The sequence below is a fragment of the Salvelinus fontinalis genome, chromosome 31 (genome assembly GCF_029448725.1).
Source record: "Salvelinus fontinalis isolate EN_2023a chromosome 31, ASM2944872v1, whole genome shotgun sequence".
NCBI classification, from domain to species: Eukaryota; Metazoa; Chordata; class Actinopteri; order Salmoniformes; family Salmonidae; genus Salvelinus; species Salvelinus fontinalis.
The window spans coordinates 13178456-13239403 of record NC_074695.1 but is presented as its reverse complement, the minus strand read 5'-3'; the positions used below and the strand labels follow the sequence as shown (position 1 = coordinate 13239403).

The 60948-nt window shown below is 40.2% G+C and overlaps 2 protein-coding genes, 3 long non-coding RNA genes and 1 pseudogene across 12 annotated transcripts; 3 read left to right on the top strand and 3 right to left on the bottom strand.

The window, feature by feature from the left end:
• Positions 1–2936: 2936 nt before the first annotated feature.
• LOC129829576 (uncharacterized) lies at positions 2937–6381 on the bottom strand. 2 transcript variants are annotated; one of them, XR_008755405.1, is made up of 4 exons: positions 6009–6381; positions 5430–5539; positions 5195–5312; positions 2937–4989 (listed from the first exon to the last, which is right to left on the bottom strand). It is a non-coding gene; the product is annotated as an uncharacterized LOC129829576 (long non-coding RNA). The 2 variants fall into 2 exon arrangements; XR_008755404.1 differs by having other exon boundaries at positions 5430–5574; positions 6009–6380.
• Positions 6382–10279: 3898 nt separating this feature from the next.
• LOC129829568 (tumor necrosis factor receptor superfamily member 14-like) lies at positions 10280–44438 on the top strand. Of its 6 annotated transcripts, XM_055891347.1 has the most exons (7): positions 39065–40569; positions 40993–41123; positions 43085–43145; positions 43343–43448; positions 43541–43825; positions 43984–44071; positions 44171–44438. In XM_055891347.1, the coding sequence occupies exons 4-7, from the start codon at positions 43343–43345 to the stop codon at positions 44421–44423; spliced, it is 732 nt and encodes a 243-aa protein (XP_055747322.1). In that variant the 5' UTR covers positions 39065–40569; positions 40993–41123; positions 43085–43145; the 3' UTR covers positions 44424–44438. The 6 variants fall into 6 exon arrangements, with proteins under 6 accessions (XP_055747319.1, XP_055747320.1, XP_055747322.1 ...); XM_055891344.1 differs by lacking the exons at positions 39065–40569; positions 43085–43145 and adding an exon at positions 10280–11325; XM_055891345.1 differs by lacking the exons at positions 39065–40569; positions 43085–43145 and adding an exon at positions 38193–39054.
• On the top strand, positions 14444–18640 carry LOC129829565 (tumor necrosis factor receptor superfamily member 14-like). The gene is made up of 9 exons (XM_055891336.1): positions 14444–14557; positions 14818–14916; positions 15020–15148; positions 15271–15426; positions 15588–15675; positions 15799–15995; positions 16168–16187; positions 16426–16474; positions 18344–18640. Exons 1-9 carry the CDS (start codon positions 14551–14553, stop codon positions 18403–18405), a joined length of 807 nt encoding a protein of 268 aa, XP_055747311.1. The 5' UTR covers positions 14444–14550; the 3' UTR covers positions 18406–18640.
• LOC129829583 (uncharacterized) lies at positions 26119–29613 on the bottom strand. Of its 2 annotated transcripts, XR_008755414.1 has the most exons (4): positions 29265–29613; positions 28847–28991; positions 28622–28690; positions 26120–28401 (listed from the first exon to the last, which is right to left on the bottom strand). It is a non-coding gene; the product is annotated as an uncharacterized LOC129829583 (long non-coding RNA). The 2 variants fall into 2 exon arrangements; XR_008755413.1 differs by having other exon boundaries at positions 26119–28401; positions 28622–28991.
• On the bottom strand, positions 30975–34545 carry LOC129829580 (uncharacterized). The gene is made up of 3 exons (XR_008755407.1): positions 33938–34545; positions 31248–31363; positions 30975–31123 (listed from the first exon to the last, which is right to left on the bottom strand). It is a non-coding gene; the product is annotated as an uncharacterized LOC129829580 (long non-coding RNA).
• A 5237-nt stretch (positions 44439–49675) lies between the features above and the next one.
• On the top strand, positions 49676–53529 carry LOC129829564 (tumor necrosis factor receptor superfamily member 14-like; annotated as a pseudogene).
• The last annotated feature ends 7419 nt before the right edge of the window (positions 53530–60948 follow it).

The following is a 60948-nucleotide window of genomic DNA, read 5'->3' as shown; positions in this document are numbered from 1 at the left end:
TCCTGACACCACACTCCGAGGGCCCTCACCTCCTTCCTATAGGCCGTGTCATCGTTGTTGGTAATCAAGCCTACCACTGTAGCTTTGTGTATGGCCACGCAGTCTTGGGTGAACAGGGAGTACAGGAGAGGGCTGAGAACGCACCCTTGCAGGGCCCCAGTGTTGAGGATCCGCAGGTTGGCGATGTTTTTTCCTACCTTCACCCCCCGGGTGGCGGCCCGTCAGAAAGTCCAGGATCCAGTTGCACAGAGTGGGGTCGAAACCCAGGGACTCAAGCTTAATGACGAGTTTGGAGGGTACTATGGTGTTAAATGCTGAGCTGTAGTCAATGAACAGTATTCTTACATAGGTATTCCTCTTGTCCAGATGGGATAGGGCAGTGTGCAGTGTGATGGCGATTGCATCGTCTGTGGACCTATTGGGGCGGTAAGCAAATTGGAGTGGGTCTAGGGTATCAGGTAGGGTGGAGGTGATATGATCCTTGACTAGTCTCTCAAAGCACTTCATGATGACAGAAGTGAGTGCAATGGGGCAAAAGTCATTTAGTTCAGTTACCTTAGCTTTCTTGGGAACAGGAACAATGGTGGCCATCTTGAAGCATGTGGGGACAGCGGACTGGGACAGGGATTGATTGATTTTGTCCGTAAACACACCAGCCAGCTGGTCTGCGCATGCTTTGAGGACGCGGCTAGGGATGCCGTCTGAACCCTCGCAAAGCTGCTGGCCAACACGTTTAAATGTTTTACTCACGTTGGCCACGGAGAAGGAGAGCCCACAGGCTTTGGTAGCGGGCCGTGTCAGTGGCACTGTATTGTCCTCAAAGGGAGCAAGACGTCGATGTCCGCGACGGGGCTGGTTTTCTTTTTGTAATCCGTGATTGTCTGTAGACCCTGCTACATACGTCTCGTGTTTGAGCCGTTGAATTGCGACTACTTTGTCTCTGAACTGACGCTTTGCTTGTTTGATTGCCTTGCAGAGGTAATAACTACACTGTTTGTATTCGGTCATGTTTCGTCGCCTTTCCATGATTAAAAGCGGTGTTTCGCGCTTTCAGTGTTGCGTGAATGCTGCCATCAATCCATGGTTTCTGGTTAGGGAAGGTTTTAATAGTCCCAGTGGGTCTATTAAACAACGTCTCCGATGCACTTACAAATAAACTCGCTCACCGAGTCAGCGTATACATCAATGTTATTGTCTGAGGCTGCCCGGAACATATCCCAGTCCACGTGATCGACGCAATCTTGAAGCGTGGAATCCGATTGGTCAGACCAGCATTGGATAATCCTGAGCATGAGCGCTTCCTGTTTTAGTTCCTTCCTATAGGATGGGAGCAACAAAATGGAGTCATGGTCAGATTTGCCGAAGGGAGGGCGGGGGAGGGCTTTGTATGCATCGCAGAAGTTAGAGTAGCAATTGTCCAGAATGCTACCAGCTTGTGTAGCGCATTCGATATGCTGATAAAATTTAGAAAGCCTTGATCTCAGATTAGCTTTGTTAAAATCCCCAGCTACAATAAATTCAGCCTCAGGATATATGGTTTCCAGTTTACATAGAGTCCAGTGAAGTTCTTTCAGGGGCGTCGAGGTATCTGCTTGGGGGTGATATACACGGCTGTGACTATAATCGAAAAGAATTCTCTTGGGAGATAATGCTGTCGCATTTGATTGTAAGGAATTCTAGGTCAGGTGAACAAAAGGACTTGAGTTCCTGTATGTTGTTATGCGTCGTTAATCATAAGGCATACACCCCCACCCTTCTTCTTACCAGAGAGATGTTTCATGCGATGCATGAAGAAACCTGGTGGCTGTATCGACTCTGACAACATATCCCAGGTGAGCCATGTTTCCGTGAAACAGAGAATGTTACAATCTCTGATGTCTCTCTGGAAGGCACCTCGTACCCTAATTTCGTCCATCTTGTTGTCTAGAGATTGGACATTGGCGAGTGATATGCTCAGAAGTGGTGGATGGTGTGCTCGCCTGCTAAGTCTGACCAGTAGGCCTCTCTGTCTGCCTCTCCTGCGGCAACGGCATTGTTTTGGGTCGGCCTCTGGGATTAGATCCTATGACCAGGGTGGAGGTCCGAGCCAAGGATACACTTCGGGAAAGTCGTATTCCTGGTCGTAATGTTGGTAAATTGACATCATAGAGATGACACACGTTCTATCTCCATGGCTGCTAATGTCATAGAGTGGTTGTTACATAGAAATATAATTAATTGCCAGGGTTAGAGGTTCCAAGCCCATTATATTCATTATATTTATATGGTTGTTAGCCTACCACAGAGATCCTACAGAACCACAGAGATTAGGTTCCTCCCCCCCACAAAACCTTTTCTCTCTGTTAAAATGGAACTCTTATGGAGAGATATTTGGAGTGCTGTGACATGTCAGTACTACAACTTGCTGCATAGTTTGGAGGAAGAAGGCAACCTTGACCTGTAGAATTCTATCCGCCTCTTCTGTGTGGGACATGTGTTCCTACCTCGTCTGCGGGCAGATCTGCAGCATTTCAGAGATTTGGAATAATCACCCTTTAAGTACTGAGGTGAACCTGACACCTCATCAGCTGTTGCATATTGGAATGCTCCAAACACCTGTGTCTGAGCCAGACTATGCAGAGGGATGAGTCTGTGATGTGAATGGCTTGACAGATCTTCCTATAAATTTATCGTCACTAATACAGATTTATTTTGAGCATTCCAGATTCAGCAGGTGGAGGACCTGCTTTATCAGGAGGATAATCTGGAAACACTGATAATGGGGTCATTGTTCCAGACATCCCATGTCCCCTGTCTACTGTCTACTGAGAATCTTGCTGTGCTGCAACTACAAGTGACCCCTACCACTGACTCCTCATCTTTTGGTCAGGACATATACATGAATGCTCTCCAATTATTTATGAGTCCCCAGCCTTTTTAGGTGCAGTCCTCCCACACCATGTAGGATATTGTTTTAGCCCCAGTGCCACTCTTGACAATGGCAAAAATGTGTATATCTTTTGCTGGAAAAGAAAACAGCACCTCTTAATTGGTATGATGTAAACAAACTCGTTTCATTCATTGAAAAGAGCTTTTATGAAATGTAATTAAACTTATTGTAAACCAATGGTATTTATTTTTCACAAAGCATCTTTGTTAATTGACACTTCTCTCTAAAAACAAACCCAACATTTGAACATATAAAACTGATAAATACCATGTATCAACATTATGTAGTATAACAGTGTCAAAATAATCACGTGAATAATTGTAACATGTTCCCGGCTCTACCATTGGACATACAGCAAACGGGTTCCAAGTTCCGAGGTGAATCTATAGTACGTTCTAATAATGCAGTGATCTATAAAACACTATCCAGTTACAGAAGAGTGCAAGAATCCATAAGTGTCATAAAGGCTCCTGAGGTGACTTTCTCTCCCCATATCATTTATCGAGCTGTCACCTTTACAGTTAGTGTACATGACATCCAGTGTCTTAACATGAAAATCAAAAGCAGGTTGTGACATAACAATGTTACAGTGACACAGAGCTCAGTGAACGGTGGTTAGTACAATTATGTAAACACCAATACAGTAGATCCACAAATACACAACTTTGTCATGTCAAAATATAAAAATGAGCAACTGAAAAATCCCTTAAATGTACATTTTAATAAAACCTTCCATCCCTTGCTGCATACAAATGAACCTTGGGTAATCAAAAGGACTTGTAAAGTATTATTGTACTTCAGCACCAAATTCCTGTCTAACAGAGTGGCACTGTCTCAGTGTTATCTTCATCATTTCTGAGCTCCAGAGGTGTAGACTCTGGTGGTTACAGGATACAGTACTACAAATTAATAACATAAAGACAGACCTAGCACCTTTACTTGTGTATAATGCTAGCTTAAAGAATCTCTCAATAAGATAGACGTCAAGCCCGGAGATAAATTGATCTATTACATTGCATTTGGATAAAGTTTATATACTTGTATTCTATACCACCTGGTGTACACTATACTAAAATGGAGTCTTTGGCCACCATAGGTCTACTGTATATAGAACAGCTTCAGGCACTTGTTAAACAAAATAAAGAATAAAAACAGAAAGAATCACATATTAAAGGGAAGAGAACCGATGATACACTAAAGTAGTTGCAGTACATCTGGAACACTGTATGTTGACAAGGACCAGAAAATGAGTGAATTGTATGTCATTTCATTTACATAATTCCCATGGACTAGGATGATACAAAAAACACATTTTGTTGATACAGTGTAACACTCTTCACTAGCAATGGAGCCACCTAAGGTTTTGGTGTTTGAAGGTATAGCCTAAGACCCGTGTATAAAACATAATGCAAAAACTTTACAAAAGCCCAAATACTATATCAGTCTCTCTGACTATTTCCAATAGTCCATTCATCCCTCCAGTGTTTAGATCTCTGAGCTATCGCTGCAGTCTACCATCTTCCTATGAATGCTCTGAGTAGAAAGAGGTTAATAAAATAAAAAAAAGATCTAAATCACAGTTGTCAAGGATGTACATTTAAGCATTAATCCAAAAATAAAGCTAGAAAGATTTGACTTCTTTACACAGGAACATAATGTACTGTATGTGGATTATTAGTCAGTTAAATTGAGTAGTCTTTCAGCTACACTCTATCAAACCTTGCAACGTATTTGATTGTTGTTTCAGTGTTTGATTTAAATGCATCGTAATCTCTCAGAGGGCTGTGGGAAATGTTATCGTTTTGGTGTATGTACTAACAACAGGGTAACAAAGTGTGGTTAGGCATGCGTTGTAGACATGAGTAGTCAAAAATGACCACTATCTTGAACTTTTCTCTCTCTGAGACAAGCAGGTGTGTGTGGCTGCCCTGTCAGCCACTGCATTACACTGGGAACAGAAAGTGGTTCTCCATTGTCTTCTTTCTCTCCACTGTCTTCTTTCTCTCCACTGTCTTCCTTCTCTCCATTGCCTTCAGCCACAGAGAGGCTCACTTTTCCATCTGGTTTAGCATATTGATATGTGGGGGGGGACAAATGTATAAGCGGTCAGTGCAATATAAACTGAAAATAAAATAACAGTTTGAAGTGTTACATTGACATCATTACTATGGAGCAGCTCATTTGAGTTTAAAGAGAAAAACATTAGATACTACAGTAACAAAATCAGGGAGTAAGCACGAGTACAAACATGCAAACAATACATACCATCAAGTTCTTGGAGGAAATCTTGAAAGAAATCCAAGATTTCTGTCTCCTTTTGTTTTGGAGAACCACATTCACTCATCTCTGGGGCCAGGTTTGAGATTATGTAGTGTGCATCAACCTAGACAATGAATTCCAAGACATACATTACTTTCACTATATTTCAGATACACTGGTCACCTGACCAAAACCCCATAAATAACAATCAGAATATTAAAAAGCACAGTTTGTTAATTACCATGTCATCATCGCCAATCACAAAGAGATTGAGACATTCCTTCGGTTTCTTCTGCATGACCTCAATTAAGATGTAGACTTCAAGGCCTTCATGCAGCTGCTGAAGCATCGCTGTACGTTTTGTGGTTAAATGCAGCAAAATGTCTCTTTAAAAAATTTACATTTAAGTCATTTAGCAGACGCTCTTATCCAGAGCAACTTACAAATTGGTGCATTCACCTTATGATATCCAGTGGAACAACCACTTTACAATAGTGCATCTAACTCTTTAGAAAATTTAAAAATAAAACGGATAGAGACATCGACATTCATTGAGATTTGCATATCTTACTGCAGAAACCTTGGTGCTCTTGTATGAATGGTCAGGATAATGTACTCTAAAAACCAATTTGTTTGAAAAATGCTAAATTAAATCAGTTGACACAAATTGTGGGTTGTTGCAATGTAAAAGAATAATGGAATTCAGTGTAGGGTGACAGGTCAAAGGCATCTTTGATCTGAAAGCACATTTTATTTTTCAAACACAACTAATTGCTAAAAGAGTAATGAGAAGAAAATGTTTTCAATTTCATCAACACACCGTTTCGATGAATGGGGACAACTCTGTGTCATGTACACTACCCTTTGTTAGGTCCTTCAGGGTCCCGGTCACCAGATAGTGGTAACACCACTCCTGCATAAATCGTGGAGACGTTCCACTTTGTTCAAGGCTCGCTGTAAATATTTCACCTGCCACTCTGGATATAAGAGAAGGTGAAATAAGAAAATGTTCCTTCATAGTATTTTTTTTTTTTAATTTAGAAACATATGTGTTTTACAGAATTGTACATGTGCCTAACACTTTTGTACAGTACTGTATGCATGTACAGTGGGGCAAAAAAATATTTAGTCAGCCACCAATTGTGCAAGTTCTCCCACTTAAAAAGATGAGGCCTGTAATTTTCATCATAGGTACACTTCAACTATGACAGACAAAATGAGAAAAAAAAATCCAGAAAAATCCATTGTAGGATTTTTTATGAATTTATTTGCAAATTATGGTGGAAAATAAGTATTTGGTCACCTACAAACAAGCAAGATTTCTGGCTCTCACAGACCTGTAACTTCTTCTTTAAGAGGCTCCTCTGTCCTCCACTCGTTACCTGTATTAATGGCACCTGTTTGAACTTGTTATCAGTATAAAAGACACCTGTCCACAACCTCAAACAGTCACACTCCAAACTCCACTATGGCCAAGACCAAAGAGCTGTCAAAGGACACCAGAAACAAAATTGTAGACCTGCACCAGGCTGGGAAGACTAAATCTGCAATAGGTAAGCAGCTTGGTTTGAAGAAATCAACTGTGGGAGCAATTATTAGGAAATGGAAGACATACAAGACCACTGATAATCTCCCTCGATCTGGGGCTCCGCGCAAGATCTCACCCCGTGGGGTCAAAATGATCACAAGAATGGTGAGCAAAAATCCCAGAACCACACGGGGGGACCTAGTGAATGACCTGCAGAGAGCTGGGACCAAAGTAACAAAGCCTACCATCAGTAACACACTACGCCGCCAGGGACTCAAATCCTGCAGTGCCAGACCTGTCCCCCTGCTTAAGCCAGTACATGTCCAGGCCCATCTGAAGTTTGCTAGAGAGCATTTGGATGATCCAGAAGAAGATTGGGAGAATGTCATATGGTCAGATGAAACCAAAATATAACTTTTTTGGTAAAAACTCAACTCGTCGTGTTTGGAGGACAAAGAATGCCGAGTTGCATCCAAAGAACACCATACCTACTGTGAAGCATGGGGGTGGAAACATCATGCTTTGGGGCTGTTTTTCTGCAAAGGGACCAGAACGACTGATCCGTGTAAAAGAAAGAATGAATGGGGCCATGTATCGTGAGATTTTGAGTGAAAACCTCCTTCAATCAGCAAGGGCATTGAAGATGAAACGTGGCTGGGTCTTTCAGCATGACAATGATCCCAAACACACCGCCCGGGCAACGAAGGAGTGGCTTCATAAGAAGCATTTCAAGGTCCTGGAGTGGCCTAGCCAGTCTCCAGATCTCAACCCCATAGAAAATCTTTGGAGGGAGTTGAAAGTCCGTGTTGCCCAGCAACAGCCCCAAAACATCACTGCTCTAGAGGAGATCTGCATGGAGGAATGGGCCAAAATACCAGCAACAGTGTGTGAAAACCTTGTGAAGACTTACAGAAAATGTTTGACCTCTGTCATTGCCAACAAAGGGTATATAACAAAGTATTGAGATAAACTTTTGTTATTAACCAAATACTTATTTTCCACCATAATTTGCAAATAAATTCATTAAAAATCCTACAATGTGATTTTCTGGATTTTCTTTTCTCATTTTGTCTGTCATAGTTGAAGTGTACCTATGATGAAAATTACAGGCCTCTCTCATCTTTTTAAGTGGGAGAACTTGCACAATTGGTGGCTGACTAAATACTTTTTTTGCCCCACTGTACATACAGGTGACTGTATGTACAGTCAAATAGGACATGGCCTGCTTATGAGTTGCCATGAAAGAAAGTTAGATTAATTCAACTGAAAACGGCGAGAACAGGCGATCGTAGCTAAATGCTTTTGGTTAGCTTGAGAATAATAATTGCATGATTTATCATTCTATGGTATGTATGTAATACAGGTATGTATGTAATATAGTATAATGTTATTAACCGACACTGAATCGTAGGAGCTAACTACCAGGGATGCAAACTGCCGAGGGCCCAAAATGTGAACGCTTTTTTTTGTTGCACTGAAACATGCAGGGGGAAATGAAGGTTTTAACTAACTAAACAACAAAGAATATGATCTATATGATCAATGTGTGTAAAATAAAAAGTGGTTAATGTGAATCTAACTCACAGTTAAAAAATGTAAAGAAAGGAATCCAATGTTATTTGTTGCCTAGACTTTACTGCAAATGACACTCAAGTCGTGAGAAAAAAACAATATACTAATATTGCACTTGGGAAAAAAACATTTTAAAGTAGAAATATAATGAAACAAACAGGCATTCTACACTGCTCAAAAAAATAAAGGGAACACTTAAACAACACAATGTAACTCCAAGTCAATCACACTTCTGTGAAATCAAACTGTCCACTTAGGAAGCAACACTGATTGACAATAAATTTCACATGCTGTTGTGCAAATGGAATAGACAAAAGGTGGAAATTATAGGCAATTAGCAAGACACCCCCCAAAACAGGAGTGATTCTGCAGGTGGTGACCACAGACCACTTCTCAGTTCCTATGCTTCCTGGCTGATGTTTTGGTCACTTCTGAATGCTGGCGGTGCACATTTGTGGCCTGCTGGAGGTCATTTTGCAGGGCGCTGGCAGTGCACCTCCTTGCACAAAGGCGGAGGTAGCGGTCCTGCTGCTGGGTTGTTGCCCTCCTACGGCCTCCTCCACGTCTCCTGATGTACTGGCCTGTCTCCTGGTAGCGCCTGCATGCTCTGGACACTACGCTGACAGACACAGCAAACCTTTTTGCCACAGTTCGCATTGATGTGCCATCCTGGATGAACTGCACTACCTGAGCCACTTGTGTGGGTTGTAGACTCCGTCTCATGCTACCACTAGTGAGAGCACCGCCAGCATTCAAAAGTGACCAAAACATCAGCCAGGAAGCATAGGAACTGAGAAGTGGTCTGTGGTCACCACCTGCAGAATCACTCCTGTTTTGGGGGGTGTCTTGCTAATTGCCTATAATTTCCACCTTTTGTCTATTCCATTTGCACAACAGCATGCAAAATTTATTGTCAATCAGTGTTGCTTCCTAAGTGGACAGTTTGATTTCACAGAAGTGTGATTGACTTGGAGTTACATTGTGTTTTTTAAGTGTTCCCTTTATTTTTTTGAGCAGTGTATTTTTGCTCTATTATAGTGTGTGGGGTTTTTATAAGTTTTTTTGACATGCTGAACTAACTATAAGCTAGTAGGGCTTCTTATGCATTAAAGTTTGAATTGCTGACTCTTGTGAACCTGCATTTTCCATTGTTCTCACTTTTACCAGTGCTCAGGGCCTAACCATGAATATCAGTCTGAAATGTGGGTGTGTTAAAAAGGGCGCTGTGAAGCTGTACTGTGTGACCGAGACTGTGCTAATCTTAGAGAGACACAGGAGGGGGTGAATCATGAGACTGCTGACTGAGGTGTACATTGGACAATAACAGATAAGCTATACACACGAAGAACATATGTGAGGTTCTGAGTCATGCACTATAACCCAATACTATAACAAACGTGATTAGCAACTGTATTATATGTGATTGAATACTATAACAAACGTGATTTGATATTGACAACCTGTTGGCCTGGGCGCCTGGATGTCTGTGTGTGTGTGCTGGAAGTAACAGTTAGCTCAGATAAGAAGCTGGGAGGCTGTAGTTAGCCTTGAGCGAGAACAGTGGACAATGTATACAGGTGCAGATATCTCAGACAATGTTAATAAACTGTCTGACCCCAGTCTCTGGGGTGAGGGAGCGTAATCTACACAGCAACAATGAAAGGACACCAGAAAGCGCAAAGAAGCTGGGACCAGCTTATGTGCCAACACCAACGATAGGCTGGGTGAGTCTAAACCACGCACAGTCTCTACTCTGACAGGCCGGCTCGGAAGTGGGAACTAATCTCTGTCACGAGTATAATATACTATCTTTGTCAGGAACAAGTGTCTTCTCTGTTCCACCCTGCGGGGTGGTGCAGTGAACCCGTATATACGAAAAATGTATTTGCCATTTATTAACTTTTGAATTAAACAATTATTTTAACCAAGTTCAGGTGTGCTACTGTTCCTATCTCAGTTGAACTTTCGCAACCCTAACAAGTGGCAACTATAGACATCGATCAAGTGCACAAGGCTACATGTGTGCAAAAACAACATTTACTGAGTAAAAAATATATATATTCCCCCATTGCTCAACATTTCTCTGGCTAGCTAACGGAGAATTTGACCCAGCTAGCAAGATACTTAAAACAATGCTAACACTTGTTACACCACACTTTCTCCATCAACTCAAACTTTCCAAATGCCAGTAGTTTTTCGGTTACAGCTCATGAAATAAGCTTCATCACCTTCTCACCCCCCTCTCCGTGACCAAGGTAAAGACAGATAATGACACTTATTAATATACAACTTGAAACTGTCGGTGTCTCCGTGGTTAGGCTTCTCTCCTAACGTTTCCTCTTCGTTATAGTTCAGGGGACGCGCTGCTGTAACTAGTAAATTGGTTCTCTTCTGTTGTCATGTGAACGACTGTCTGACCCTTGGATACAGCAGCTAGTATTACTCCAAACGCGCATCACTTGTTCGCCTACAGCCAGTAGTGATCCAACCCCCCCCATCACTGAACTACTACCTATGTAGAAGTTGGACGGAAGAACGCCCAGTGCTGGTTACCTGAGACGCCATCATCACACAGTCCTTCTTTGTACTGTAAGTGTCTATGACTTCCGTGTCGGAAAGAAAGGCTGAACACTATTGGTTGTAGCCAAACTGACACTCAAAAAATGACTGACCAATGGAGAAGCATCCTCCACACCTCCCACTAAAGCCCGCCCACAAGCTGTGGGGTCAAAAGTGCAAACGAAGAGCCAATGTTTCAATCAACAACAAAAACAGGCGTGGACTCGACTTTAACACCAATAACTCGTCACTTAACTTGAATTTTAGCCTTTTGACTCGACCTGACTTGATACCGTCCCCAAGCCCAGATACTAAAAATGACGCTATTAAAAAAGTGTTAAGAAAGAAAAAAATCCGATATAAAAACCACTGTATCAACAAATAACGGATTTCAACTTGCAAAACATGCGGGAAGAAAATTAGACGGAGGCGCAACAACTTCCAACTTTGTTCGACATTTGAAGCTGCACAAAGAACGGTAAGTTGTGGCTAATCTTTGCTAGTATAGCATGTAGGCTAACGTAACGTTAAATCAATGAGCCTCCACACAGTCAGTCAGTGCGGGTACGTGATCATTGCACCCAAGATTGAGCTACAACTGGCTAGGCAGTTGGTAGCCTAAATCCTGCCGGATGTTACTGCTGTTCCTAAAACAATTGACATATGTTAGCCTACTGCAGTCATTCTCAAATAGTGGGGCGCGCCCCCCTGAGGGGGGGGGCTCGGAGCGATGCCGGGGGGGGGGGGGGGGGGCGTGGGGGGCGTGTGACCCCGGGGAATATGCTTTTTTTTGTGCCGCAGGGAGTAGTTTTTTTTTGCACCGAACAAGCGCACACAGCTTAGAGCAGGAGATATGAAGTGCAGACAACAAACCCTTAAGAGACACCATAGAAAAATATTTAACAGGTATGAAAAGAAAGGCGGAGAGAGACGGAGATGATGAGACAAGCATAAGTCTCCCGAAAGCTAAGACGAGGAAATATGACGAAGCGTATGTAGCGCTTGGCTTCACTGTGACTACGGTGGGAGACGAGGATAGACCGGTATGTTTACTGTGTCTAAAAATGTTGGCAGCGGACAGCATGAAGCCAAATAAATTAAGGCGTCACTTAAAGACATTACACCCCAATCACATAAAAATGTGTTCATAACTGACTTGCCTAGTTAAATAAAGGTGTAAAAAAGAATCGGCAAATCGGCGCCCAAAAATACCGATTTCCGATTGTTATGAAAACTTAATCGCTCTAGTTGGAACATTGCTGCAGGAACTTGCTTCTATTAAGCCACAAGAGCATTCGTGAGGTCAGGCACTGATGTCGGGTGATTAGGCCTGGCTTGCAGTCAGCGTTCCAATTCATCCCAAAGGTGTTCAATGGGGTTGAGGTCAGTGCTCTGTGCAGGCCAGTCAAGTTCATCCACACCTATCTCGAAAAAAACATTTCTGTACGGACCTCGCTTTGTCCACAGCGGCATTGTCATGCTAAAACAGGAAAGGGCCTTCCCCAGACCGTTGCCTCAAAGCACAGAATTGGAAGCACCGAATTGTCGATACTGTCATTGTGTGCTGTAATGTTACTATTTCCCTTCACTGGAACTAAGGAGTCTGAACCATGGAAGAAACAGCCCCAGGCCATTATTCCTCATCCACCAAACTTTACAGTTGGGACTATGCATTGGGGCAGGTAGCGTTCTCCTGGCATCCGCCAAACCCAGATTTGTCCGTCGGACTGCCAGATGGTGAAGCTTGATTAATAACTCCAGAGAACGCATTTCCACTGCTCCAGAGTCCGACGTGTTGCGCATGGTGATCTTAGGCTGGTGCTCGGCCATGGAAACCCATTACGTGAAGTTCCCGACCAACAGTTATTGTACTGAAGTTGCTTCCAGAGGCAGTTTGGAAGTCAGTAGTGAGTGTTGCAACCGAGGACAGACTATTTTTACACCCTATGCGCTTCAGCACTTGAGCTTGTGTGGCCTACCACTTCGCAGCTGAGCTGTTGTTGCTCCTAGACCTTTCCACTTCACTTTATTTTGAAATGTAAAGATTCACTAAATAGACTTCCTCTCTTCTCATTAACAGCAAATGATTGCATCTTGTTATTAACCTGTTTATTGTTATGAATAAGCCTGTCCATCATATCCCCCATTTGTAAAAAATACTAGTCTACTTGCCTGTTTCCAATGCTAAACTTCAACCACTAGAAACTGTGCATAGGCATGGTCTAAAGTTTGTAAGGTGAGCACATTTTCATGTCAAGTTCAGTTTTTATAAATGCCAACTTTTGCTTGAAAACTGACACACGCCTGTTTTAGGGTCCGTTTTGTACATATGCACGGTTTATAAATGAGGCCCCAGGCCGGGGTTTGAGAAATCGATTAGAGAAGAATTCCTTCATAGTTGTACATTATCTCAATCTAAAGGCACAACCTAGATTGGAGCTAATGTCTTTACTTGAACATGTTATAACTCCAACCTAGTGAAAGTGATAAACTGATGTAATGGATGTGAAATGGCTAGCTAGTTAGCGGGTACGCGCTAGTAGCATTTCAATCAGTTACGTCACTTGCTCTGAGACTTTAAGTAGGGTTGCCCCTTGCTTTGCAAGGGCCGCGGCCTTTGTGGAGCGATGGGTAACGATGCTTCGTGGGCGACCGTTGTTGATGTGTGCAGAGGGTCCCTGGTTCGCGCCCGCGTCGGGGCGAGGGGACGGTTTAAAGTTTATACTGTTACATTGATGCTGTTGACCCGGATCACTGGTTGCTGCGGAAAAGGAGGAGGTTGAAAGGGGGGTGAGTGTAACGGATGTGAAATGGCTAGCTAGTTAGCGGGTACGCGCTAGTAGCATTTCAATCAGTTACGTCACTTGCTCTGAGACTTTAAGTAGGGTTGCCCCTTGCTTTGCAAGGGCCGCGGCCTTTGTGGAGCGATGGGTAACGACCGTGCTTCGTGGGCGACCGTTGTTGATGTGTGCAGAGGGTCCCAGGTTCGCGCCCGTGTCGGGGCAAGGGGACGGTTTAAAGTTTATACTGTTACACTGACACGTTTATATTTTTGTCAAAATCGACTTTATATCGAAAATGTCTTTGATTTGACGGCTTGCACATGCGCAGATCGTCTCGAGACGACAGTTAGACCCGATTGCGTATTTCTACGCATGAGTCGCCATGACATTACCTACAAGTGTGATCGAGGATTTCTATTGGTGAAGCAGTTATAGTCTGTCTTCATACTGTGCTGTCTTTGGTAGAACGGACATTGCTCCATGTACAAGGCTACTTTACCACAAGAGGCCACCATTTTCTAACTATTTTCCAATTTCTCAGTTGATCATTTCTCAGTGGATAAGTTGATAATTCGTTTATTACAGTTTTTTTGCAGTGATTCAATTCAGCAAGACATCATCATTTACAAATTGAAAGTTTATTATGGTTCAGTTTCATTCGCTATTGATGGTGGTGATAACTCAAGGGTGGCCAGTAAACGTATATTACTATATTATATTTAGTAACTGGGCAGTGTATGCAATATTTATGCAGAATATAATTGAACTATTCTTACTATACATGTACTAAAATACATTAAGTCCACAGGTCAGTTAATCTTGATACTTCAAAACTCCTAAGAACGTCACAAGTCCAGTATGTGGGTCTTCCAGTGAGTTGGGGAGGATTGAGGAACCATGGCACAGTTTGAAAGCTTCATATGGACTGTAAGTGAAACATTTCTGATTTGTGGCTTGTCTTGTTTAAAAACAAATGATCAATGTAAATATTTCCTTTATGAAATATGAATCAGAGTTATTATTAGCCTACTATAAATTCTTAGTTTCAATTTTACTGAAACCTCATCGAAAAAACATGGAGGAGAGAAATGCATTTCTTGACTGAATTTGCAGATAACGGGTTATCTTGGGTTTGGTGTCACATCTTTAAATGTAATGTATGCTGATGTTTTATTTCTTCTCTGCAGATGCATATAACTTTCTACTTCTAAACATTGACCCCTGTTCCACATATGATCCAGCCATGTATAAAATAGGTGATAGATATTGCAGAATGTGTAGGCCTGGTAAGGACCTTATGTATTTTTATGAAGGGTTAATTATAATAATAACTAATAATTATGATAATAATACCAAAACATAATTATTTTCTGTTTTTCTTTTCAACAGGATATTGTGTACATAGTCATTGTACTAAATCTACAAGTATACCTTCCTGTGTTCCCTGTATTGACTCCACATTCCATGATGAGCCCAGTGGTAAAACAACATGCAACAACTGTACCACATGTGATCCAGGTGATAATTCTGTGTTCTGGGCATAAACACTGAGCTACTTTACTATATCAGCTGTTGTTTTGATGAAATACAACAGACTTTACATTTAGCTTCAGATACCAAGTGACATGTTTTCTCCATAGGTTTGGGTTTGAAGGTAAAGCAGCCATGTACACCATCATCAGACATTGTCTGTGGGACACTGGAGGGGTTCTACTGTCTAGACCCAACTAAGGATGGTTGTAGAGCAGCCCAGAGACACAGCAGCTGTAAACCTGGTCAATACATCAACCACACAGGTTGGTCTTCTGTCTCACTCATTATACTAATTGTGTTGTCATAATTCAATCGAGTCAAGTTGTTAATTTCAGTGTGAATAATCATTACAGTTTATGGAATTAAAAATAAAGGGAGGGAACAAATGCAATTTTCATTGACATTTCAACATGAATTTCTGCAGGAACAACATCTACAGATACTATGTGTTCTGACTGCCCTGGTAAAACTTATTCAGATGGATCATTAACATCTTGTCAACAACACACAGAGTAAGTGTGAACATGATTAGTTAGTTCAAAAGTTTATTCCCCTGAAGGTATAAATACATTAATATACTCAAATAGAAACTTTAACTTTGAAATAAAACATACCTCGAATTATGTCTTTAACAGATGTGAATTTTTGGAAATAAAACCAGGAACTCCTTGGTCGGATTCAGAATGTGGAGTAGCCTCACTTCCCATAGTTGGAATCATAGCTGGTGTTCTCATATGTTTTTTTCTGATGGCCACCATAGCTGGTGTTTGTTTATTTATGATAAAAAGACAAATGGTGAGAAGAGAAATAGTGAGAACAAGACAAAACTTAGGTAAGATGACTGGAATTGTATTTGTACCATTCATGGTGTTCATTGCCTGTGATTTTCAGTTTACTGTGTGAATGCTGCATTTTCTTCTTCTCATAATGTAGATTACTACTGTTTGTTAACGTCATGGTTACATGGTATGTTTATTACAATATTGAACATGTCTTTTTTATAGACCCTCAAATACCTACACAGGTATGTTTGGAAATCTATGAATATCTTTCATCACATTGTACTACTTTGTGTTTTCTTCTGACTAAATTAAAATGTCATTGGGACAGTTTCCCAGACAGAGATTTATGCCTAGTTTTGGAATAAAAAGCATTTTAAATGGAAAATCTTCATTAAATGCGCTTCTTAGTCCAGGACTGAGTAATCTCTGTCCAGGAAACTGGCCCAATGTGTTTGACTAATTTCTGATTCCATTTGATAGGCATCTCCAGATCAGGAAATACCAATGCTGTCTGGGGGAACTGGAAATGGTGAGGCACACCGTCATGGTTTTCTAAATATGTACAGAATAGTTTTTATGAGTTAAAAGAATTTCAAACATATTTATGAGTAAATGTACAGTATATCACAAAAGTGAGTACACCCCTCACATTTTTGTAAATATTTGAGCATATCTTTATGTGACAACACTGAAGAAAGGACACTTTGCTACAATGTAAAGTAGTGAGTGTACAGCTTGTATAACAGTGTACATTTGCTGTCCCCTCAAAATAACTCAACACACAGCCATTAATGTCTAAACCACTGGCAACAAAAGTGAGTACACCCCTAAGTTAAAATGTCCAAATTGGGCCCAAAGTGTCAATATTTTGTGTGGCCACCATCATTTTCCAGCACTGCCTTAACCCTCCTGGGCATGGAGTTCACCAGAGCTTCACAGGTTGCCACTGGAGTCCTCTTCCACTCCTCCATGACGACATCACGGAGCTGGTGGATGTTAGAGACCTTGCACTCCTCCACCTTCCATTTGAGGATGCCCCACAGATGCTCAATAGGGTTTAGGTCTGGAGACATGCTTGGCCAGTCCATCACCTTTATCCTCAGCTTCTTTAGCAAGGCAGTGGTCGTCTTGGAGGTGTGTTTGGGGTCGTTATCATGTTGGAATACTGCCCTGCGGCCCAGTCTCCGAAGGGAGGGGATCATGCTCTGCTTCAGTATGTCACAGTACATGTTGGCATTCATGGTTCCCTCAATTAACTGTAGCTCCCCAGTGCCGGCAGCACTCATGCAGCCCCAGACCATGACACTCCCACCACCATGCTTGACTGTAGGCAAGACACACTTGTCTTTGTACTCCTCACCTGGTTGCCGCCACACACGCTTGACACCATCTGAACCAAATAAGTTTATCTTGGTCTCATCAGACCACAGGACATGGTTCCAGTAATCCATGTCCTTAGTCTGCTTGTCTTCAGCAAACTGTTTGCGTGCTTTCTTGTGCATCATCTTTAGAAGAGGCTTCCTTCTGGGACGACAGCCATGCAGACCAATTTGATGCAGTGTACGGCGTATGGTCTGAGCACTGACAGGCTAACCCCCCACCCCTTCAACCTCTGCAGCAATGCTAGGAGCACTCATACGTCTATTTCCCAAAGACAACCTCTGGATATGACGCTGAGCAAGTGCACTCAACTTCTTTGGTCGACCATGGCGAGGCCTGTTCTGATTGGAACCTGTCCAGTTAAACCGCTGTATGGTCTTGGCCACCGTGCTGCAGCTCAGTTTCAGGGTCTTGGCAATCTTATAGCCCAGGCCATCTTTATGTAGAGCAACAATTATTTTTTTCAGATCCTCAGAGTTCTTTGCCATGAGGTGCCATGTTGAACTTCCAGTGACCAGTCAGTATGAGGGAGTGTGAGAGCGATGACACCAAATGTAACACACCTGCTCCCCATTCACACCTGAGACCTTGTAACACTAACGAGTCACATGACACCGGGGAGGGAAAATGTCTAATTGGGCCCAATTTGGACATTTTCACTTAGGGGTGTACTCACTTTTGTTGCCAGCGGTTTAGACATTAATGGCTGTGTCTTGAGTTATTTTGAGGGGACAGCAAATGTACATTGTTATACAAGCTGTACACTCACTACTTTACATTGTAGCAAAGTGTCATTTCTTCAGTGTTGTCACATGAAAATATATACTCAAATATTTACAAAAATGTGAGGGGTGTACTCACTTTTGTGATATACTGTATATGGTATATAACTTTACCAAGTCATCAATGCTAAGACCAATGATATTATACAAGAATATAGGACAAGCTATTGTACTACAAAACATTGTCCAGAATGTAAATGAATTACTGATCAATTTCAAATGACTTCTCTCCCCAGATTCAAGCCCCCATCAGTCAGGGACTCCACATTCTGTAATCTGTGGTCCACTGGCTGGCTGATCCAGCCATCTGTAGAGTATCTTAACACTACATGTTAAGTGATATTGTAGAATCTGGTTGGTATAATAACAGGTACAGGATTCTACACCACATTCAATTGTAGAGTAAAGAAATGAAAAACACTTTGAAACCCAACCTCCAGTAGGAAGAATATGACTTCTAGATACCTGTTGGGAGAGGACCACTGTGTCTTTGTATCACATGGGGATGTTTAAAACTTACTCCTCAGCCTGAACTGTTCCCACTTGTGTCAGCAAATAGCTAGCTTTTTGTGTGGGCGCCACTGGTAAGATGCTTCGGGAGGGCGGAAACATATCAGCTTCTGCCTACAGACTGGTCTAAAATGAAATGGACCATGTGATGAGTATTAGGAACCAGCATCGGTAAGTGAGAACCCTCTGCTCTGCCTACAGCCTACAGACTGGTCTAAAATGGAAAGGACCATGTGATGAGTATAAATTAGCCTAACCTTGCTAGGAAACAGATTTAGAAGCTGTTTCCCCTCTTCCCAGGGGAAAGTAAAATGTGTTCATAACTTCAGGACCACAACGTCTGTCAGCCCAGACTATGGAACTCCAAATGGGACTTGATAATATCTTGAGACACAGATTACTGGAAACTGGTGCAGGATGCACCGGTCTAATGTCCATTGCTTGTGTTTCTTGGCCCAAACAAGTCTCTTCTTATTGGTGTCCTTTAGTAGTGGTTTCTTTGCAGAAATTCGACCATGAAGGCCTGATTCACGTAGTCTCCTCTGAACAGTTGATGTTGAGATTTGTCTGTTACTTGAACTCTGAAGCATTTATTTAGGCTGCAGTTTCTGAGACTGGTAACTCCAATACACTTATCTTTTGCAACAGAGTTAACTCTGGATCTTCCTTTCCTGTGTCGGTCCTCATGAGAGCCAGCTTCATCATAGCGCTCTATGGTTTTCGCGACTGCACTTGAAGAAACTTTCAAAATGTTCCGTATTGACTGACCTCCATGTTTTAAAGTAATGATGGACTGTTGTTTCTCTTTGCTTATTTGAGCTGTTCTTGCCATATGGACATGGTATTTTACCAAATAGGGATATCTTCTGTATACCACCCCTACCTTGTCACAACACAACTGATTGGCTCATACGCGTTAAGAAGGAAATAAATTCCACAAATTAACTTTTAACAAGGCACACTCCAGGTGACTACTTCATGAAGCTGGTTGAGAGAATGCCAAGAGTGTGCAAAACTGTCATCGAGGCAAAGGGTGCCTACTTTGAGGAATCTCAAATATAAACTATATTTGGATTTGTTTAACACTTTTTTTGTTACTATGTGATTCCATATGTGTTATTTCATAGTTTTGATGTCTTCACTATTATTGTACAATATAGTAAAAATAAAGAACTCCATGAATGAGTAGGTGTACTCAAACTTCGGACTGGTACTGTAGGTGCTGGCCTAATAAAGTCTAGATGAAAAAGGATTGAAACGTCATTAAAGGTGGTAGTAAGGAGCATATACAGTGTCCAGGCCTTTATGTTCTTTTTATAACTACATCATTGCTTACGGTGACAGCGTGATAGGGAGGACTATGAATGAGGAGAGAGGTCAGTCATACCCTGGTCTTTATCTACTCCAGGGCCACTAGGCTGCTGATGCTCTGCAGGTTCAGAGTCAATGGTCTCCTGGCAGACTTGGGCCTCTCTCCTCAGACTCCTCTGGGCTACTCCCTCCACTTTCAGCGTCCGGCTGAGCTGCTTCTTGTTTACTCTGGGACACTTCCTCAGGCAGCTGGACTACAGCCTAGAGGATCACAATTAGTGGATCAATGACAATTTATTTGGATTGACATTCGACTTAGATCATATCTGTTAATGCTACTGACAGTAGAGGGCAGTACAACCTAGACAGTGACGGGATGTAAGCCCTGTGTTGCTGGAGATACAGTATCTAAACCCTTTCTTTTACATTGAATTCAGCTGCTTCCTGTTTAGTCTTAGTTAACAGATATTAATGCCACTGCTACATGCAACTGCCACCTAGCCACTGACTGGATGTACACTCTTTCTAAATAATAAACTTATTTTGTTACAACGGACTCACTAGTGTGCAGACTCATTAAAAACAGAAATTATATTCTAGCACATGCTGACATGGTGATATGGACATGGACAGAGTCAACTGATAATATATTTGTGACAATCCTCTTGTGGTTCTGGAAAATAACATGATTGGAGCTGTAGCAAGCATTCTATGCATCAGTCAGAATAAAGGATCAGTTGGAAGATTGTTATGACTCTTCAGTTGACTCAACCACTTTTAGGATCTCTCATTGAAGACACGTTTATTATGATCCCCAGTAGCTACTGATCCTGGGGAAGCAGGGATTCTGAGCCTCCAAACATCAAATCATATTTGATTTTGATAATGATCACATTTGATGATCACTGAATGATTCCCTTCACAATTCAGAGTTAAAGACAGACCTGTGTTGCTGGAGATACATTATCTACACCAGTGGAGGCTGCTGAGGGGAGGACGGCTCATAATGGCTGGAACGGAGCAAATGGAATGGCATCAAACACATGGGAACCACGTATTTGTTGTATTTGATACCATTCCACTCATTCAGCTCCAGGCCTTTCCATGAGCCCATCCTCCCCAATGAAGGATCCACCAATCTCCTGTGATCTACACCCTTTCTGTGCAAGACTTCTCACAAAGACAATAAGTTTGGAGAATCGCAGAATCAATGGATCAATGAGAAATACCTTGTATTGATATTGGCTTGACATTAGACTTAGTTCATGTCTGTTAATACTACTGACACTAGAGGGCAGTACAACCTATCCAGTGACCAGATGTAAGCCCTGTGTTGTTGGAGATACATTATCTAAACCCTTTCTTTAACATTACCTGCCAATCTTTGAAGTTTCTCATTTATGTCAAGGAATGCTTCATCAATGCACTAGTCTATTTTCTTAGACACCCATGAGCAAAAGTTACATCACTGTTAAGCATGCCTCTATGAAGAGGGAACGCAACACCCTGCTACAACTCAACGTGAAGTGAAAGAGGTATGGATTGTAGGTGCGAGTAAGGATGACAAAAGGCAGAGAATTGACCATTTACTAGGAATGTATTCCTTAACACGGTAATATGGGGGAAAGGGGCTGGACGGAACCAAAGCACGTAAATATCCAAAGCCCCTCCTATCTAACTTGCCTACCCACTACTTCCCTAATTTAGCACCACCTGGAGCGCTAACCGAAATACAGGGGGTGGTCCGCCCAGGCCTTACCTAGTGTGCCTAGACAGTGAATATACTACAGGTATATGTATGCCCGCGGGCCTCTTGCCTAAGCACTCCCTAGGTGCCTTCCCCTTCCCCCCTGGGAACAAATGAAACAGAATATTAAACAATTACACAAACAAACTAAGAAACACAGAACATCAAATAAACTCTATCTGACTGAGCAACAAACTAACACAGAACATACCAAAGCTGCTCCCAGCAACAATTAACACAGTAAATAACCCACAGCCATCAGCCTTCTCTCTCAGCAATGATCTCTCTGAGAACACAACCAGCATATGATCTAACCCTCTGCAATGATCTCAGGATATTACAATCAAACCCTCTATCACAATCAATCTCTCAGTTATGATCTCCCTCTCTCTGCATTCTTTTTCTCCTGAACAGAACACTGGCTTTTATATAGCTTCAGAAGGAGTCAATCGGATACAGCTGTAACTTGACGAGGGGGCGGGGTCAGCTCCAATCATCAATGGGGCTGACCAATCAGCTGCTTGGGGAGAATTCAGGAAGCCATCTCCTGAAACACACATACTCAAATACACAAACTACAACACAGAAACTGGGGAACGTAACAATCACACTATAATGTATTTTGGTGTCATTAAGATCTTTGCAAGGCTTCTCTCTTAGAACCACAGAAAACCTGACTCAAGCAGAAAGAGGCGTAACCATGTTTCAGACTGGAGAGGCAGGGGTTGGAACACTTCTGTTCTGTGGTTAGAAAGAGTGTTTTTTCAAGTTTGACTTAACTTTCACTTTCAACTTGCTCTAATTGTAACAGTCACAAACACAGCAAGTTTCCAACAGCACACATGGTAGATATGCTGTATTCTATTCTAGTGTGCATTGCACAGACACACAAGTATTTAGGCTTCCTAACCGTGATTCAGGCTTTCTAACTTTGTCTCTTTAAGAGGAAGTGTAATGTATAAACACATTTATCTGATGAAGTAACAGGAAAGGTGTGTCGCAACCTGCATCAGGGTGTCATTCTCCTCCTCCATTACCAGGAGTTAGTTCCTCATACCGTCATGTAAACAGGTGAACTGAATATAACGTGTGTGTGCTATATTTAGACACAATGGAAACAACTGAATAGTCCCAAAAGGGCAAACTCTACCTGCCAGTTAAGCTAAATCATGAGCAGCTGTAGTATTTAAAGATATCTGACCCAGGTCTGATTCACACATACAGCCTCATCTACAAATCTACCCGCTCAATGTATGATCCTACTGTTCATACTGTACCTTCCTGGATATAGTCTATAGCGGGACTAACCTGTCCTTCACTACCTTCCTGGATATGGTCTATAGCTGGACTAACCTGTCCTTCACTACCTTCCTGGACATGGCCTGTAGCTGGACCAACCTGTCCTTCACTACCTTCCTGGACATGACCTGTAGTTGGTCAAACTGGTTCTTCAGCTGCTGTCTCAACTCATCCTGCTGGCCTTTAGCAGTGATCAGCTCTCCTTCCTTTATGGACAGAGTTCTACACAAGGAACTCACTGTACCTGCAGAGTAGAGTATTGATTGGGAAAACATACAATAAGAGTGTCACCTTTAATTGACAGGATTGTTCATACCTTTTCAAACCTTTCAGATCTCAGGGGGTGAGAGCTAAGGGTTGATTTAGGATTGTGGGCTCATCCTCCCCCAGTTTAGGCTCTAAAGCTGTGTTTGATACTGTATCTCCATGTGAACACACCAGAAGAGATCACATGATTCTTCCTGGCCTCCTCTAACTCCCTCATCAGTGGTTGGTTGGTACTCTCCACTTCTCTCATCTGTTCAGTAAGTGACACTCTGTTGTCATCCTCCTCACTGTTTACAGCATTCTCTATATATCTGAAGAGCTGTGTTTGTGGCCATGTTCTAAAACTCAGACAAGGCCCCCATGCAAGATTAGATCCGTTTTAGGTCTTATACCAAACGATAACATTACATGCAGCCTATATAATTCAAATGTTAACAAATAATTAATTCCTAACTCGGACGAGTTTACTAAGGGTTAACCTCATTCTGTATGGCTTGGTGTCTATGTCAAGAGAATTTTCAATCTCAATGATAATTACTAATTACTAACAATCAATAGCTTTGACTAATCCCCGAGGTTTGTAAGACCATGGGTATAATAATAATTAGTCAAAGACTCAGCTTATGCAAAAGGCTAGTATAGTTTATTCAGAGAACGTTCTAAAGTCAAGAATACAAAAACATCAATTTTATAGCTGCGCACATACTTCCACACACAAACAGTAGGTATCCTACGCACATACAGTATCACTACCCAGCCGACAAAGATTAGGGAGACCTTGAGAAGTACTCCCTGTCCTCTCCCAAATCTCTAGTCAGGTCGGCACCGAATTTTGCTCAGACAGTCTGTGTTTAAGATACAATAAAGACATATTGTACAGATATTATATGTTTTCAGGGTGGAATATTCTAATCATTAATTTAAACATATAAATTCCATTATCAGTCTGTCTCAGATTGAGTTGCTTCTCTGTCCAACAGGGCTGGGAACCCTCCATGTTCAGGACCCCACCCAGGGCTGGCATCTCTAAGCCTGTGGAACTCCACTTCTATCCGGTCTATCTGCTGGCTCTTCTCCTGCACCTCCTTCTCCACCTCCCTCTGATTCCTGACCTCTGACAGACACACTATCAACTCCACATTCAATACAAAGAAAAACACAGAAAAGTATGTGAGGTGACCAAGGTTACTTCAGCTCCTCAATTTAACTATTTGATTTCTATACCAATGTGTTTTTTCATTAGTTTTCTTTTAGTTTGACAGGTTTTATATTTAATGATAGATGTGTGTTGTGCTCTGTTTGATCTGGTATCAGTTTTAGTTTGAGGAGTCTTGTAACCTGAAGCTTCAAGTTTTTACTTTCATTTTTGTTTCTTTATAAATTTGTTTTAGTTTAAATGTTAGTCCACCTTTATGTTTCAAAGGCAGAGGGATAGATGACACTGTTATAGTTAGATCACTTTTATACTGTAGTTAGGGTCAGATATAGAGGGATAGATGACACTGTTATAGTTACAGTACTTTTATACTGTAGTTATGGTCAGGTATGGAAGGATAGATGACACTATTAAAGTTATAGCACTGCTGTGGTAATCAGTATATGGCTGTATACCCATTAAACCTTATCAAATGGACAAAGATCAAAACTTGGTGTTCAGTACATGATCAAATAAAATTTTATTGGTCACTACATATGTTAATGCGAGTGTAGCGAAATGCTTGAGCTTCTAGTTCCGACAGTGCAGTAATATCTAATAAGTAATTTAGCAAATTCACAACGACTGCCTTATAAACACAAATGTAAAGGGATGAATAAGAATACAGTGGCTTGCAAAGTATTCACCCCTTGGTATTTTTCGTATTTTGTTGCCTTACAACCTGGAATTAAAATGGATTTTTGGGGGGTTTGTAACATCTGATTTACGCAACATGACTACCACTTTGAAGACGCGAAATATTTTTTGTGAAGAAAACAAGAAATAAGACAAAAAACAGAACTTGAGTGTGCATAACTATTCACCCCCCAAAGTCAATACTTTGTAGAGTCACCTATTTTGCAGCAATTACAGCTGCAAGTCTCTTGGGGTATGTCTCTATAAGCTTGGCACATCTAGCCACTGGGATTTTTGACCATTCTTCAAGGCAAAACTGCTCCAGCTCCTTCAAGTTGGATGGGTTCTGCTGGTGTACAGCAATCTTTAAGTCATACCACAGATTCTCAATTGGATTGAGGTCTGGGCTTTGACTCGGCCATTCCAAGACATTTAAATGTTTCCCCTTAAACCACTCGAGTGTTGCTTTAGCAGTGTGCTTAGGGTCATTGTCCTGCTGGAAGGTGAACCTCCATCCAAGTCTCAAATCTCTGGAAGACTGAAACAGGTTTCCCTCAAGAATTTCCCTGTATTTAGTGCCATCCATTTTTCCTTCAATTCTGACCAGTTTCCTAGTCCTTGCCGATGAAAAACATCCCCACAGGATGATGCTGCCACCACCATGCTTTATTGTGGGGAAGGTGTTCTCGGGTTGATGAGTGGAACGCTATTTGGAGTGCTGTGACATGTCAGTACTACAACTTGCTGCATAGTTTGGAGGAAGAAGGCAACCTTGACCTGTAGAATTCTATCCGCCTCTTCTGTGTGGGACATGTGTTCCTACCTCGTCTGCGGGCAGATCTGCAGCATTTCAGAGATTTGGAATAATCACCCTTTAAGTACTGAGGTGAACCTGACACCTCATCAGCTGTTGCATATTGGAATGCTCCAAACACCTGTGTCTGAGCCAGACAATGCAGAGGTATGAGTCTGTGATGTGAATGGCTTGACAGATCTTCCTATAACTGTATTGTCACTAATACAGATTTATTTTGAGCATTCCAGATTCAGCAGGTGGAGGACCTGCTTTATCAGGAGGATAATCTGGAAACACTGATAATGGGGTCATTGTTCCAGACATCCCATGGCCCCCGTCTACTGTCTACTGAGAATCTTGCTGTGCTGCAACACAACGTCAAGTGACCCCTACAGTACCACTGACTCCTCATCTTTTGGTCAGGACATATACATGCATGCTCTTCAATTAGTTATGAGTCTCCAGCCTTTTTAGGTGCAGTCCTCCCACACTATGTAGGATATTGTTTTAGCCCCAGTGCCACTCTTGACAATGGCAAAAATGTGTATATCTTTTGCTGGAAAAGAAAACGGCACCTCTTAATTGGTAAACAAACTCGTTTCATTCATTGAAAAGAGCTTTTATGAAATGTAATTAAACTTCTTGTAAACCAATGGTATTCATTTTCCACAAAGCATCTTTGTTAATTGACACTTCTCTCTAAAAACAAACCCAACATTTGAACATATAAAACTGATAAATACCATGAATCAACATTATGTAGTATAACAGTGTCAAAATAATCACGTGAATAATTGTAACATGTTCCCGGCTCTACCATTGGACATACAGCAAACGGGTTCCAAGTTCAGAGGTGAATCTATAGTACGTTCTAATAATGCAGTGATCTATAAAACACTATCCAGTTACAGAAGAGTGCAAGAATCCATAAGTGTCATAAAGGCTCCTGAGGTGACTTTCTCTCCCCATATAATTTATCGAGCTGTCACCTTTACAGTTAGAGTACATGACATCCAGTGTCTTAACATGAAAATCAAAAGCAGGCAATAACATAACAATGCTAGTGACAGAGCTCAGTGAACGGTGGTTAGTACATTTTGTAAACACCAATACAGTAGATCCACAAATACACAACTTTGTCATGTCAAAATATAAAAATGAGCAACTGAAAAATCCCTTAAATGTACATTTTAATAAAACCTTCCATCCCTTGCTGCATACAAATGAACCTTGGGTAATCAAAAGGACTTGTAAAGTATTATTGTACTTCAGCACCAAATTCCTGTCTAACAGAGTGGCACTGTCTCAGTGTTATCTTCATAATTTCTGAGCTCCAGAGGTCAAGTTGGAGACCACTGAATAAGCAGTGACTCTGGTGGTTACAGGATACAGTACTACAAATTAATAACATAAAGACAGACCGAGCACCTTTACTTGTGTATAATGCTAGCTTAAAGAATCTCTCAATAAGATAGACGTCAAGCCCGGAGATAAATTGGTCTATTACATTGCATTTGGATAAAGTTTATATACTTGTATTCTATACCACTTGGTGTACACTATACTAAAATGGAGTCTTTGGCCCCCATAGGTCTACTGTATATAGAACAGCTTCAGGCACTTGTTAAACAAAATAAAGAATAAAAACAGAAAGAATCACATATTAAAGGGGAGAGAACCGATGACACCCGAAAGTAGTTACAGTACATCTGGAACACTGTATGTTGGCAAGGACCAGAAAATGAGTGAATTGTATGTCATTTCATTTACATAATTCCCATGGACTAGGATGATACACTGTATCAACAAAATGTGTTTTTTGTAACACTCTTTACTAGCAATGGAGCCACCTAAGGTTTTGGTGTTTGAAGGTATAGCCTAAGACCAGTGTATAAAACATAATGCAAAAACTTTACAAAAGCCCAAATACTATCAGTCCCTCTGACTATTTCCAATAGTCCATTCATCCATCCAGCGTTTAGACCTCTGAGCTATTGCTGCAGTCTACCATCTTTCTATGAATGCTCTGAGTAGTAAGAAGTTAATAAAAAGCTTTTTCTAAATCGCAGTTGTCAAACGCGTATATTTAAGCATTAACCCCAAAATAAAGCAAGAAAGATTTGACTTCTTTACACAGGAACATAATGTACTGTATGTGGATGATCAGTCAGTTAAATTGAGGAGTCTTTCAGCTACACTCTATCAAACCTTGCACCGTATTTGATTGTTGTTTCAGTGTTTGATTTAAATGCATCGTAATCTCTCAGAGGGCTGTCGGAAATGTTATTGTTTTGGTGTATGCACTAACAACAGGGTAACAAACAGTGTGGTTCGGCATGCGTTGTAGACATGAGTGGTCCAAAATGACCACTATCCTTAACTTTTCTCTCTTTGAGACAAGCAGGTGTGTGTGGCTGCCCTGTCAGCCACTGCATTACACTGGGAACAGCAAGTGGTTCTCCATTGTCTTCTTTCTCTCCACTGTCTTCCTTCTCTCCATTGCCTTCAGCCACAGACAGGCTCACTTTCCCATCTGTTTTAGCATATTTAGATGTGGGGGGGCGGGGAGACAAATGTATAAGCGGTCAGTGCAATATAAACTGAAAACAAAATAACAGTTTGAAGTGTTACATTGACATCATTACTATGGTGCAGCTCATTTGAGTTTAAAAGAGAAAAACATTACATACTAAGTAACTACAGTAACAAAATCAGGGAGTAAGCACGAGTACAAACATGCAAAAAATACATACCATCAAGTTCTTGAAAGAAATCCAAGATTTCCATCTCCTTTTGTTTTGGAGATCCACTTTCACTCATCTCTGGGGCCAGGTTTGAGATAATGTAGTGTGCATCAACATAGACAATGAATTCCAAGACATACATTACTTTCACTATACTTCTGATACACAGGTCACCTGACCAAAACCAGGACCCCATAAATAAGAATCAGAATATTAAACAGCACAGTTAATTACCATGTCATCATCGCCAATCACAAAGAGATTGAGACATTCCTTCGGTTTCTTCTGCATGACCTCAATTAGGATGTAGACTTCAAGGCCTTCACGCAGCTGCTGAAGCATCGCTGTACGTTTTGTGATTGCATGTAGCAAAATAGCTCTTTACAAAAGGAAAAGGACAGAGACATTGATATTCATTGAGATTTGCATATCTAACTGCAGAAACCTTGGTGCTCTTGTATGAATGGCCATGATAATGTACTCTAAAAACCAATTTGTTTGAAACATAATAAATGAAATCAGTTGACACAAATTGTGGGTTGTTGTAATGTAAGAATAATGGAATTTAAAACACAATTTCAACTCAGATCAAATGTATCAACCCATATAGGCTAATGGGTGCTTTGTTACAATAAGAAAACATTGCACATACCTTATTATGCTCTCCTTGTGATCCAAGTTGCCTGTGTAGCCACAGTTGACGATTCCTTCAGCGTAGGGTGACAGTTGACGATTCCTTCAGCGTAGGGTGACAGTTGACGATTCCTTCAGCGTAGGGTGACAGTTGACGATTCCTTCAGCGTAGGGTGACAGTTGACGATTCCTTCAGCGTAGGGTGACAGTTGACGATTCCTTCAGCGTAGGGTGACAGTTGACGATTCCTTCAGCGTAGGGTGACAGTTGACGATTCCTTCAGCGTAGGGTGACAGTTGACGATTCCTTCAGCGTAGGGTGACAGTTGACGATTCCTTCAGCGTAGGGTGACAGTTGACGATTCTTCAGCGTAGGGTGACAGTTGACGATTCCTTCAGCGTAGGGTGACAGTTGACGATTCCTTCAGCGTAGGGTGACAGTTGAGGATTCCTTCAGCGTAGGGTGACAGTTGACGATTCCTTCAGCGTAGGGTGACAGTTGACGATTCCTTCAGCGTAGGGTGACAGTTGACGATTCCTTCAGCGTAGGGTGACAGTTGACGATTCCTTCAGCGTAGGGTGACAGTTGACGATTCCTTCAGCGTAGGGTGACAGTTGACGATTCTTCAGCGTAGGGTGACAGTTGACGATTCCTTCAGCGTAGGGTGACAGTTGACGATTCCTTCAGCGTAGGGTGACAGTTGACGATTCCTTCTGCGTAGGGTGACAGTTGACGATTCCTTCAGCGTAGGGTGACAGTTGACGATTCCTTCAGCGTAGGGTGACAGTTGACGATTCCTTCAGCGTAGGGTGACAGTTGACGATTCCTTCAGCGTAGGGTGACAGTTGACGATTCCTTCAGCGTAGGGTGACAGTTGACGATTCCTTCAGCGTAGGGTGACAGTTGACGATTCCTTCAGCGTAGGGTGACAGTTGACGATTCCTTCAGCGTAGGGTGACAGTTGACGATTCCTTCAGCGTAGGGTGACAGTTGAGGATTCCTTCAGCGTAGGGTGACAGTTGAGGATTCCTTCAGCGTAGGGTGACAGTTGAGGATTCCTTCAGCGTAGGGTGACAGTTGAGGATTCCTTCAGCGTAGGGTGACAGTTGAGGATTCCTTCAGCGTAGGGTGACAGTTGAGGATTCCTTCAGCGTAGGGTGACAGTTGAGGATTCCTTCAGCGTAGGGTGACAGTTGAGGATTCCTTCAGCGTAGGGTGACAGTTGACGATTCCTTCAGCGTAGGGTGACAGTTGAGGATTCCTTCAGCGTAGGGTGACAGTTGAGGATTCCTTCAGCGTAGGGTGACAGTTGAGGATTCCTTCAGCGTAGGGTGACAGTTGAGGATTCCTTCAGCGTAGGGTGACAGTTGAGGATTCCTTCAGCGTAGGGTGACAGTTGAGGATTCCTTCAGCGTAGGGTGACAGTTGAGGATTCCTTCAGCGTAGGGTGACAGTTGAGGATTCCTTCAGCGTAGGGTGACAGTTGAGGATTCCTTCAGCGTAGGGTGACAGTTGAGGATTCCTTCAGCGTAGGGTGACAGTTGAGGATTCCTTCAGCGTAGGGTGACAGTTGAGGATTCCTTCAGCGTAGGGTGACAGTTGAGGATTCCTTCAGCGTAGGGTGACAGTTGAGGATTCCTTCAGCGTAGGGTGACAGTTGAGGATTCCTTCAGCGTAGGGTGACAGTTGAGGATTCCTTCAGCGTAGGGTGACAGTTGAGGATTCCTTTAGCGTAGGGTGACAGTTGAGGATTCCTTCAGCGTAGGGTGACAGTTGAGGATTCCTTCAGCGTAGGGTGACAGTTGAGGATTCCTTCAGCGTAGGGTGACAGTTGAGGATTCCTTCAGTGTAGGGTGACAGTTCAAAGGCATCTTTGATCTGAAAGCACATTTTATTTTTCAAACACAACTAATTGCTGAAAGATTAATGAGAAGAATATGCTTTCAATTTCATCAACACATCGTTTTGATTAATGGGGACAACTCTGCGTCATGTACACTACCCTTTGTTAGGTCCTTCAGGGTCCCGGTCAACAGATAGTGGTAACACCACTACTGCATAAATCGTGGAAACGGTCCACCTTGTGCAAGGCTCACTGCAAATATTTCACCTGCCACTCTGGATATAAGAGAAGGTGAAATAAGAAAATGTTCCTTCATAGTATTTTTTTTAACATTTAGAAATATGTGTTTTACATAATTGTACATGTGCCTAACACTTTTGTACAGTACTGTATGTATGTACATACGGGTGACTATATATCGACTATGAAACAAATAGTACATGGCCTGCTTATGAGTTGCCATGAAAGAAAGTTAGATTAATTCAACTGAAAACGGGGATAACAGGCGTTTGTAGCTAAATGCTTTTGGTTAGCTTGAGAATAATAATTGCATGATTTATCATTCTACGTTATGCATGTAATACAGGTATGTATGTAATATAGTATAATGTTATGAACTGACACTGAATCGTAGGAGCTAACTACCAGGGTTGCAAACTGCCGAGGGCCCAAAATGTGAACACTTTTTGTTGTTGTTGCACTGAAACATGCAGGGGGAAATGCAGGTTTTAACTAACTAAACAACAAAGAATATGATCTATATGATCAGTGTGTGTAAAATAAAAAGTGGTTAATGTGACTAACTCACAGCTAGAAAATGTAAAGAAAGTAATCCAATGTTATTTGTTGCCTAGACTTTACTGCAAATGACACTCAAGTCGTGAGAAAAAAACAATACAATGCTTGTGACCATGACAGCCTTTATAATAATACAATGCTTGTGACCATGACAGCCTTTATAATAATACAATGCTTGTTACCATGACAGCCTTTATAATAATACAATGCTTGTTACCATGACAGCCTTTATAATACAATGCTTGTTACCATGACAGCCTTTATAATAATACAATGCTTGTTACCATGACAGCCTTTATAATAATACAATGCTTGTTACCATGACAGCCTTTATAATAATACAATGCTTGTTACCATGACAGCCTTTATAATAATACAATGCTTGTTACCATGACAGCCTTTATAATAATACAATGCTTGTTACCATGACAGCCTTTATAATAATACAATGCTTGTTACCATGACAGCCTTTATAATAATACAATGCTTGTTACCATGACAGCCTTTATAATAATACAATGCTTGTTACCATGACAGCCTTTATAATAATACAATGCTTGTTACCATGACAGCCTTTATAATAATACAATGCTTGTTACCATGACAGCCTTTATAATAATACAATGCTTGTTACCATGACAGCCTTTATAATAATACAATGCTTGTTACCATGACAGCCTTTATAATAATACAATGCTTGTTACCATGACAGCCTTTATAATAATACAATGCTTGTTACCATGACAGCCTTTATAATAATACAATGCTTGTTACCATGACAGCCTTTATAATAATACAATGCTTGTTACCATGACAGCCTTTATAATAATACAATGCTTGTTACCATGACAGCCTTTATAATAATACAATGCTTGTTACCATGACAGCCTTTATAATAATACAATGCTTGTTACCATGACAGCCTTTATAATAATACAATGCTTGTTACCATGACAGCCTTTATAATAATACAATGCTTGTTACCATGACAGCCTTTATAATAATACAATGCTTGTTACCATGACAGCCTTTATAATAATACAATGCTTGTTACCATGACAGCCTTTATAATAATACAATGCTTGTTACCATGACAGCCTTTATAATAATACAATGCTTGTTACCATGACAGCCTTTATAATAATACAATGCTTGTTACCATGACAGCCTTTATAATAATACAATGCTTGTTACCATGACAGCCTTTATAATAATACAATGCTTGTTACCATGACAGCCTTTATAATACAATGCTTGTTACCATGACAGCCTTTATAATACAATGCTTGTTACCATGACAGCCTTTATAATACAATGCTTGTTACCATGACAGCCTTTATAATACAATGCTTGTTACCATGACAGCCTTTATAATAGAATGCTTGTTACCATGACAGCCTTTATAATAGAATGCTTGTTACCATGACAGCCTTTATAATAGAATGCTTGTTACCATGACAGCCTTTATAATAGAATGCTTGTTACCATGACAGCCTTTATAATAGAATGCTTGTTATCATGACAGCCTTTATAATAGAATGCTTGTTACCATGACTGCCTTTATAATAGAATGCTTGTTACCATGACTGCCTTTATAATAGAATGCTTGTTACCATGACTGCCTTTATAATAGAATGCTTGTTACCATGACAGCCTTTATAATAGAATGCTTGTTACCATGACAGCCTTTATAATAGAATGCTTGTGACCACTCACATCTAAATATTGCACTTGGGAATATTTTTTTAAAAGTAGAAATATAATGAAACAAACAGGCATTCAATGTTTGCTATTTTATAGTGGCAACTATAGACATCGATCAAGTGCACAAGGCTACATGTGTGCAAAAATAACGTTCACCGAGTAAAAGAAAAAGTTTAATCTCCCACACACACACACCCACGTGTTACTGTCATGTTCAACACAACAAAAACAATATCTTTGGGCTACACTGCACATTATTACATTGTACACTTTCTGCCTGTGGACATCTGTTCTACAATGTGCCAGCAAAAGTGAGAAAGAGGGCAAGTGTGTGGTGTTCCTTTCACCTCAGTTTAAGTCAGGCCCAGGTCCAGCTACACTTGATCCCTGAATCCACTTGTTTAACAAGCAACGCCTCATTTTCACCTAATTCTCTCATTCTGAAAATTAACCACATACTGTTGAGGGAAAACATGAGTTAACAGATAGTGGTTAGTTTGTTAGCTAGTTAACATTTCACACAGATTGCCAGGGTCCAGTAAGCAACTAACGTTAACGCGTTATAACTTGAGGAACAGCAAGGAGTCGAATACCAAAACGGCGAATTTCGCAGAAAGGTGACTAGTTTGCATCACTGAACAACCAGCTATGTAGAAGTTGAACGGAAGAACGCCCAGTGCTGCTGACCTGAAATGCCATCATTACAAAATCGATCGTACTGTAGGTGTCCTCTATGACTTCCTTTGTGTCGGAAAGAAAGGCTGAACAGTATTGGTTGGAGCCAAACTGACACTCAAAAAATGGCTGACCAATGAAGAAGCATCCTCCACACCTCCCAGTAAAGCCCGCCCACAGCTGTGGGGTCAAAAGTGCAAACGAAGAGCCAGTGTTTCAATCGACAACAAAAACGTTTCAAAAGCAAAATAAAAAGAGGCACAGCAAGCAAAGAGGGCAGTCTAGTCAAAATGGAGAGTGGTTTTGTTTTCAAATACATTTTTTGTTCTTAAAATTGGGGGAATAACGTTTTGCGCTCTATTAGAAAATATTTGATTGCACATGTAACGGATGTGAAATGGCTAGTTAGCGGGTACGCGCTAATAGCGTTTCAATCGGTTACGTCACTTGCTCTGAGACTTGAAGTAGGGTTTCCCCTTGCTCTGCAAGGGCCGCGGCTTTTGTGGAGCGATGGGTAACGACGCTTCGTGGGTGTCAGTTGTTGATGTGTGCAGAGGGTCCCTGGTTCGCGCCCGTGTTGGGGCGAGGGGACGGTCTAAAGTTAAACTGTTACATTGATGCTGTTGACCCGGATGACTGGTTGCTGTGGAAAAGGAGGTTGAAAGGGGGGGTGAGTGTAACGGATGTGAAATGGCTAGCTAGTTAGCGGGTACGCGCTAATAGCGTTTCAATCAGTTACGTCACTTGCTCTGAAACCTAGAAGTAGTGTTGCCCCTTGCTCTGCAAGGGCCGCGGCCTCTCTGGAGCGATGGGTAACGACGCTTCGTGGGTGACTGTTGTTGATGTGTGCAGAGGGTCCCTGGTTTGCGCCCGTGTTGGGGCGAGGGGACGCCATAAAGTTATACTGTTACACATTTGTAATTTTTTTTACTTTGAAGCCTCGTTTTTGCTTTCAAAACAATTATTTTTGATTGAAAAGAAAAACGTTTTGCTCTCAACAAAAATACAAATGTATCTCCATAGCTTGTGCCCATAGAAATAGACGGGGGGCGCGGGATGTTCCACAATGCTGGAAAGGGGGTCAGAGTTAAAAAGTTTGAGAACACCTGGTGCAGAGATCATTGTACCATCTAAACCGCTGTGAAATATCTTCTCCATAACCGAAAACATTGTATTTTCAAAACTGAAAGTAAAAGACACAAAACATTTACTTAAGCAAGGGAAGCATATAAATAGTGAACATATTGTATAACAGATCTACCGCTTCTTAAACTTGCTTTAAATGATCATGACAGATCTACAACTCAAATTTCTATGCGAATTTGGTCTGGTTGCACAAAAAGTGACATATTTCAGCTTTAATGTTAGGTAAGATTGGAGTTGAGGGTATTGACGTCCCAAGGATCCCAGATAGTACTAACCATGGAAAGTCCCTCGTAAACAAAAATGAAAGCTTTGGAGTTGAGGGTAGGGCAGTCAAAGATTCCAGATTCCATGGTTATTGCTAAGTCCCTCATAAACAAAAGTTAGTCTGAGTTCATACCGCAATTGGACTATTTTATAACTGGGTTTTTCTCTGTGAGAAGGGATAGAATAGGTGGTTCGGGTGGTAGGTCTGCTACATTTATCAAAGAACATGAATGCGTGGCAGCGGAGATTTGTAGAAAAGGGGGTGAAATCACGTTGTTTAATTACTATAATCCTTGTCAACCCAATTCGGTTTCTTAAGTAGACATAGTTGCGAAATCCAGTTCAGGTTATAAGGAGATAAAGTGTGGAGATTTCAATGCACATAACATCTTGTGGGGCAGCAATAGCACAGGTTTAGTGGTTGAAGATTTTTTTGGAGCGGATGGGACTAGTTTGTATAAATGATGGTCGGCGGACACGGGTAAATGTGACTAGAGGTACATCGTCATGTTCATATCTTATATTGGTGTCCTCCATTGCTGGTATATGTGAGTGGGATGTGATGAAATAATCCACAATAGACAGTGATCACTTCCCAGTCAAGTGCAACATAAGTCTTAACATGTGTTTTCATAAAAGGGAACTGTTTTCATATTGGTGCTTTGACAAAGCAAAGTGGGATCTTTTTTACACTGTGTGAAAAGGAGAGTCAAAAAATGTAATTTGAAGGTTCGGTAAAACACTGCTGCATCTGTGAATTCAGTCATATTGGATGCTGGGGATGGTAGATGAAAAATAGTTCCTTGGTGGACTGAAGCATGTACTAAGGCCATCAATAATCGTGATAATGCTTTTAAAACTTTGAAGAATTACTTGACATTTGATAGCATGATAGTCTTTCAGAGAGAGAGAGCGCTTTGGCTAGGAAAGTCATTAAGAATGGCAAAGAAATATGTATGGTGGGAATTCTGTTCTTCAATAGCTTCAGTACTCAACTGGCGGACCAGATCCAGAACAGGGTAAATACAGACCACAGGTTACTACTCCAATAAATTACATTATCCAGCCGAACCTTTGCCACCTAGGAAATGTGTGTGACCGGACCTTCTCAAATAGTACTTGAGTACCCCTGTTCTATAGTAAGGGAAACAACTGGGGGATGTGTGGAAAAGGTTAAAGTGGATGATGGGGAAAGGAAAGACAGAACAGATATCTGTGTTATATGAGGAAGATGTTATGGCTGTTTCAAACAAAGAAAAAGCAGACAGTCTGGGAAGAGCTTTTTCAGCAGTGTATAAAGTTGACAATCTAAGTGATGAATGTAAAAGATTCACAGAAGAAAAGCTAAGAATGCATGAAGATGTATACCATAAGAAGTGTTATTCTGGAGAATGGCTGGATGCTTAATTAACCATGTTTGAAATAACGAGGGCTTTGGAGGGGTGTGGTTGTACTGCTCCAGGTGAGGATCCATTATGTTACATTATGTTTAAACATCTGCCTACAGAAGTTTGGGGAAAGATTGAGTTTATTTAACAAAATATGGAGGACAGGAGTGCTACCATCAGGATGGAAACATGCTGTGGTGTTGCCTTTTGTGAAACCTGGTAAAGATCCATCCTGCTAGTTATAGACCTATTGGACTTGCATCAAATCTCTGTAAATTAATGGAACAGTTGATTGTAAGCAGATGTATTACTTTGTACACTGGGGTCTATTAAGTCTATACCAGAGTGGATTCAGAAAAGGAAGGACAAATCTATGCAAGAGACAAATCATTTGTTATTCTATATATTCAACAGAAATGTTTGCGTTGATTTTTGGTTTGAAATGGATAGAGGTGCGACCAAGAAGAGTAGTAATATTGTTGGGACTGCATCAGTTTTGTGTAGTTTAAGATCTGGAAAGTCAGAACGTGATGATTTATGGTTAGAAATAATGATGTTGTTGGGCTTACAAAGAAATGGTATTGAAATTAATGATACAGGTGCAGTTGGGTAGAGGGGAAAAATAAAACATGAATTCTGAAAAACGGGTTAGATTTTTGGCAGAGACAATGGGATGATGTAAGGGAAGACATTTTTATTGTACAAGGAAATCTATACAGGAGATAGTAGTAGTCCCGTGTGGCTCAGTTGGTAGAGCATGGCGCTTGCAACGCCAGGGTTGTGGGTTCAATTCCCACGGGGGGACCAGGATGAATATGTATGAACTTTCCAATTTGTAAGTCGCTCTGGATAAGAGCGTCTGCTAAATGACTTAAATGTAAATAGTGTCATGTAATGGAAATAGTAAGGGGGAAATGATGTTGTGTAAAATGAGATTTGAGCATACAGGATTGGATACATCTTTGAAATTGATAGGGAAACATGGTACTGGAATGTGTAATGGCTGTACGGTTTAGGAAACAGTTGGACACGTATTATTATTTAGTGAGATGTGTGATGTAGAAAGGGAGAGGTTGTGTGACAGGGTCAGGGGAGTTGGACAGGAATGGGGAGTGGGTGGGGTGATGGGAGTAGTGAGGTTTGTAGAGAATTCTTTTATAAAAATTTCTGGGTAACTTAAGAGAATATTTTCAATCAAACGTAATCAATCAAATGTATTTAATAAAGCCCTTTTTACATCAGCTGATGTCACAAAGTGCTGTACAGAGACCCAGCCTAAAACCCCAAACAGCAAGCAATACAGATGTAGAAGAGCGGTGGCTCTGGAAGAAATTCCCTAGAAAGGCAGGAACCTAGGAAGAAACCTAGAGAGGAACCAGGCTCTGAGGGGTGGCCAGTCCTCTTCTGGCTGTGCCGGGTGGAGATAGTACATGGCCAGATTGCTTTGCTTCCTTTAGTGCATACACTGTTCAGTTGTTTGTGTAGCCAAGACAAATATCGGTATAGATAGGTCGTGACTGGCCTCACACAGTAGGTGCTGGTGTATGCACCTGTCAGTTGTTTGCGATTCGCCAATTTCAAGAACAAAAAGTCTGAGTTCAACAGGTAAAAGACTGCTCTGTTAATTGTATAGGACGATTAACGTTCTTAAGTGCATTGTACCATCTAAACCGCTGTGAAATATATTTTCCATTACCAATAATATTGTATTTCCAAAATGAAAATAAGACGCTAAACATTTACTTAAACATGGGAAGCATATAAACAGTGAACATACTCTGTATAACAGATCTACCGCTTCTTAGACTTGCTTTAAATGAGAATGACAGATCTATAACTCTAATTTTATATACACATTTGGATGGTCTCCCAAAAGCTACATACTGCAGCTTTAAGGGTTAGGGATGTTCCACTGATCCCGAATAGCACTAACTCTGGAAAGTATCTCGTTCAAATACAAAAGTGTGAACTAGTCCGACTTAATCAAACAGGTAAGACTGCTCTGTTACATGTGTAGGAAAAGTATATTCAATGTTGATTAAATATGTGTAATATTGTATTTTAAAATATGATTTTCGTATTCGAAATGAACTGTTAGCTAAAGTGTTATTTTACGTTAGTGCTAGCCCTAAAGGACACGACGCTGTCCAGCCAAGACAATAAAAGACAAACACCAAGAGACTGGTCAGCGTTGTTTTAGCTAGACACAGGCTTAAAGGGTAACATTAAGTAGTATAACCGTAACTACATGTAACATATGGCTTTGCATTAGTATACGCATCAAAACTCCCTAAGCAAAGTGACACTTCGCTTTTACAGTTTGAGTTATTACATAAATCTGATTAGAATTCCGAAGGTGCAATTTCGAAATTGGGTAGGGCGTCTTTAGTTTCTCTTGTCAGGCGTTGCATAACAATTTATAACTTGTCAGAAATGTCCTGATCAGGAAACATGTCAGCAAACATTTTAGCTAGATTTTGTTAGCCCATAGATTTTGTTGTAATGTTTGAGACACTCAAAGATGACATGAATACACATTAGACATGGCAAAATGTATAGAATTGCAAGAAAATGACCTATTAAAACAGCAAAATGTTCTCTGCACCCTGTGACAAGATGTGTAGAATTGCTGGAAATATGCTTTAATTCTGCTGAATTCTCCCCACCAACCAGAGGGGTGTGAACATTTTTATCACGAACAGTGCTTGTGTCCATAGAAATAGACGTGGGAGCGAGATGTTCCCCAATGCTGGAAGGGGGGCCTGAGTGAAACCGTTTGGGAACCCCTGGTGTAGAGAGTCATTGTACCATCTAAACCACTGTGAAATACTCTACATGAGAAAGTATGTGGACACCTGCTCGTCGAACAACTTATTCCAAAATCATGGGCATTAATATGGAGTTGGTCCCCCCTTTGCTGCTATAACCGCCTCCACTCTTTTGGGAAGGCTTTCCACTAGATGTTGGAACATTGCTGCAGGGACTTGCTTCTATTCAGCCACGAGGATTAGTGAGGCTGGGCGATTAGGCTTGGCTCGCAGTCGGTGTTCCAATTCATCCCGAAGGTGTTTGATGGGGTTGAGGTCAGTGCTCTGCAGGCCAGTCAAGATCTTCCACACTGAACTCAACAAAAAATTTCTGTACGGACCTCGCTTTGTCCACAGGGGCATTGTCATGCTGAAACAGGAAAGGGCCTTCTCCAAGCTGTTGCTACGAAGTTGGAAGCATAGAATCGTCTAGAATTTCATTGTATCCATATTAATGCCCATGATTTTGGAATGAGATGTTCAACAGGCAGGTGTCCACATACTATTGGTAATGTAGTGTATGTAATAACCCCAAAATATAACTGTTTGTACTTACGGGTAACCAGATCGTGACTACAACTAAGTCTTTGACCACACTGTGTCCTTATATTGGACGCCGTGGGGCGGCAAGTAACCTAGTGGGTAGAGCGTTGGACTAGTAACCGAAAGGTTGCAAGATCGAATCGCCGAGCTGACAAGGTAAAAATCTGTTGTTCTGCTCCTGAACAAGGCAGTTAACCCACTGTTCCTAGGCCATCATTGTAACTAAGAATTTGTTCTTAACTGACTTGCCTAGTTAAATAAAGGTTAAATAAAATATTGGTGAGTAAAAAAAATCTACCCTTTTAACAGAGGGGCATACATTTATGGTCCAGCATGACACCACCGTTGTACTACAAATCACTGTGATACAAGGCATTTGGTTGCTGGCAATGGGAGACAGCATTTTTGGGTTTTAATATGTTGGTTCACATAACACAGAAAAATGTAATTGCATATACGATAAAATTCCATTGAACCAAAAATAATCAGTTCTAATTTAAAGTTTTAAATAATGTACGGCAAATATTGAAATATTGTATGATATTAAACTTTTCCAATTTTATTTGTGTGTGACTCAAGGTCTACATGAGGATTGACGACAACCGGGATGTTCTTTGTTCAAATCTAAGATTCTAGGGTGATGGACCTTCTTCCACTGAGATGTTGAGGATTGGAGAACCATGGCTCAGTTTCAAAGCTTGATATGGATAGTAAGTTAAACGTTTGGGTTTTGTAAGCTTAGTAGCTTGGCATCATTTTACGCTACAGCAGTAAATGGCACCAGACAGTATGCTCAGAGTGTACACCAATGATGTACAGTGCATTTGAAAAGTTCAGACCCCTTCACCTTTTCCACATTTTGTTACAGTACAGCCTTATTCTAAAATGAATTAAATCAATATTTTCCCCCATCAATCTAAACACAATACCCCATAATGACAAAGTGAAAAAAGATACCTTATTTACATAAGTATACAGATCCTTTGCTATGAGACTAGAAATTGAGCTCAGGTGCAACCTGTTTCCATTGATCATCCTTGAAATGTTTTTACAACTTGATTGGAGTCCTCCAGTGGTAAATTAAATTGATTGGACATGATTTGGAAAGGCACACACCTATGTATATAAGGTCTCACAGTTGACAGTGCATGTCAGAGCAAAAACCAAGCCATGAGGTCGAAGGAATTGTCCGTAGAGCACAGAGACAGGATTGTGCCGAGGCACAGATCTGGGGAAGGGTACCAAAAAATGTCTGCAGTATTGAAGGTCCCCAAGAACACAGTGGCCTCCATCATTCTTAAATGGAAGAATTTTGGAACCACCAAGACTCTTCCTAGAGCTAGCCGCCCGGCCAAACCGAGCAATCAGGGGGAGAAGGGCTTTGGTCAGGGATGTGACCAAGAATCCGATGGTCACTTTGACAGAGCTCCAGAGTTCCTCTGTGGAGATGGGAGAACCTTCCAGAAGGACAACCATCTGTGCAGCACTCCATCAATCAGGCCTTTAAGGTAGAGTGGCCAGACGGAAGCCACTCCTCAGTAAAAGGCAATGACAGCCCGCTTGGAGTTTGCCAAATGCCTGAATGCTAAGCTTCTCTTCTGAAGGAAACCTGGCACCATCCCAACTCTGAAGCATGGTGGTGGCAGCATCATGCTGTGGGGATGTTATTCAGCGGCAGGTTCTGGAAGACTAGTCAGGATCGAGGCAAAGATGAATGGAGCAAAGTACAGAGAGATCCTTGATGAAAACCTGCTCCAGAGCGCTCAGGACCTCAGACTGTGGCGAAGGTTCACCTTCCAACAGGACAACGACCCTAAGCTCACTGCCAAGACCATGCAGGAGTGACTTTAGGACAAGCCTCTGAATGTGGTCCAGCCAGAGCCTGATCGAACATCTCTGGAGAGACCTGAAAATAGCTGTGTTACGAAGCTCCCCATTCAACCTGACAGAGCTTGAGAGGATCTGCAGAGAAGACTGGGAGAATCTCTCCAAATACAGGCGTGCCAAGCTTGTAGCGTCATACCCAAGAAGACTCAAGGCTGTAATCACTGCCAAAGGTGCTTCAACAAAGTAGTGAGTAATGGGTCTGAATGTGAATGTGATATTTCAATGATTTATTTATATATAATATTAATTATACATTTGCAAAAAAATCTAAACCTGTTTTTGCTTTCTCATTATGGAGTATTGTGTGTAGATTGAGGGACAAAACTATTTAATACATTTTAGAATAAGGCTGTAACATAGCAAAATGTGGAAAAAGTCAAGGGGTCTGCATACTTTCTGAATGCACTGTATATTGGAAACAGTTCTCCATAGGAATGAATGGATTTTTACATTCAATAAAATGTTTCAATGGTGAAATGACTTGTATTTTATTATTTCTTTGTTGAAGTGGGGACAGTAATATTACTACAAAAAAACTAACGAATAGGTCAAGTTTAATTCACGTCATATAATTAATAAGTATGCATTACTGTGTCTAATATAATATAGGCTACTTATCAAAAACGAATGTAGACATTAATACATGCATTTCTATAACTTTCTAAATCTTTACCAAAAAGTGGCTGCATGGTGCTCAATTCAGCGCCCTTTTAGTCATCCTGGCTTTATACTCCATTTTTGTTTTGAAAATGGTTTGGTCTTTGAACATTGTCAAATCTTCCAGCAGGGGACATGGCCTTGCAAAAGCAAATTATTATATTTCCTCTTTGAAAAAATCAATCTGAGTAAGTAAATTTCACTAACATTTATTAATCAAAACATGGAAATCTTAACTATGCTTTCTCTCTATTTGGAACTTTCAATCTGAACTCTCCTCCTGTCTCATCTCTACCTTAACCCCAAACTCTCTTCAACCCTGCTTTGTCAATGTGTGACCCCTATTTTTCAACTGTGGTAATGTGTTCTTTTTCTCTATTTACAGATGAACCTAGCTATCATTTTGACACTTCTAACCATTGAGCGCTCTAGTGCATGTGGTAGAGCAGAGTACAGAACAGGTGTTGAATGCTGTCCTATGTGTTCTCCAGGTAAGGACCAGCTCTGTATACTATATGGATTATTATGAAGAAAATACATTTCAATACCAATCAATCCATGACACTGACCTTCTATCCCACAGGAAACCGGGTACATAAACACTGTACAGAATTTACAGTAACTTCCTGTGTCCCCTGTACCGACTCCACTTTCCTTGATGAACCCAATGGTCTTACAGCATGCATACCGTGCACAAACAACTGTGACCCAGGCATTGGTTTGAAGGTAAAGCAGCCATGTAGACCTTCATCAGACACTGTCTGTGGGACACTGGAGGGGTTCTACTGTCTAGACCCAACTAAGGATGGTTGTAGAGCAGCCCAGAGACACAGCAGCTGTAAACCTGGTCAATACATCAGTCACACAGGTTGGTCTTCTGTCTCACTCATTATACTAATTGTGTTGTCATAATTCAATTGAGTCAAGTTGTTAATTTCAGTGTGAACAATCATTACAGTTAATGGAATTAAATAAATGGGGGGACAAATGAATTTTTCATTAATATTTCAACATGAATTTCTGCAGGAACAACATCTACAGATACTGTGTGTTCTGACTGCCCTGGTAAAACTTATTCAGATGGTTCATTAACATCTTGTCAACCACATACAGAGTAAGTGTGAACATTATTAGTTAGTTCAAAAAGTTATTCCCCTGAAGATATAAAAATACAACTATAAAGAAAACATACCTCTGTTTATGTCTTTAACAGATGTGAATTCTTGGAAATAAAACCAGGAACTCCTTGGTCGGATTCAGAATGTGGAGTAGCCTCACTTCCCATAGTTGGAATCATAGCTGGTGTTCTCATATGTTTTTTTCTGATAGCCACCATAGCTGGTGTTTGTTTATTTATGAGAAAAATAGAAATAGTGAGAACAAGACAAAACTTCGGTAAGATGACTGGAATTGTATTTGTACCATTCATTGTTTTCCTTGCCTGTGATATTCAGTTTACTCTGTGAATGCTACATGTTCTACTTCTCATAGTGTAGATTACTACTGTTTGTTGTCGTCATGGTTACATGGTATGTTTATTACAATATTGGTCATCTGTCTTTTTTTTTTTATAGACCCTCAAATACCTACACAGGTATGTTTGGAAATCTATGAATATATTTCATCACATTGTACGACTTTGTGCTTTCTTCTGTCTGTGAAATTTGAATTTATTGGGACAGTTTCCCAGACAGATTATGCCTAGTTTTGGAATGTGAAGCACTTGAAATGGAAAATCTCCATTGAATGTGCTTCTTAGTCCAGGACTGAGCATAATCTCTGTTCGGGAAACTGGCCCAATGTGTTTTACTAATTACTGATTCCATTTGATAGGCATCCCCAGATCAGGAAATACGAATGCTGTCTGGGGGAACTGGAAATGGTGAGGCACACCTTCAAGGTTTTCTAAATGTGTACAGAATAGTTTTTATGAGTTAAAATAATTTCAAACATATTTATGAGTAAATGTATATGGTATATAACTCCAAGTCATCAATGCTAAGACAAATGATCTGTTACAAGAATATAGTACAAGCTATTGTACTACAAAACATTGTACAGAAGGTAAATTAATTACTGATAAATTACAAATAACTTCAATTCCCAGATTCAAGCCCCCGTCACAGACAGGGACTCCACATTCTGTAATCTGTGGTCCACTGGCTGGCTGGTCCAGCCATCTATAGTGTATCTTAACACTACATGTTAAATGTGATATTGTAGAATCTGGTTGATATAAAAACAGGATTCTACACCACATTCTATTGTAGAGTAAAGAAATGAAAAACACTTTGAAACCCAACCTCCAGTTAGAAGAATATGACTTCTAGATACCTGTCGGGAGAGAACATGGAGTTGTTTGAAACTTACTCCTCAGCCTGAACTGTTCTCAAAATCACCAAATTACCAGTCAAGCTGTCAATATTATCCAGCAAGTTCTTTACAGAAAAAACAAGTTGTACAACCGAAGTTTGACACTGCATTACTCCGAATTGAATAATATAATTTTTATTTAGAAAGAAATGTTTTCTAATGATGAGGGATTTGTACAAAGACTGAGTCAATTTTACAGACAAAGTTGTCCTTGAAATGAACATGACAAAAATGTGTAGGAAAAATGGTAATATGATCTACTAAATGTTTATGTAACTTGTTGAAGGTTAAATATAATATAATACTGTACAAGATGTTACATTAAATACAGTTTTGCCTAACAATGTACACTTGCTGGATTTATTACTTGAAATGCATGGAGGACATCTTCAAAACAAAAACGGTCAATATTTCATGCTATGTTTTAAATCTTTCAAATTGTCATGCCCACCGTTCCTGGGTAAACACTTTCATTAGTATGGGAAATGACCATTTAGATTATTTGAGTAAATATTGCACATTTAGAGCACTACTGAACTGTAAATGAAAGCACAACTATTACACCAGACTGCTACAACATGATTGACCTTATGACCTCCTGAATGTCACTATTCTATGAATCCAAGTAAGAATCCCAGACTCATTCTACAAAAGCATTAGAATTTCATCAAATGTGCACTAATGACAATACATGACTGCCCTCTAGTGGTTATCCCATAGGCTACAGAAATATTGAGTCTGGTACTTTATAAATCAACTGGTTTTATTCAGAAAGTGGTTAAGAGTTTTAAGTTTGTAAAAAAAAATATTTAGCTGTGTGACATCAACATCACCTAATCACCAATAAATCTGTCAACAGAAATTAGACAATGTAAATATTAAACTATTGTGTTACATAGTAAAGGAATGTAATGGGTGTACATTTTGTTAGTGATGAACTGCATAAAATAAAGCACAGTTGATGTGTTTATTTGAAATGCATGGAGGACTCCTGCTTCAAAAATATTCATTTTTTAGAAATATATCCTTACCTCTGCCTAAACAGCATAATGTAGCGCCCTTCACTTTATAAACAGGTGACAGTTTTAATACTCATCTTTTTACAATGTGTTAAGGCACTGCACTGCAACACCCGTGCCAATATATCCTCCAAACACCGGCTTCTCGGGAATTATCACTTAAATATACATTCTACAGACCCTACAATATTTTTACTTCAACACCTAGAATATTTTGCTTTTAAGCCAATATGTATTTCAAATACATATGTATTTCAAATACAGTGATTTGCACTGGGGGCATTTATTTGACCTTGGAACATGTTTTAAAACCCATATGTTGCAAATGAAACTTAAATATGAAAAAAAATAGCACAATTATTTCTCATATCATGAATAAATATCGGTTATTGACGCGTTTTTGTTATTCTGATGGGAACTTTTATTTTGAAAACTGTTACGCTGAACGGAAAGTGAAAGTAAAATTAATCCAGGGCCCTACACTACTGATCAAGGCTGGGGTAAGATAAATATGACGTATTTACGTAGAAATAACCTACTGTACATGTTCCGCGCTGTAGCATAACTTTAAGAATCATATATTTTCATATTGATGAATGATTGTGTAATTGTGTAATTTTACTACAACGAATAGGCAGGCCCATGCTCCGCTGTTCAGACAGACTTTGCCTGGCTACTTTTTGTTCGTCGCCCCGCTGTGGGGGTAGAATGCTTGCCAAACAGACCTTGGGCCTCATTTATAAACCGTGTGTATGTAAAAAATAGACCCCAAAACATGCATACTTTTACTGCGGCACATAGAATAGTTTTTTCTCTAAAAGCCCATATGTATTCCATATACAGTGAGTTTATTTGTGGTGAATGTAATGGGCGGAGTTAAAGGCCAGAAACACTGTATTATCCAGGGTCCCATGTAATTACACCATATGTACATACATTGAATTAATGATGTCCTTGTTGTAGGCCTATGCTACCTCGTGAGTATGAAAATATCACAGAAAAGATTAGGAATTTATTATGCAATGATCATGGAAATGTGTTTCCATTATTTAAGCAGGGAGTCATGCTGAGACCATGGTCTCTTTCGGATATGAGCCCTGCATGAACATCAATAAACAACAATTACACTAAACATATCTATATACACATCAATTACACTAAACATATATATACACACATCAATTACACTAAACATATCTATATACACATCAATTACACTAAACATATCTATACACACATCAATTACACTAAACATATCTATATACACATCAATTACACTAAACATATCTATACACACATCAATTACACTAAACATATCTATATACACATCAATTACACTAAACATATCTATATACACATCAATTACACTAAACATATCTATATACACATCAATTACACTAAACATATATATATACACATCAATTACACTAAACATATCTATATACACATCAATTACACTAAACATATCTATACACACATCAATTACACTAAACATATCTATATACACATCAATTACACTAAACATATCTATATACACATCAATTACACTAAACATATCTATACACACATCAATTACACTAAACATATCTATATACACATCAATTACACTAAACATATCTATATACACATCAATTACACTAAACATATCTATATACACATCAATTACACTAAACATATCTATATACACATCAATTACACTAAACATATCTATATACACATCAATTACACTAAACATATCTATAGACACATCAATTACACTAAACATATCTATACACACATCAATTACACTAAACATATCTTTATACCCATCAATTACACAATACATGAAAAGCAAACACAAAAAATCTACCTAATGATGATTTCATCAACCATATTGATTTCAACTGTCAAGTATTGACCCATCAGTGCAGCTGAAAGGGGTGGAGAGAACAGATCCTCAAGCAATTGAGATACAATGTAAAACAAGACAGCAATCCATGCAAAACACATTTATAAATAATTGCCTAGGAAATAGATGCCTATTTGTAATTATTTTAAAATGCAAAGATTAATAGAATAGATTTCCTCTCTTTTCACTAATGGCGAATGATTGCTCATAACCCCCATTTGCACAAAATACTAGTCTACTTGCCTGTTTTCAATGCTATACTTCACCAACTAGAAACTTTGTGTAGGCATGGTCTAAAAATTCCTCCTTAGTTGTACATTTTCTCGAAATCTAAAGGCACAACCTAGATTCGAGCCAATGTCTTAAATAAGTGAACATGTTATTACTCCAACCTCGTGAAAGTGACGAAATGACACGTTTTCATTTTCTTCAAAAACAATTATCGAATAATCGAAGGAGGGCCTTTGATTTGACGGCTTGCACATGCGCAGTTCAGCCCGAGAGACCTTTAGACCCGATGACGTGTTTCTAAGCATGAGTTTAGCAAGCCAACGTCGCCATGACGTCGCCTACAATTGTGATCGAGGATTTCTATTGGTGAAGCAGTTATAGTCTGTCTTCATACTGTGCTGTCTTTGGTAGATCGGACATTGCTCCATGTAGAAGGCTACTTCACCACCAGAGGGCAGCAGTCTCTAATAAATGTATTTATTTAACCCTTATTTTACCAGGTAAATTGACTGAGAACACATTCTCATTTACAGCAATGACCTGGGGAATAGTTACAGGGGAGAGGGGGGATGAATGAGCCAATTGTAAGCTGGGGATGATTAGGTGACCGTGATGGTATGAGGGCCAGATTGGGAATTTAGCCAGGACTCCGGGGTTAACAACCCTACTCTAACGATAAGTGCCATGGGATCTTTAGTGACCACAAAGGTCAGGACAGCCGTTTAACGTCCCATCCGAAAGACGGCACCCTACACAGGGAAATGTCCCCAATCACTGCCCTGGGGCATTGTGATATTTTTTTACCCCAGAGGAAAGGGTTCATCCTACTAATAATTTATCAATTTCAGTTTCATACTTCTCAAAGATGATAATTAGCTTATTACAGTTTTTTTCAGTGATTTAAATTCAGCACGGCATCATAATTTACAAATTGAAAGGTTATTATATTTTATGATTTTGATTCACATTGATGGTGGTGACTGAACTCAGGGGTGGCCAGCCAACGTACATTACTATATTATATTTATTAACTGCGCAGTGTATGCAATATTTAGGCAGAATATAATTGAGCTATTCTTACTATACAGTACATGTACTAAAATACATTAATTCTACAGGTCAATTCATCTCGATACTTCAAAACTCCTAAGAACGTCACAAGTCCGATGTGTGGGTCTTCCAGTGAGTTGGAGAGGATTGAGGAAACATGGAATAGTTTGAAAGCTTCATATGGACTGTAAGTGAAATGTTTCTGATTTGCACATTTTGTGGCTTGTCTTGTTTAAAAAAAACAAATGATCAATGTAAATATTTCCTTCATGACATTTGAATCAGAGTTATTATTAGCCTACTATATAGTCTTAGTTTTAATTTGACTGAAACATTGTAGAAAAAACCATGGAGGAGAAAAGTACATTTCAGTAACATTTATTGACTGAATTTGCAGATAACAGGTTATCTTGGGTTTGGTGTCACATCTTTAAATGTAATGTCTGCTGATGGTGATGTTTTATTTCTTCTCTATTTGCAGATACCTGTTATATTGGTGCTTGAAAGCACTGGATCCTGTATCACATGTGGTAAAGTTGAGTACAGAATAGGGGACGAATGTTGTCCCATGTGTTTAAAAGGTAAGGACCGTCTTTTTACATCATATGAATCACCAGACGGTAATACATCATAAACACCAACATAAAACTTTTATCCTTCTAAACATTGAACCCTGTTTCACATAATGATCCAGCCATCTATAAAATAGGTGATAGATATTGCATAATGTGTAGGCCTGGTAAGGACATTGTGTATTTTTATGAGGGGTTAATTATAACAATAACAACAATAATATTTATAATAATAATAATACCAAAACATCATTATTTTCTGTTTTTCTTTTCAACAGGACATCATGTACATAGTCATTGCACCAAATTTACAAGTATACCTGTCTGTGTGCTCTGTATTGACTCCACGTTCCTTGATGAGCCCAGTGGTAAAACAACATGCAACAACTGTACCACATGTGATCCAGGTGAGAATTCTGTGCTCTGGGCATAAACACTGAGCTACTTTACTATATCAGCTGTTGTTTTAATGAAATACAACAGACTTTACATTTAGCTTCAGATACCAAGTGACTTGTTTTCTCTATAGGTTTGGGTTTGAAGGTAAAGCAGCCATGTAGACCTTCATCAGACACTGTCTGTGGGACACTGGAGGGGTTCTACTGTCTAGACCCAACTAAGGATGGTTGTAGAGCAGCCCAGAGACACAGCAGCTGTAAACCTGGTCAATACATCAGCCACACAGGTTGGTCTTCTGTCTCACTCATAATAGTAATTGTATCGTTATAATTCAATTGAGTCAAGTTTTTATCTTCATTGTGAACAATCATTAACAGTTAATGGAATTAAATAAAGGGGGGGAACGAATGCAATTTTTCATGAATATTTCAACATGTGTTTGTGCAGGAACAACATCTACAGATACTGTGTGTTCTGACTGCCCTGGTAAAACTTATTCAGATGGATCATTAACATCTTGTCAACCACATACAGAGTAAGTGAGAACATGATTAGTTAGTTCAAAAGGTTATTCCCCTGAAGATATAAATACATTAATATACTCAAATAGAAACTTTAAAAAACATACCTCTGTTTATGTCTTTAACAGATGTGAATTCTTGGAAATTGAACCAGGAACTCCTTGGTTGGATTCAGAATGTGGAGTTGCCTCACTTCCCACAGCTGGATTCATAGCTGGTGTTCTGATAGGTGTTCTATTTTTTCTGATAGCCAGCATAGCTGGTGTTTGTTTATTTATGAGAAGAAGAGAAATGGAGAGAAGAGAAATAATGAGAACAAGACAAAACTTAGGTAAGATGACTGGAATTGTATTTGTACCATTCATTGTTTTCATTGCCTGTGATATTCAGTATACTCTGTGAATGCTACATGTTCTACTTCTCAGAGTGTAGATTACTACTGTTTGTTATCGTCATGGTTACATGGTATGTTTATTACAATATTGGACATCTGTCTTTTTTATAGACCCTCAAATACCTAAACAGGTATGTTTGGAAATCTATGAATATATTTGATGACATTGTACGACTTTGTGCTTTCTTCTGACTGACATTTTAATTTATTGGGACAGTTTCCCAGACAGAGATTACGCCTAGTTTTGGAATAAAAAGCACTTTAAATGGAAAATCTTCATTGAATGTGCCTCTTAGTCCAGGACTGAGTGTAATATCTGTCCGGGAAACCGGCCCAATGTGTTTTAATAATTACTGATTCCATTTGATAGGCATCCCCAGATCAGGAAATACCAATGCTGTCTGGGGGAACTGGAAAAGGTGAGGCACACCTTCAAGGTTTTCAAAATTTGTGTACAGAATAGTTTGAGTTACAAGAATTTCAAACATATTTATAAGTAAGTGTATATGGTATATAACTTCATCAATGCTAAGACCAATGATATGATACAAGAATATAGGACAAGCTATTGTACTACAAAACATTGTCTAGAATGTAAATGAATTACTGATAAATTACAAATTACTTCTTTCCCCAGATTCAAGCCCCCGTCACAGTCAGGGACTCCACATTCTGTAATCTGTGGTCCACTGGCTGGCTGGTCCAGCCATCGCTAGTGTATCTTAACACTACATGTTAAATGTGATATTGTAGAATCTGGTTGATATAAAAACAGGATTCTACACCACATTCAATTGTTGTGTAAATAAATGAAACACATTGAAACCCAACCTCCAGTAGGAAGAATGTGACTTCTAGATACCTGTTGGGAGAGGACCACTGTGCCTTTGTATCATATGGGGATGTTTGAAACGTACTCATCAGCCTGAACTGTTCCCACTTGTGTCAGCGAATAGCTAGCTTTTCATGTGGGCGCCACTGGTAAGATGCTTCGGGAGGGCGGAAACATATCAGCTTCTGCCTACAGCCTACAGACTGGTCTAAAATTAAAAGGACCATGTGATGAGTGTAAATTAGCTCCACCTAGCTAGGAAACAGATTTAGAAGCTGTTTCCTCTCTTCCCAGGGGAAAGTCATGTGTTCATAACTTCAGGACCACAACGTCTGTCAGCCCAGACTATGGAACTTCAAATGGGACTTGATAATATCTTGAGACACAGATTACTGGAAACTGGTGCAGGATGCACTGGTCTAATGTCCATTGCTTGTGTTTCTTGGCCCAAGCAAGTCTCTTCTTATTGGTGTCCTTTAGTGGTGGTTTCTTTGCAGAAATTCGACCATGAAGGCATGATTATTCACGTAGTCTCCTTTGAACAGTTGATGTTGAGATGTGTCTGTTACTTGAACTCTGAAGCATTTATTTGGGCTGTAGTTTCTGAGGCTGGTAACTAATGAACTTATCCTCTGCAGCAGAGTTAACTCTGGATCTTCCTTTCCTGTGTCGGTCCTCATGAGAGCCAGCTTCATCATAGCGCTCTATGGTTTTCGCGACTGCACTTGAAGAAACTTTCAAAATGTTCCGTATTGACTGACATTCATGTTTTAAAGTAATGATGGACTGTCGTTTCTCTTTGGTTATTTGAGCTGTTCTTGCCATAATATGGACATGGTATTTTACCAAATAGGGCTATCTTCTGTATACCACCCCTACCTTGTCACAACACAACTGATTGGCTCAAACGCATGAAGAAGGAAATAAATTCCACAAATTAACTTTTAACAAGGCACACTCCAGGTGACTACTTCATGAAGCTGGTTGAGAGAATGCCAAGAGTGTGCAAAGCTGTCATCAAGGCAAAGGGTGCCTACTTTGAGGAATCTCAAATATAAACTATATTTGGATTTGTTTAACACTATTTGGTTACTATGTGATTCCATATGTGTTATTTCATAGTTTTGATGTCTTCACTATTATTGTACAATGTAGAAAATAGTCAAAATAAAGAACCTCATGAATGAGTAGGTGTGTTCAAACGTTCAGACTGGTACTGTAGGTGCTGGCCTAATAAAGTCTAGATGAAAAATAATTGAAACGTTGTCATTAAAGGTGGTAGTAAGGAGCATATACAGTTTCCAGGCCTTTCTGTTCTTTTTATAACTACATCACTGGTTACCACATCATTGGTTACTACATCATTGCTTACGGTGACAGCATGATAAGGAGGACTATAAATGAGGAGAGAGGCCAGTCATACCCTGGTCTGTAGCTACTCCAGATGACTATGAATGAGGAGAGAGGTCAGTCATACTCTGGTCTGTATGTACTCCAGGTGACTATAAATGAGGAGAGAGGTCAGTCATACCCTGGTCTTTATCTACTCCAGATGACTATAAATGAGAGGTCAGTCATACTCTGGTCTGTATCTACTCCAGGTGACTATAAATGAGGAGAGAGGTCAGTCATACCCTGGTCTTTATCTACTCCAGATGACTATAAATGAGGAGAGAGGTCAGTCATACCTTGGTCTTTATCTACTCCAGGTGACTATAAATGAGGAGAGAGGTCAGTCATACCCTGGTCTTTATCTAATCCAGGGCCACTAGGCTGCTGATGCTCTGCAGGTTCAGAGAGTCAATGGTCTCCTGGCAGACTTAGGCCTCTCAGGCTTCTCCACTTTCAGCGTCCAGCTGAGCTGCTTCGTCTGACCTTTAACCTCAGCTTCTTCCTGTTTCGTCTGGGACACTTCCTCAGGCAGCTGGACTACAACCTAGAGAATCACAATTAGTGGATCAATGACAATTTATTTGGATTGATATTGGATTGACATTAGATCATATCTGTTAATGCTACTGACAGTCGAGGGCGGTACAACCTAGACAGTGACCGGATGTAAGCCCTGTGTTGCTGGAGATACATTATCTAAACAATTTCTTTTACATTGAATTCAGATGCTTCCTGTTTAGTCTTAGTTAATATCTGTTAATGCCACTGCTACATGCTACTGCCACCTAGCCAGTGACCGGATGCATGCTCTTTCTAAATAATAAACTTATTTTGTTACAACGGACTCACTAGTGTGCAGACTATTCAAAACAGATATATTATATTCCAGCATATGCTGACATGGACATGGACAGAGTCAACCGATAATATGATTATATTTGTGACAATCCTCTAGTGGTTCTGGAAAATAATATGATTGGAGCTGTAACAAGCATTCTGTGGCATCAGTCAGAATAAAGGATCAGTTGGAAGATTGTTATGACTCTTCAGTTGACTCAACCACTTTCAGGATCTCTCATTGAAGACATGTTTATTATGATCCTCATTAGCTACTGTTCCTGGGGAAGCAGGGATTCTGAGCCTCCAAACATCAAATCATATTTGACTTTGATAATGATCACATTTGATGATCACTGAATGATTCCCTTCACAAATCAGAGTTAAAGACAGACCTATGTTGCTGGAGATACATGATCTACACCAGTGGGGGCTGCTGAGGGGAGGACGGCTCATAATAATGGCTGGAACGGAGCAAATGGAATGGCATCAAACACATGGGAACCATGTGTTTGTTGTATTTGATACCATTCCACTCATTCAGCTCCAGGCCTTACCATGAGCCCATCCTCTCCAATTAAGGTGCCACCAACCTCCTGTGAACTACACCCTTTCAGCTCCAGGCCTTACCATGAGCCCATCCTCCCCAATTAAGGTGCCACCAACCTCCTGTGATCTACACCCTTTCTGTGCAAGACTTCTCACAAAGACAAACATTTTGGAGGATCGCAGAGTCAATGGATCAATGAGAAATACGTTTGTATTGATATTGGCTTGACATTAGACTTAGTTCATGTCTGTAAATGCTAATGACACTAGAGGGCAGTACAACCTATATCAACCTATCCCATGACCGGATGTAAGACCTGTGTTGCTGGAGATACATTATCTAAACCCTTTCATTAACATTACCTGCCAATCTTTGAGGTTTCTCATTGAAACATTGCTTGACAACTTGAAAAACCAGCCTCTTTCTAACCACAAAAAGAAAAAAGTGTTCCAACCCCATGCCTCTCCAGTCTGAAACATGGTTATGCCTCTTTCTGCTTGAGTCAGGTTTTTTGTGGTTCTTAGTGAAAGCCTTGCAAAACACTTAATGTAGAAAAGGCCCATGGAGTTGGTGGAATAATCCTTTAATTCATGGCCACTTACTCAGCTGGGCTAGGGGCGCTTTAATTAGGTCAGGTGGCAATGACCGACAGATCTCATCCACATAAAAGGAGGAAAACGGCATCGCCTGATCTCGCTGCTTTCTCTTCCTTAACTCCGTCTGCTTGAGAAGTTCTGTGCGTCCATGAATCCACGTAAATCCACCGACTCTGTTACCTTTCATCTGAACTATCTGTTGCGATCGGGAGAGTGGGCCATGCGATCGGGAGAGTGGGCCACGTGACCACCTTCACTGTCATTCATCCTACTTGTCCAGCTACCCACACAGATTCCACTAATCTTTCACTTAATGATACCAAAATATATTGTAATGTGATGTAACTTTTGCTCATGGATGTCTATGAAAATAGACTAGGGCAAGTGCATTGATTATAGGACAAGTGCATTGATTATGTCAAGCAAAGTTTCAATGAGAAGCCTCAAAGATTGGCAGGTAATGTGAAGACAAAGAGGCTGGTTTTTCAAGTTTCACTTTCAGCTTTGTCTTATTGTAACAGTCACAAACACAACATGTTTCCAACCACACACAGTAGATATGCTGTATTCTATTCTAGTGTACATTAGACACACAAGTATTTAGGCTTCCTAACCGTGAGCCAGGCTGTAACGATCGTCGTAATATTCTTCCTCCTCCTCGGACGAGGAGAGGCGAGACGGGTCGGACCAATAAGCAGAGTGATTCGTGTCCATGATATTTTAATGAATCGAACTGAACACTTAACATACAAAAAACAACAAAACGTGACAAAACCGAAAACAGTCCCGTGTGGCACGAACACTGACACGAGATACAACCACCCACAAAACACACGTGAAACCCCGGCTGCCTTAGTATGATTCTCAATCAGGGACAAACGATCTACAGCTGCCTCTGATTGAGAATCATACCAGGCCGAACACAAAAACCCCAACATAGAAAAACACACATAGACCAACCCACCCAACTCACGCCCTGACCAACTAAATAAATACAAGAAAAAAGGAAAACAGGTCAGGAACGTGACACAGGCTTTCTAACTTTGTCTTTTTAAGAGGAAGTGTAGCGTATAAACACATTTATCTGATGAAGTAACAGAAAAGGTGTGTCGCAACCTGCATCAGGGTGTCATTCTCCTCCTCCATTACCATGAGTTAGTTCCTCATTCCGTCATGTAAACAGGTGAACTGAAAATAAAGTGTGTGTGCTATATTTAGACACAATGGAAACAACTGAATAGTCCCAAAAGGACAAACTCTACCTGCCAGTTAAGCTAAATCACGAGCAGCGGTAGTATTTAAAGATATATGACCTTGGTCTGATTCACACATACAGCCTCATCTATAAATCTACCCGCTCAATGCATGATCCTACTGTTCATACTGTACCTTCCTGGATATGGTCTATAGCTGGACTAACCTGTCCTTCACTACCTTCCTGGACATGACCTGTAGCTGGTCAAACTGGTTCTTCAGCTGCTGTCTCAACTCATCCTGCTGGCCTTTAGCAGTGATCAGCTCTCCTTCCTTTATGGACAGAGTTCTATACAAGGAACTCACTGTACCTGCAGAGTACAGTATTGATTTGAAAAACATACAATAAGAGTGTCACCTTTTATTGACAGGATTGTTCATACCTTTCAGATCTCAGGGGGTCAGAGCTAAGGGTTGATTGAGGATTGTGGGCTCATCCTCCCCCAGTTTAGAATCTAAAGCTGTGTTTGATACTGTATCTCCATGTGGACACACCAGAAGAGATCACATGATTATTCCTGGCCTCCTCTAACTCCCTCATCAGTGGTTGGTTGGTACTCTCCACTTCTCTCATCTGTTCAGTAAGTGACACTCTGTTGTCTTCCTCTACACTGTCCACAGCATTCTCTGAAGAGCTGTGTTTGTGGCCATGTTCTAAGACTCAGACAAGGCCCCCATGCAAGATTAGATCCGTTTTAGGTCTTATACCAAACGATAACATTACATGCAGCCTATATAATTCAAATGTTAACAAATAATTAATTCCTAACTCGGACGAGTTTACTAAGGGTTAACCTCATTCTGTATGGCTTGGTGTCTATGTCAAGAGAATTTTCAATCCCAATGATAATTACTAATTACTAACAATCAATAGCTTTGACTAATCCCCGAGGTTTGTAAGACCATGGGTATAATAATAATTAGTCAAAGACTCAGCTTATGCAAAAGGCTAGTATAGTTTATTCAGAGAACGTTCTAAAGTCAAGAATACAAAAACATCAATTTTATAGCTGCGCACATACTTCCACACACAAACAGTAGGTATCCTACGCACATACTGTATCACTACCCAGCCGACAAAGATTAGGGAGACTTTGAGAAGTACTCCCTGTCCTCTCCCAAATCTCTAGTCAGGTCGGCACCGAATTTTGCTCAGACAGTCTGTGTTTAAGATACAATAAAGACATATTGTACAGATATTACATGTTTTCAGGGTGGAATATTCTAATCATTAATTTAAACATATAAATTCCATTATCAGTCTGTCTCAGATTGAGTTGCTTCTCTGTCCAACAGGGCTGGGAACCCTCCATGTTCAGGACCCCACCCAGGGCTGGCATCTCTAAGCCTGTGGAACTCCACTTCTATCCGGTCTATCTGCTGGCTCTTCTCCTGCACCTCCTTCTCCACCTCCCTCTGATTCCTGACCTCTGACAGACACACTATCAACTCCACATTCAATACAAAGAAAAACACAGAAAAGTATGTGAGGTGACCAAGGTTACTTCAGCTCCTCAATTTAACTATTTGATTTCTATACCAATGTGGTTTTTCATTAGTTTTCTTTTAGTTTGACAGGTTTTATATTTAATGATAGATGTGTGTTGTGCTCTGTTTGATCTGGTATCAGTTTTAGTTTGAAGAGTCTTGTAACCTGAAGCTTCAAGTTTTTACTTTCATTTTTGTTTCTTTATAAATTTGTTTTAGTTTAAATGTTAGTCCACCTTTATGGTTCAAAGGCAGAGGGATAGATGACACTGTTATAGTTAGATCACTTTTATACTGTAGTTAGGGTCAGATATAGAGGGATAGATGACACTGTTATAGTTACAGTACTTTTATACTGTAGTTATGGTCAGGTATGGAAGGATAGATGACACTATTAAAGTTATAGCACTGCTGTGGTAATCAGTATATGGCTGTATACCCATTAAACCTTATCAAATGGACAAAGATCAAAACTTGGTGTTCAGTACATGATCAAATAAAATTTTATTGGTCACTACATATGTTAATGCGAGTGTAGCGAAATGCTTGAGCTTCTAGTTCCGACAGTGCAGTAATATCTAATAAGTAATTTAGCAAATTCACAACGACTGCCTTATAAACACAAATGTAAAGGGATGAATAAGAATACAGTGGCTTGCAAAGTATTCACCCCTTGGTATTTTTCGTATTTTGTTGCCTTACAACCTGGAATTAAAATGGATTTTTGGGGGGTTTGTAACATCTGATTTACGCAACATGACTACCACTTTGAAGACGCAAAATATTTTTTGTGAAGAAAACAAGAAATAAGACAAAAAACAGAACTTGAGTGTGCATAACTATTCACCCCCCAAAGTCAATACTTTGTAGAGTCACCTATTTTGCAGCAATTACAGCTGCAAGTCTCTTGGGGTATGTCTCTATAAGCTTGGCACATCTAGCCACTGGGATTTTTGACCATTCTTCAAGGCAAAACTGCTCCAGCTCCTTCAAGTTGGATGGGTTCTGCTGGTGTACAGCAATCTTTAAGTCATACCACAGATTCTCAATTGGATTGAGGTCTGGGCTTTGACTCGGCCATTCCAAGACATTTAAATGTTTCCCCTTAACCTGTTGGGGATGGGGGCGCTGTTTAGACTATTTATGCTAATGTGGCTAATTTTTTAAACGGCTTCCCACAAAATCCTTGATCGTACAATATGCATATTATTATTATTATTGGATAGAAAACAGTCTATAGTTTCTATAGGAGTTGAAATTTTGTCTCTAAGTGGAACAGAGCCCATTCTACAGCAATTTCCCTGACATGGAGTCAGATTTGAGAAACGTTGGCCACTTTTCTGAAGTCATTTAAAAGGGCTCTGTCGTTGCTATGACTATACGGACACTTCTTACGTCTTCCCCTGGATGCCTTTACGTGATGACGATTCCAACGGGCTCGATTGCTCGTTCACAGGCCCTACAAATGAAAAAAACCTTTAGCTAGCAAGTCTTTTCTTGCTGCGTAACGCGCGTGGAAGACACCGACCCTCTCCTGTTCCAAGCGTTAGTTTAGCCTGTTATATTTCTCCGGTCATCTTTTCACTCATTATAGGAGTTACAAACATCACAAAGTAGTTAATTTAAAGCGTTTTATAGCAATTTATATCCGTTTAGTGCGATTTTGGGACTATTATTTTTGCAACGATGTGAAAAGTTGGACACGCTTTTCAGTTCATCCCGAACGTAGTTGACATTTCCACATGGCAAGAGGACAGCTTTCCACCAAAAGACGATTTCTCCCAAGAAAGGATCCTTTGCCCAAGATACTGATGGAAGAACAGCTCAAGGTAGGACATTTTTATTATGATAAATCGTGTTTCTGTCGAAACATTTTAGTGGCTTAGGACGCCATGTTTTTTGACGTAGCTTCGCTTGGCGCAAACTGTATTGAAAAGTAAGGATAAATTAAAAAATGTAATAACGCAATTGTATTAAGAATTAAATTGTCTATCAATCCCTGTCCACCCTATATTTTTTAGTCACGTTTATGAGTATTTATGTATAAGAGTAGATCACTGTCTAAGTGGCGCAAGGACGTTTTCTTTACCAGCTTGTCTACATTTCACATTGTCTAACCATGATTTTGGTGGCTAAATATAAACATTTTCGATCAAACTGTATATGCATGTTGTAATGTGATGTTACAGGAGTGTCATCGGAAGAATTCTGAGAAGGTTAGTGAAAAAATTAATATCTTTTGGCGATGTTGACTTTTATCGCTCACTTTGGCTAGAATCAATGCTGGGCTGCTAATTGCTATGTGCTAAGCTAATATAACAATTTATTGTGTTTTCGCTGTAAGACACTTAGAAAATCTGAAATATTGTCTGTATTCACAGGATCTGTGTCTTTCGATTCGTGTATGCTGTGTATTTTTACGAAATGTTTGATGATTAGTAGTTAGGTAAACACGTTGCTCATTGTAATTATTCTAGTCCATTTGTGATGGTGGGTGCAATTGTAAACTATGCCATATACCTGAAATATGCACTTTTTTCTAACAAAACCTATCCCATACCATAAATATGTTATCAGACTGTCATCTAATGAGTT

What these genes read in the sequence shown, in the direction of transcription:
- LOC129829565 (XM_055891336.1), top strand. An exon ending in TTGCAGAATGTGTAGGCCTG is followed by an intron (nt 14,917 to 15,019) that starts GTAAGGACCTTA and finishes TCTTTTCAACAG; the next exon opens with GATATTGTGTACATAGTCAT. An exon ending in TCAATACATCAACCACACAG is followed by an intron (nt 15,427 to 15,587) that starts GTTGGTCTTCTG and finishes GAATTTCTGCAG; the next exon opens with GAACAACATCTACAGATACT.
- LOC129829568 (XM_055891344.1), top strand. Translation starts at nt 41,094, where the DNA reads ATGGCTCAGTTTCAAAGCTTGATATGGATA. An exon ending in TTCAAAGCTTGATATGGATA is followed by an intron (nt 41,124 to 43,342) that starts GTAAGTTAAACG and finishes CTCTATTTACAG; the next exon opens with ATGAACCTAGCTATCATTTT. An exon ending in TCTTGTCAACCACATACAGA is followed by an intron (nt 44,072 to 44,170) that starts GTAAGTGTGAAC and finishes TGTCTTTAACAG; the next exon opens with ATGTGAATTCTTGGAAATAA.